The 72089-nt window shown below is 36.5% G+C and overlaps 2 protein-coding genes across 3 annotated transcripts; both read left to right on the forward strand.

The window, feature by feature from the left end:
• Positions 1-9754: 9754 nt before the first annotated feature.
• Positions 9755-51624, forward strand: LOC133792637 (uncharacterized). 2 transcript variants are annotated; one of them, XM_062230545.1, is made up of 39 exons: positions 9757-9966; positions 10219-10265; positions 10536-10635; positions 10769-10876; positions 11674-11790; positions 12155-12305; positions 13046-13293; positions 13431-13589; positions 25574-25650; positions 25717-25834; positions 26032-26115; positions 26513-26608; positions 26717-26818; positions 26909-26977; positions 27360-27455; positions 27526-27633; positions 38044-38157; positions 38426-38509; positions 39604-39732; positions 40597-40795; positions 40891-41034; positions 41165-41208; positions 41404-41487; positions 41596-41664; positions 41771-41847; positions 42210-42279; positions 42628-42777; positions 43455-43520; positions 43653-43797; positions 43944-44008; positions 44115-44180; positions 44555-44648; positions 49465-49501; positions 49605-49662; positions 49836-49946; positions 50259-50326; positions 50891-50957; positions 51045-51113; positions 51226-51624. In XM_062230545.1, the coding sequence occupies exons 1-39, from the start codon at positions 9922-9924 to the stop codon at positions 51307-51309; spliced, it is 3819 nt and encodes a 1272-aa protein (XP_062086529.1). In that variant the 5' UTR covers positions 9757-9921; the 3' UTR covers positions 51310-51624. The 2 variants fall into 2 exon arrangements, with proteins under 2 accessions (XP_062086533.1, XP_062086529.1); XM_062230549.1 differs by lacking the exons at positions 49465-49501; positions 49605-49662; positions 49836-49946; ... (2 more) ...; positions 51045-51113; positions 51226-51624 and adding an exon at positions 49297-49328 and having other exon boundaries at positions 9755-9966.
• Positions 51625-58890: 7266 nt separating this feature from the next.
• On the forward strand, positions 58891-60842 carry LOC133814904 (uncharacterized). The gene is made up of 3 exons (XM_062247809.1): positions 58891-59914; positions 60063-60085; positions 60798-60842. Exons 1-3 carry the CDS (start codon positions 58891-58893, stop codon positions 60840-60842), a joined length of 1092 nt encoding a protein of 363 aa, XP_062103793.1.
• Positions 60843-72089: the final 11247 nt, after the last annotated feature.

Genomic DNA, 72089 nt, shown 5'->3' on the forward strand with positions numbered 1-72089 from the left:
CACTTTCTTATTATTTATCAAAATAATAAAAATTAGGTATAAAAGTGCAATATTTTAAAAATATTAAGTATATTTACCGCAAAAAAAAGTTAGGTGTAATAGTGCAACATTTTGAAGACATTGAGTATATTAAAAAAAAAAAATTAGGTATAAAAGTAAACTTTTTCAAAACATTGGGTATTTTAGTCACCATTTACTCTTATTATTATAATGATATTTTATATTATTTAAAATTTATATTAATACTTGTATTAAATATTATTATAATATTTAAATTCATATTAATATAATTAATAAAAAATTTGGAATATATATTATTATCATAATAATATTTTATAACATTTAAATTTATATTAATATAATTATTAAATATCTAGTCTTATATTATATATTATTATAATAATGATATTTTATAATCTTTAAATTTGAATTTATATTAATATAATTATTATATATGTAGTCTTATATTAAATATTATTATGATAATTATATTTTATAATATTTGTTTATATTAATGTAATTGATAAATATATATTTATATGTTAATTTTAAATATTTATAATATTCTGTTAAAGTTAACAAAAAATAGTTAAAACAAAAAAAAAATTCTTATCTACGCACATTTTATATAGACTAGATACAAATAAAGTGCAATATGCACGTTTGCTTAGTTTTATTTATAGAATTTATTAATTATTTTTATTAAATTTATATTAATGTCATATAAATTTCAAATAAATATTCTTATTTTAATTAAATAATTTATTTATTTTTGTTTAAGTTTATGTTTATTCTAGTTTTTGAATTTGGGAGTGAAAACAAGATATTATATATTATATGTTTAATGTAATATTAAATATTATATGTGGATTTTAAATTTAAGTTCCATGCTATTTTTTTTAAAATAATTTGTTGCTAATTGACAGTACATTATATTATATGTTTAATATGATATTATTCTAATAAGTGAGTTTAAATTTAATTAAATTTTATTTAAGTTATAAAACATATGATTTTATTATTTTTAAATAATTATCATTGTAAAATATCTCAAAAATATCTTATTTTAATTTGTTTAATTATTTATTATTTTTAAATAATTATCATAGTAAAATATCTAAAAATATCATATTTTAATTTTTTTAATTATTATTTTATTTTATTTAAGTTTAAGCGTTTACAAATTACTGTTAAATATAAGAATATTTTGTTAAATTTAAGATTATTCCGTTAAAATTAACATTAAAAAAATAAAAATTCGTTAAAACCAAAAATTTCTGTTATCTAACACACTTATTATATAGAAGAAATATGGAAGAGATATATATATAAAAAAAAAGAAATTACAACTAATTATATAGGGCTAAATATTTTATTGGTTATTCTCGGTTTCCACTCAAGAATAAACAAACAATCTGAAATGTAGTTACCATCTCTAGTTATTATATAACTAGAAAACTTAATTATTTTTCGCGTAGTATTTTGTAATTATTAAAAAATATATATTTTGGGAGATTGTGAGGTAGTGATTCATTTTCATCTTATTCGTACAACATGCTCTTTATATAGACACATGAAGACATTTTGACCATAATTTATTTTTCATAATGGTGTTCATTATTCGTTGTATAGCGAACTTCTTGTATGTTTCTGAAAAATTCTAACAAATTAAAGTACTGAAAACAAAGTTCAAAAAACTTATTATACATGTGCTTTTATTTATTATTATTATTATTGTTATTATTATACGCTTTGCGTGATTTTTTTTATAAAAAGTATAAATTATGTATAGGAAAATTTATGTTTTGTGTAAGACTTATTTTGGCCGATTACTTGTTTGAAGCATTTATTTTTTAAAATTAACTTTAGATCTCGTGTGTTTGTCAAAATGTTAAAAAATGGAATTGATAGATAGATTATTTAAACACTGCATTTTTGCTGATTACCCGTTTTGACCCTTTATTTTTAAAAATAAACCTTTGGACCATGTATTAATTAAAAATGTTCAAACTTCTTATAAAAATTAAATTATATATTTATATAAATTTTGTTTTCTATACGGGCTCACACCATTTTGAACATTGTATTTTAGTCGATTATCCGTTGTAACCTTTATTTAAAAAAATTAACTTGTGAATTTCAAATTTTGTCAAAAGGTTAAAATAGGAATAGATAGATCGACTATTTGAATATTATATTTTGATCGATTGATCGTTTTGATTCTTTATTTTTAAAAATTAAACTTTGGATCATATATTTATTTAAAAGGTTAAAAATTCTTTATAAAAAAGTATATTATATAAATATATATAATTTATGTTTTCTATAAGGGTTCACATCATTTTGAACCTTGTACTTTAGTCGTTTACTTATTTGGACCATTTATTTTTTTAAATTAACTTGTAGACCTTGTGTTTTGTCAAAATGTTAAAAATATGAATATAAAGATAGATTATTTGAACCACTTAGTTGATTACCCGTTTGGATCTTTTATTGTTAAAAACTAACATTTGGTTCCGTGTTTTGTCAAAAAGTTAAAATATAAATAGATAGATTTTATTATTATTATTATTATATGTAGATATTGTTATCTATTATAATTTATATTAAAATAAAAATGAGAAAAAAAGAGAAAATAGATAATAAAAATATTCCTTGATTAATTAATAGCCATAAATTATAAAAGTAAAACAAAAAATGAGAAAAAAAAATTTGCTTATATTTATAATTTAATTTAATATTTGTGGTAATTAAATATCTAATCAAATTTAAATTCAAAATATTAATTGAAATTTTTTATTTTTATCTAGACCATTGAGCTCGTTGTTTTACTAACCAAATCTAGGTCCATATCATCATATCTATTATAAATTGTACACATATTAATAATTAATATAATTAGAAAAATAATTTAAAGTTTATTTTTATTTAACTTATCTAGGTCCATGTCATCATATCTATCATAAAATGTACAGATATTAATAATTAATATAATTAGAAAAATAATTTAAAGTTTATTTTTATTTTTATTTAACTTTGACTCACATAAATGTTATCTATATATGAATAGGAATTATATGGAAACTCTGCCATAAATAAATACTCTTGAATTTTAAAATAAAATAACTGGAGTATTTGATCAAGTACAATGTTATTCCCGTGAATCAAATCAAATCAAATAAATTTTTTAAAGATTAACAAAACATTAATAATTGAATAAATACCAAAACTTTAAAGATTAACAAACATTGACAATTGAATAAATACCCGAGAGGATTGTGTTATTATTAACATGTAAATCATTCAAATTTGGAGTTACGAATTGGAATTCATTGAAATTGAAATAATTTAGAGAGAATGAGTGAAAAAAAATTAGAGTAGAGGAAAATATGAGATTAATAGAAAATGTTTAGAATGTATATATAGAGAGATTCACAAAAAGATATTTATCTATATTTAAATAATGATATCTTATAAATATCTCATTTAAATTTAAAAAAATTACATATATTATTATAATCTATAAAATGAATAAAAAATTAGATTAAATGAGAAAATAAAAATAGTGATTTTGATAGATTTTAGAGTACCACATAATCTCCTTAAAGCTTTCATTTATACATATATATAGATATAGATATAGATATAAATAATATCTTATTTAAATTAAAAAATATGTAACTAATTACATTATTTTTAAATTACTATATTATTATAATCTATAAAATAAATAAAAAATTAGATTAAAGGAGAAAATAGATAGAGTGTCTCAGAGCAATTTTAGAGTGACACACCATCTTCTTGAAGCTCTCATTTATATTATATTAGAAAATATAACCGCGCTCCACGCAGTCTTTTGTAATTATTAAATCATATATATTTTAAAATATTTTTTCTTCACTGTTATTGTATAACGAACCTCCTGTAGAGTTTTGAAAAATTCTGACAAATTAAAGTACTGAAAACAAAGTTCAAAAAGCTTGTTGTACATTTACTTTTATTTATTATTATACACTTTGCGTAGTTCTTTTTATAAAAAGTCTAAATTATGTATAAGAAAATTTATATTTTGTGTAAAATTTATTTTGACCAATTACCGTTTGAAGTCTTTATTTTTTAAAATTAACTTTTAGATCTCGTGTTTTGTCAAAAGAATAAAAATTGGAATTAATAGATTGATTATTTGAATACTGTATTTTTGCTCATTACCCGTTTTGACCCTATATTTTTTAAAATGACATTTGGACCATGTATTTATTTAAAATGTTCAAACTTCTTATGAAAATTAAATTATATATTTATATAATTTTTTGTTTTCTGTAAGGATTCACACTATTTTGAACCTTGTATTCTAGTCGATCACCCATTAGAACTTTTATTTTTACAAATTAACTTGTAGACCTCAAGTTTTGTCAAAATATTAAAATAGAAATAGATAAATCGATTATTTGAACACTATATTTTGGCCGATTACTCATTTTGATTGTTTATTTTTAAAAATTAACATGTGGATCATATATTTATTCAAAAGGTTAAAAATTATTCATAAAAAGTAAATTATATAAATATATATAATTTATGTTTTCTATAAGGGTTCACACCATTTTGAATATTGTATTTTAGTTGTTTACCCATTTTGACAATTAATTTTTTTAAATTAACTTGTGGACCTTGTGTTTTGTCAAAAATTCAAAAATAGGAATGTAAAGTAGATTATTTGAATCACGTATAATTTGGTTGATTACCCGTTTGAATATTTTATTGTTAAAAGTTAACATTTGGATCCCGTGTGTTGTCAAAAAGTTAAAATATAAATAGATAGATTTTATTATTATTATTATTATTATATGTAGATATTTTTATCTATTATAATTTTTATTAAAATAAAAATGAGAAAAAAGAGAACAGACAAAATAGATAAAAAAAATTCCTTAATAAATTAATAGCCATAAATTAAAAAAGTAATATAAAAAATGAGAAAAAAATATTGTTTACTTATATTTATAATTTAATTAAATAGTTGTTGTAATGAAATATCTAATCAAATTTAAATTCAAAATATACATCGTTGAAATAAATCAAATTCAAATTAAATTATACATATTGTTAATATATATTTTTGTAAAACTATTACATTTAAATTAAAAAAAAACATAAAAATTTAAATAAACATTTATTATTTTTGTTGTTGTACATTATTTTATTTTTAGTAATATTATTTTTAATTCATAATGTGTTCCTTATTTCTAAAAAGAATTTTTCGTGTTTCACATCAACCTCCGCATCTTTTATTGCTGCGGGAATATCCACTAAAATTACAATCTGTAAAATATTTATTTATTATAGTGAAAACAAATCACAAATCCAAAGAATACCATTAGTAATATCTTATTTTCACAAGCTTAGTAAAATATCAAATAAGAGAAAAATACAATTATAAATATTGATGATTGATGATAACATATTATTTTGTAACGGCATACTTTTATGGGTTAAAACTGAAAAAATGAATAAAATATTAAAGAAAATAAAAAATTACATACTTTAGATTGTAAAATGTTAATTATAAAATGATATAATAATATAATAAAATCTAATTGTGATAACTGTTTAGTTAAACCATATATGATCATTCTCATTGATATCTCTTTCATGCTATTATTATTGGATAACTACTGTTACGTATGACTATATTAGAATCAATGTATTTATAAGTATGTGTATTAATTTGGTTATTTCTGTTACATTTGTTGAAGGGTTGATGTACGTATATATGTATGTATATATTTTTTTTTGGACACAATATAAAATTATCACAAAATAGTAAAAATAGATTGTAAAAAATATAGGATGCCACCTCATCACTCTTAAACTCTCATTTATATATAAACTAGAAAATATAACCGCGCTCCGCGCAGTCTTTTGTAATTATTAAAACATATATATTTTAAAATATTTTTTGGGAGATTGTGGGGTGGTGATTCATTTTCACCATACTCATATAACATGTTCTTTATATGGACACGTGAAGACATCTTGACTATAATTTTCACCTTATATTTTAGTTGTTTACCTATTTTGACCATTAATTTTTTTTTAAATTAACTTGTGGACCTTGTGTTTTGTCAAAAATTCAAAAATAGGAATGTAAAGATAGATTATTTGAAACACGTATAATTTGGTTGATTACCCGTTTGAATATTTTATTGTTAAAAGTTAACATTTGGATCCTGTATTTTGTCAAAAAGTTAAAATATAAATAGATAGATTTTATTATTATTATTATTATTATATGTAGATATTTTTATCTATTATAATTTTTATTAAAATAAAACTGAGAAAAATAGATATATAGAGAACCGAAAACTATTATGTAATTTTTAATTAAATTTTTTTAGTATTTTTCAATGATTAAGTAGTTAAGATATTTAAGCAAATTAAATTAATATGTATATATATATTAATATTTTTAATTGTTAAGATATTTTAGAAAATAGAAAATGAATAAAAAAATTAGATTAAATGAGAAAATAGAAAGAGTGATTTGAAGAGATTTTAGAGTGACACATAATCTCTTGAGGCTCTCATTTATATATACATATATATAAATATAAATATATATAAATATTTTGTAAGTGCCACATAATCTCTTGAAGCTCTCATTTATATATATATATTTTGTAAAACTATTCACTTTATGAATAAAAAAACATAATTATAAAATTCTCACAAAATGGTAAAAATAAATTGTAAAAAATATAGGATGTCACCTCATCACTCTTAAACTCTCATTTATATATAGATATAAATATAAATATTCACTTTTGGAATAAAAAAACATAATTATAATATAATAAGAAAAATAGATATATAGATAATAAAAAATTATTACGTAATTTTTAATTAATTTTTTTTAGTATTTTTCAATAAATAAGTAGTTAAGATATATATATATATTGATATTTTCAATTGTTAAGATATTTTAGAAAATAGAAAATGAATAAAAAATTAGATTAAATGAGAAAATAGAAAGAGTGATTTGAAGAGATTTTAGAGTGCCACATAATCTCCTTGAAGCTCTCCTTTATATATATATATATAGATATAGACATAAATATTTCGTAAAACTATTCACTTTGGAATAAAAAAACATAATTATAATATAATAAAAAAATAGATATATAGATAATTGAAAATTATTACGTAATTTTTAATTAATTTTTTTAGTATTTTTCAATAAATAAGTAGTTAAGATATTTAAACTAAATAAATTTTTAATCAAATTAATATGTATATATATTAATATTTTTAATTGTTAAGATATTTTATAAAATATTTTGTAAAACTATTCACTTTTAGAATAAAAAAACATAATTATAATATAATAAAAAAAATAGATATATAGATAATTTTTTTAGTATTTTTCAATAAATAAGTAGTTAAGATATTTAAACTAAATAAATTTTTAATCAAATTAATATGTATATATATTGATATTTTCAATTGTTAATATATTTTAGAAAATAGAAAATGAATAAAAAAATTAGATTAAATGAGAAAATAGAAAGAGTGATTTGAAGAGATTTTAATAAATAAGTAGTTAAGATATTTAAACTAAATAAATTTTTAATCAAATTAATATGTATATATTAATATTTTTAATTGTTAAGATATTTTAGAAAATATTTTGTAAAACTATTCACTTTTAGAATAAAAAAACATAATTATTATATAATAAGAAAAATAGATATATAGATAATTTTTTTAGTATTTTTCAATAAATAAGTAGTTAAGATATTTAAACTAAATAATTTTTAATCAAATTAATATGTATATATATTGATATTTTCAATTGTTAAGATATTTTAGAAAGTAGAAAATGAATAAAAAAATTAGATTAAATGAGAAAATAGAAAGAGTGATTTGAAGATATTTTAGAGTGCCACATAATCTCCTTGAAGCTCTCATTTTTTTAGTATTTTTCAATAAATAAGTAGTTAAGATATTTAAACTAAATAATTTTTAATCAAATTAATATGTATATATATTGATATTTTCAATTGTTAAGATATTTTAGAAAGTAGAAAATGAATAAAAAATTAGATTAAATGAGAAAATAGAAAGAGTGATTTGGAGAGATTTTAGAGTGCCACATAATCTCCTTGAAGCTCTCATTTTTTTATTATTTTTCAATTAATAAGTAGTTAAGATATTTAAACTAAATAATTTTTAATCAAATTAATATGTATATATATTGATATTTTCAATTGTTAAGATATTTTAGAATGTAGAAAATGAATAAAAAAATTAGATTAAATGAAAAAATAAAAAAAAGTGATTTGAAGAGATTTTAGAGTGTCACATAATCTCCATAATCTCCTTGAAGCTCTCCTTAATATATATATATATATAGATATAGATTTTTATCCCTCTAAATCAAAGTGTACACAGTGATAGGTTAAGTAGATTGTGGTGATTGATTTGATTGATTTGTTTATTATTATTTAGAATTCATAATTGTCCAATAAGATCACTCTATGATTTTTTTTTAAATGATGATTTTTAGCAATTTAATAGTGGAGTTTTGTTGATTCAAACTACTAACTAACAAATAATCAAAGTTGTAAAAAAAAATCCATAAATAATAAATATCCTAATTAACCAAACTAATAGAAATACAAATAAGTACTAGATAAAATCATTTTAAAAAGCTAGAATTCCATTCAAATCAATAAATAATGAAATTAAATTTCGCAATGATGAACGTAACAAATTATTATTGCAACAACACAACTCTACATTAACAATACCAGATTCAAATTAAAGAGCAAAACTAAGAGCAATATGTTATTTTAAATAAATTCGGATTCAACAATGATATCATGGCCCCGACAAAAAATAAAAAACAATGATACATGGCAGAGCAATAAAAATGATACAATCTAAGCATCAATAAAATAAAATCATTCAATTAAATAATGAGTATGCACTTAAAATATATACTCAAATATTACACACAATATTGTGATAATTTAGCCTATCCAATCACATTTATTAAAACTGAGACCCACCATTTTAAAAGCAGTGACACATCTTAAGTGCATATTTTGAATATATATCATTGCTCTTAAATAATTATTTAGAATAACTAGTCACTAGTGACATAGCAATGTCATAAAGCACCAATAAAATAACCTGAACACAAAAAATACCATTATTAAATAAAATTAACAACTGTATATAAATATACACTGGTTTACGTATTAATCTCATTTATTATAATTTAAGACTTAATATTAAATAACACCAACTATTGTATTGTATGTTGCATTAAGTAGTAGTGTTGGACACTATAAGCAATATTCACTGAGATTACACATAATATATGTATTTAATTTTGATCATTAATATTTTAAAGTGAAATTACATATAGTTAACCAATTAACATTTGAAAAGTTATCTGATGGAGAATAATAACAAACAGAATATTTTCAGTTATTAGTAACAAACATAGGGATTTAAATTTTAGATGAGAACCTCATTTATTAGCAGCTAAACATTCTCTTCATCGAGCTATTTTTTCTCAAAGGCAAGTATGGTACCATTAATCTTATGCCCCCCACCTGACTTGGTCCTTTGGTTTAAGAAATAGGGCAGATTTTTTGATGTCGTTTTCTCTTTAATTTGTCGTTTTGTCTTTAATTACCGGAGCCAGCCAGTCCTCTTTCTCTCGCTTTCTTTTCTTTCTTGTTTGACTCTCCCTCTCTCTGCAAAACAAACTGAACCAAACCGAACCCGACCCACACCACTCACTACCACTAACCGTTTATAGACTTTTCTTTTTTGTTTTGAGATCGCTTCATTTATTCAAGTTTCCACAATTCCAAAGTTAACACCAACTATTTTCTTCAGAGTGAAGAAATGGCTTCCTTTTGGGGCTTCTTCTGCGCTATTTATCTTTTACAGGTTCGAATTTCTGTTTTTTCTTTCGAAATTGGCTGCCTTGTTGTATTTTCAGTAGTGATCAAGTCATTTTTGAATTGGTTTTAGTTAATTAGACATATATTTACATAGTATGTTTAATGAAATGGATGGTTCTTCAATATCGTCAAAGTTTCACCGCCATGAATGAAAATTGATGGTTTCATGGTAATTTTGAGTATGAAAAAAAAATTGAAAATATACTGAATGTGATAACTTTACTTGTTGTTGCTGCAGGTTATGTTCATCGCTTCTTTGAAGACTGTGAATTCGCAGGCACTTGGGTAAGAAACGTATTAAGCGTTGATCATTGGAACTTGGGTCGTTGTTTTTGGTTTTTTTTTTTTTTGAAGATAGATTTATTTTTCTTCATCCATTGACTAGTTTAGTATCATGTCTAATAATGGAACACATATTTGATTGCTTGTTAAGCTTTTTTTTTTTACTATTATTAATGGCAAAAATTTTTTGTTGTTAGTATTGAATGTCATGACCTGCTGAATGCTTTCTTTCTTTGTTGTACATTGTTGATATGGTTCTTATCTGCTGGTCAGGGAAAACCATACAAAAGATTACTGTGCGATGTATGATATTTGTGGCGAACGCAGTGATGGGAAAGTTTTGAATTGTCCTTATGGTTCGTCAGCTGTTAAGGTATATATAGCCTCTGCTCTCTGGCTACACTAACTGTGACATGTACATATAGGATAGGATTACATTCTATGTCATTATTATTTTCTTCTAACTGCCGCATATTTATTGATGTATTATTTCACTTACTTTGTAGCCCGACGAGCTATTTTCTGCCAAAATCCAAAGTTTGTGTCCGTCAATAAGTGGGAATGTTTGTTGCACAGAGACCCAGTTCGACACATTGCGAACTCAAGTACAACAAGTAAGTCTACTTTCAACATATTTGATGAAGATATTGTTGTTGGCATTTAATTCAACAGATATGTACTTATAATGGTCAAGGTTTATCCCGCTTTGGAACCATAAGTGACCCACTTTTCTAATATTGTGGAAATGCAATTGCACTCCTAGAATTATTTTTTAGAAAGCAATTTGGTTTTTGCTTTCTTTGGTATATTAGTATACATATATTTTTGCTAATTTGCATACTTGAGTCATTTTTTTACCTATGCAAGCTTAGTTATAGTAGTCTAAGCTGTAAGATGTTACTCAATTTTTGTTTTGAGATTTGTGTATTTTTCTTTGTTTTGGTGGAAATTCAGTTGATATGTAAATCAGTATGTTCTTTCAATTCTATTTAGTAATCATTTCACAAAAAAATTTCATTAAAAATGTAGGCCTACAGACACTGTAAAAGCTAATGTTGGAGGTGCCTATTCTTCTTTTAAGGGTTTACATTGAATCATAAAGAACAAACTAGATTCATTTTAACTTGTTATGCCTTAATTTTGGCCAATTATTTCTTGAAGAGTTTTGGTTTTGTTTTTACTGCCTCCCAGTTCTTGTAAAAGTGCTCAATTAACCTCTTTAGTTTGTTGTTTTTTCTTGAAGAATGATTTTCACATGTGCACTTAATAGCAGTAAAATTACCTGGTTCTTGAAAGGAGTTAGATGAGCTCGTTGTATAAAGATAGTATAATATTTTGTGTGTTAAATACATGCTGTGCTACTAAGTTTGTCTTTTTATTTTTGTGAACTTATTTATACAATTTATTGCAGGCCATTCCTTTTCTCGTTGGATGTCCAGCATGCTTGAGGAACTTTTTAAATTTATTCTGCGAACTTTCTTGCTCACCAAATCAGAGTATATTTATCAATGTGACTTCTACCTCTGAGGTGATATCCTAGTTTCAATATCTAAATCATGTTATGGCCGTTATTCTTTGTTGCATTTCTGACTTATTCTAGCTCGTTGGCTGTCCAGCATGCTTGAGGAACTTTCTAAATTTATAATATACATGTTTTGGTGCTTATATTACACATTTCCTTGTAGTGGCTGTGATTGAATTTCTTTGTATGCTCTTTGTTTTATCTTTTTTGAACAACTATTCACCACAGCTGAACATTGATAGCAAATATAATGAACTCAGCAGATGCTTGGTATACAATTTTTTTGTTTTTAATTTGACGTAGCTAGCAATAATTTTATGGAAACTATTATTCTATCCTTGATAATCATTAGTGATCAATGTCTTTTCAGGTTAATGGAAATTTGACTGTGGATGGTATTGACTATTACATTACTGATAATTTTGGTGAAGGGCTTTTTAACTCTTGCAAGGATGTAAAGTTTGGGACCATGAACACACGGGCTATAGAATTTATTGGTGCTGGTGCTAAAAGTTTTAAAGGTGAACCAATATTTAATGGGAAAATTTGCAAACAGACACTCACTATTTGTTATTGTGCCACTTTAACTGCAACTAATGGCTGTCCCACTCTAAGTTTCATGCTGTTTTTGTCATCTCTTATGTGTCCACTAAAATTGCAAGATGTCTTGTAACAACATTTTTAATCTTATAATCACAGACATGTGAAGTTCTCATTTTAAGAGTTGAAATTCTGTTCAGCCCTAAATGTGTACTAAGGTTTCACAGCAAGTATTGTCAGGCAGAAAATGAAGAACACCAAGATCAAGGGTTGTGTTACTGAATTTGATATGATAATTTAGTGACCTTTACTCTTGCAAATTTCTTTGTTAGGGGCTAAATTGGTTTGAAATATATATTTTTGTGAAGTGGAGGTCGTTTCCCTGATTAAAGCCTAGGAGTACTGATTCTAGATTTGTTCTTATAAAATCTATAATTTACAATGAGTAGACCAGATTATATGATCAAATATACAGTTGCATGTGCTGGTCATTTTTCTTTCTGTTGTTGTTCTTATGAATTTTGTTGCTGTTCTTGTTTTAATTATTATTACTTTTTGTTTTTGAATGCGCATAGTGCCTATAATATGGTGACCATTGACCTTTTTTACGAATTTTTTCTCTCAGAAAAGTGCCTGTTTCATTATGTTGCATCTCTTGATTTCATTGCAATTTGCAACCAAATAAGTAACTGTTTTTTTTTTTCCAAATGTATTTGTACAGAATGGTTTGCATTTATAGGTCAGAAAGCACCTCTGGGATTTCCTGGTTCACCTTATCTCATCAACTTTAAGTCGAGTATTACTAAGCCACATGGAATGGAGCCAATGAATGTGTCTGTTTATTCATGTGCTGACACTTCACTGGGGTGTTCTTGTGGCGATTGCCCTTTATCTCCTGCATGTTCTAATCTTGAACCTCCCTCCCCATCTAAAGAAGATACCTGCTCAATTAAAATCGGACCTCTCAAGGTTGGAATCAACACATATAGTAAAATTCTCTTTGTTGAAATTTTTTCTGCTTATCTTTATTCTTGGTTCTTAAAGGATGTTGGGAGCCAAGTGTTTTTCAGCCATGTGATTATTCAAGTAACTAATTGACCTTTCAGGTCCGATGCATTGAACTTTCAGTCACTATCTTGTATATATTTCTCATATCTTCATTCCTAGCGTGGAGTTTTTCTCATCGTACAAAAGAGAGGAGAACACCTTCGTCTAGCGTGGAGCCGCTATTGAATGTACTCCATGATGAAATCGACTCTGTCAAGGTGCAATGATTTCTCTAGTGGTAGATATGAATTTTACTTTTCTGATTGTGTTCACCCTTGATAATCTAATGTCATTTGATGTTTAAGTAACCCTGTTTGAAAGTTTTGTTGTTTTCTATTTCAGAATCATGTATTTTCTTCAACTGTTGGCTGTTGTAACCTCATGATGCCTTAGGAATACATGATAATCTTTTTTACCCCCCTAGATTTGTATCTATTTTTTTCTTGCTAAGCAGGAATACATAATATACTTATATCAGTGGTCTTAATTTGCTTGAGAATGGTAATGGAGTTCATTAATTGACATTACTAGCATGCAAGCATTACAATTTTTTTTTAAATGAATTAAACAACTCTTTGTTGTTTGGTATATAGCCATAAAGAGCTTGCTTTCATACCAATTCATCTTTTGTAATGTTTAGGTCGAGAGTGCACCATAACCCCACTGGTTATGGAAAGAAATATGTCCATTTCCCCACTGGACTTGGACCAAAGTTGATCCTGATTTCTGTCAACTCTGAAATTGGTTATCAGTATTGGAGTTTTAGAACTACACACAGGGTATTCATGTTGACCCTTTCTAGGGATGGAGGGTCAGTTAGAATATGCGAAAGAACAAGGTTGTCTGGCTATGAGATAGCCATATCTCTAGATGCAGCAGTTTGGTTATTATAAGAGGTGGATTTTTTGGTTCGATCTCCGGAAAGACTTTTCGATTCGTAGGACTTTTAGGAACAATTCCTTTAGGCTGATGGTGGATTGTTTTCAGAATAGCAGGGGCACTTTTTTGAAAATTACTGTCCTGAGAGATAGTATTCCCAAGTCTATTATTGTTCCCGAGGAGGGACAAGCCAAGGGTTGGAAGGATCTGGCAGGATGTCTGAATCGACTAGTCGGTAAGAAGGTTTTAACACGAACAAGGGTGGATGGCAGGAAGGTGGACAATGAGGTTTTATGGGCCTCCATTGTTCAACGGAATTCGGGGATCGGAAACTCGGCGAATGAGGCAGTTTCAGAAGGAGATGAAGTGGATACTACAACGAAGAATAAAGCAAATGATTGGAGGTTCGCAGTTTTGATGATCAGAAAAGATTGCCGACTCCCTTGGCAAGATGTTCAAGTCGAGATACAATGAGAGTTGGGGAAAAAGATGAGGTTTTCTAGTTTCTCTGATGTAGAGTTATAATATATTGTGCCAATGAGAAAGAGCAAGAGATCTTCATTTCATCTGGTACGGTGGTTATCCCAGCAATCACTTCAGTGTCCTTCATTAAATAGAATTGGGGGAACCAAAACTGGGATAGGAAATTGTCGTGTAGCAGTGATTGGATTGGTATTGAAGGAATCCCTCTGAATATGTGGAACTCCCATGTGTTCAAAGTCATTGGTTCTCTTTGTGGAGGGTAATAGGACCAGCCCAGTAATGCAATAAACCAGAATAGACAATAAGCAATAAAACAGTAACCAATGAGTGAATAATTCTCAAGCTTTGTTGAAAAGAAATATGAGTCTCATACAAACAGAGAGAAAAAGATCTCCATGATGCCTAGAATTCTCTTAATTCTTGCATAACTAATTACTAGCTTCCTTTTCCCACTAATAGGCTACTCAGTACCCAATTTGCCCCTCTAACAAACTACCCTCCACGTCAACCATCAAATGACCCAGCCTACCCTTGGCCTTTGTGTCTCGACCCCCTCCTAGTGTATGTGAACCGAATCATAGGCTTATCAAGCCTATCATTACTTCCCCCGAATTTGTGAACCTTGTCCTCAAGGTTGAAAGCTGGAAACTGAGTTTGGATAGCTTCAAATTTCTCCCAGGTAGCTTCGAAAACAGGCAAATCCTTCCAGCTAATAAGCACCTCAACAGCTTGATCTGAAGAAGCTGGATTCTGCCTGACATTCAGCACTTCAGCAGGTTCCACAATAAGCTCCAGATCTGATGTTAAAGTAGGTGGAAGTGTGGTGGACGAATGAGCGGTTCCGATAGCAGCTCGGAGTTGCGACACATGAAAAACCGGATGGATAGCTGACGAAGGAGGCAAGTCTAGATGGTATGCCACTTTGCCAATGCGTTTCAGAACTGCGAAAGGTCCATAATACCTTGCTGCCAGCTTCTCATTTTTTCTAGTGGCCAGTGATTTCTGTCGATAGGGTCGCAATTTAACAAATACCTTGTCTCCCACCCCAAACTCCACCTTCCTACGCGACCCATCAGCTCCTTCCTTCATCTTTTGTTGTGCTCGCAGCAGGTGCATCTTCAAGTCGTCCAAGAATGAGTCTCGCTCCTCAAGCAGCTGGTCGACAGCCAGTACATGTGTGGTACCTGCTGCATAACGAATCAACGATGGGGGGTCACGCCCGTATAAAACCTTGAACGGAGTGCAGCCCAAGGATGAGTGATAAGTGGTGTTGTACCAATACTCAACCCATGCTAACCACTTAGCCCAAGCTTTTGGACGGTTCGAAGCGAAGCAACGGAGATATGTCTCAAGGCATCGATTTACTACCTCCGATTGCCCATCTGTTTGGGGGTGATAAGAAGTACTGTGGCGAAGTTCCGTCCCTTGCAGTTTGAACAATTCAGACCAAAAATGGCTGAGAAAAATCCTGTCACGGTCAGACACAATAGACAGCGGAACCCCATGCAACTTTACCACATGTGTAACAAATGCTTCAGCCACCGTTTTGGCAGTAAAGGGGTGTCTAAGGCCTATGAAGTGGCTGTATTTACTAAGCCTGTCCACCACCACTAGTATAGTATCTATATCCTCCGATTTAGGCAGCCCTTCTATGAAATCCATAGTTAACTCCTCCCAAACTTGTGCTGGCAGCGATAGTGGCTGCAGCAAACCCCTTGGAGACATTGCCAAATATTTGTTCCGCTGGCAAATATCACAAGAACGAACAAACTCCAAGACCTTAGCCTTCATGCCGACCCAATACACATCTCCTTTCAGCCGTTGATAAGTCCACAGCTCCCCCGAATGGCCGCCGATGGGAGAGCAGTGATACTCTCGTAAGAAATGGGGCAGCAAAGCCGAAGTGGCGGATAAAACTAAACGACCCCTGTACAATAGCCGCTGTTGGTTTAACGAAAACCCAGCAATGATTTTACCTTGTTCCACATCCGCTTTAACCCGAGACAGGAATGTGTCCGCTGCCACCTCACGGTTAACAAGCTCCCAATCCATCCATGTAGTAGACGTCAACAAGGAACACTCCACTTGGCCGACCCTAGATAAAGCATCAGCCGCCCGATTTGTTTCCCTAGAGCGGTACTGAATATCAAAATAAAATCCCAACAATTTTACCAACCATTTCTGATGGTCAGGAGTAACCAGCCGCTATTCTAACAAAAACTTGAGACTCTTCTGGTCTGTTCGGACAATAAATCGTCTTCTAAGGAGGTAAGGTCGCCACTTGAGTACCACAAGGACAATGGCCATGAGTTCCTTTTCATAGATGGATTTCAGCCGAGCTTTGGGCTTCAACACTTGACTGAAATACGCCAGTGGGCGTCCCTCCTGTATCAAAACAGCCCCTACCCCAAACCCCGAAGCATCAGTCTCTACTACAAACGGCTTAGTGAAATCTGGGAGTGCTAAAACAGGGACTGTGGTCAGCGTTCTCTTCAGTTCTTCAAAGGTAGCAGTAGCTTCTTCGGTCCACCCATACTGATCCTTTTTTAGTTGATCAGTAAGAGGTCTAGCAATGGCCCCATAATTCTTGACGAACTTCCTGTAATATCCAGTGAGACTAAGGAACCCCCTCAGCTCCTTAATCGTTCTTGGCAGCGGCCAATCCAGCATAGATTGAATCTTGGAAGGGTCTACAGCCACTCCCTCACCTGAAATAATATGTCCCAAATATTCGACTTGTCGCTGTCCAAAACAACACTTCTTTAAGTTGGCAAAAAACTGATGGTCTGACAATGATTGTAACACTATCTCCAGGTCCTTGACATGAGTTTCCTCATCCGGGCTGTAGACGAGGATGTCATCGAAGAAGACCAATACTCTTTTACGAAGATGTGGCTGGAAAATATCGTTCATCTGAGATTGAAAGGTGGCGGGGGCGTTGGTCAGCCCAAAGGGCATCACTACGAACTCGTAGTGGCCTTCATGAGTTCGAAAGGCAGTTTTATGGATGTCCTCCGGCCTCACCCAAATCTGATGGTACCCCGAACGTAAATCTAACTTCGAAAATACATGAGCCCCGTGCAACTCGTTTATCAACTCGTCAATAACTGGTATGGGAAATTTGTCGGGTACCGTGGCTCGATTAAGAGCCCTATAATCCACACAAAATCGCCATCCACCATCTTTCTTCTTAACCAAGAGGATTGGGCTCGAATATGGACTGTTACTCGGCTGGATCACCCCGGACTGCAGCATCTCTTGAACAATTTTCTCTACCTCATCTTTGATACCATGGGGGTATCGATATGGTCGGATACTCACGGGGGTGGTGCCGGGCTGAAGAACAATGGCATGATCATGTTGTCTCTGCGGCGGCAGTGAAGTCGGTGTAGCAAACACAGTGCCGTATCGCTGTAAAACTTCGTGAATCCCTTCTGAATAGGCAGCCCGATTCTGAGAAACCGATGCACAACCCATCTCTACCCAAACTCCTTGTCTCTCATTTTGTAACAGCCGTATCATCTGCTTCAACGATATACACGTCTTGTGAAGCAGAGGATCTCCATGTAAAACAACGAGCTGACCTTGGATTCGTAGTTTCATCGTGTGATCCTTCCAATGATGCGTGGTTTCCCCTAAAGTTTGCAGCGATTGGATGCCCAAGATAACATCAGTACTGCCGAGTTGCAACGGCAGAAAGTCTTCAATAATTTCCAATCCTTGCAAGTGTAACGGCACCGAGCGACAAATACCCTCCCCCTTCACCGCTTGACCACTGCCCATCTGTACTCCGTAAGCTGCAGTCGTGGACAGAGGCAGCGCTAGTTTCTGGGCTAATTCCGTCGTAATAAAGTTATGTGTCGCCCCGCTATCCACCAAAACTACCACTTCGTGACCCAAGATAGAGCCTAGAATTTTCATGGTCTTTGGGGAAGTCAAACTGACCACGGCATTCAGAGAGACTTCCACCATATGAGCCTCCGCCGCGCCCTTAGCATCGGCAAGGCCGAGAACCTCCCCAATCGGGTCAGTGGCAGGCTCATCCACGGCCTCTTCTTGGATAATAACGACCTGAACTTCCGCGTGAGAGCACTCGTGCCCTCTAGTCCAGCGCCCGTCACATTTGAAGCAAACCCCACGGCGTTTCTTCTCTTGAATCTCGGACTCAGAAAGGCGGCGGTACGCCGTGGACGTTGCCGGAGCCGAGGCTGTCTTAGGGCTAGCACTAGTCGGGGTCGATGATGAAGAAGAAGAAGGGGAAAGGACAAATGTGCCCTTACCGTGTTCAGGATGAGACAGGCTGCTCAAAGGGGGTCTTGGATTGGCCCTAATGGGCCCATTCAGCCCAGCCCGATATCCTTTAGTGAAGGCCTGATTGGCTTCAATCTGCTCAGCCAACTCCATCATGTGTAACAGCCCATTTGGCTCCAAAATCCTCAAGGGGGCCTGGATCTCCACTTTGAGGCCCTTCAAGAAAGCAGCCCGTAAGGCAGCCTCCCCCATCATCTCCACCGAAGCAGCGAGAGCTTCAAACCTCCTGCGATAGTCCTGGACAGAAGTGACTTGTTGGAGGACAAAGAAACGATCATAAACCGAGCCTTCGTGAGTGGGACGAAATCGCCGGAGAAGCAACAGCTTCAATTCTTCCCACGTGGTGATGATGCGCCGCTGATTTTCCCAGCGAAACCAATTGAGAGCCGCCCCTTCCAAAGACAAGACAGCGGCCTCTAATTGCTCGCCCGGAGACAACCGCTGTAAGTTAAAGTAGCGCTCAGCACGGTAAGTCCAATCATCCGGGTCATCTCCTGTGTAAACGGGCAATTCGATCTTCCGAGCTCGAAATTCAGATCGCCGGTCCCTACCCTCAGCGACACGGCCCGTGGAGGCACCCCCGCCAGTCGCCGCGGATCCCTTGCCAGGAAGACGACGACCCAAGCCCGGAATGCCAGTAGACCCCTCGCGAAGAGAGGCAAGTTCATCAGCCACCTGTCCTTGAGCAGTAACCAATCGATCCAGCACCTCCTTCATAGAACCCAGCTCGAGTGCATGATCCTTAAGCAACGCGCCGTGATCGTTGAGCTGAGTTTGGACACTGGATAAGGCAGATTCAACGCCAACAACACGATTGTCCATCCTCGTCGACATCGGCATACACAGAGCGCCAGGTGCTGGTTCTGATACCAATTAATAGGACCAGCCCAGTAATGCAATAAACCAGAATAGACAATAATAAGCAATAAAACAGTAACCAATGAGTGAATAATTCTCAAGCTTTGTTGAAAAGAAATATGAGTCTCATACAAACAGAGAGAAAAAGATCTCCATGATGCCTAGAATTCTCTTAATTCTTGCGTAACTAATTACTAGCTTCCTTTTCCCACTAATAGGCTACTCAGTACCCAATTTGCCCCTCTAACAAACTACCCTCCACGTCAACCATCAAATGACCCAGCCTACCCTTGGCCTTTGTGTCCCGACCCCCTCCTAGTGTATGTGAACCGAAGCATAGGCTTATCAAGCCTATCAGAGGGTTGTTGGAAATTGACAAGGATATGACAGAAAAGAAGAATTTGAGTTTGGCCAAAATCAAAGTGGTAGGGAAAGCAGATGGTTTCATTCCAAATATTATATCACTGCCATATGAGGGGGATTTTATATCCTTGAGGCTGGTTCGATGTCAGGATAGGGTTGGCAGAGCCTTTAATCGCCATAAAAAATCTGGGTGCGTAAAGAATCAGTCGTGAGTGTGGGGCCAACGGCGGGTCCAGCAGTTGAAGCAGTGGTAGAAGGGAAAGAATAGGTTACGACGGCGACGACGGTATGTGGTGGTAGAAAGGAGATTCAAATTGAGCGTGATTCGGGGCCGGATTTGCAGAGGTTTTCGGATCTAAAGGGATAGAATCTCGTGACTTATACTGCTCTTTAAAGAATATTTTTAATCGCTGCTGGTTGACTTGTCGACTGAAAAAAGAAGGAACGACACGTGTTCTGTAGCTGGTCTTTTAAAAAAGAAGAAGAGCATGTGCCCTAATTTTAAATATAAAATGTCTTTATCTTGTTGCAATTTGGGTTGGGCCTTAATTTTGGAAAATGGGCTTTGTTCTTTTAAATTAGATTCTCTCTTTGTAAGTGCTCTCTTCAATCCAAAGTTTGGAAAGGACTTGGGCCTTCGTGGGATTTGGAAAGGCCAAGTTCAGAATTTTTTTCGGGCTGTTAGGCCTAAGGACTGTGAGGGATTTACCCAAGGGAAAATTGATTTATGGGAGAATTCGATTACTCAGCCTTCTAGAAAATGGTGTGTCTGTCTTCAGAATAGGAAGGGTTGGAACTAGAAGAGGAAGATACAAGTCTGAAAGTGTACTCTCGAAAGGCAAAATATTTAGATGCAGAAAGTACTTTTATCTTAGAAGGACATGGAGAGGAGTTGAAGTTCACTGAACAAGAATTGGAAGAGGAAGAATTTATTTTTCCTTTGGTTGATGGGCAATTTGATTCTTGTAGTTCTGAAGATGAGGATTTAGATTCTGGTTACGAAGACGACAGGGAGGAAGCGAACGATATTGTGATGTATGCTAGAAGTTGTGGGAGGAAGGAACTGAGGAGGAAGGGTTAGAGACTCGTGATGTTAGTTTGGGGCTTGTTGAGTTTCAGGCAGTGGATCTCGACGAGTCCCCGAAGGGGAAGAAGAACTTGATAAAGAAGTGGGGGAACGGGATAATTGCTCGCCTTTTTTTTTTGGAAGAAGACATGCCAAATGAATCGACCAGACTTCACAAGGTCATGGACTCTTTGGGCGTTACGCTGCTAGCTAAAGAGGACAAAGAAGCATACAATGCCATAATTCTATCTAAGAAGAGTCATCGAGAACTAAGGTAGTTGAAGTTTAACGTCAATTATGAGAAAGGAAAGAAGAAAGGTGAGGGGTGTCGAATTTTCTCATGAAGATTATGTCTTGGAATGTGAGGGTGTGTGGTAACAAAGAGAAACGAAAGACGATTAAAGAAACCATCAATAAAGTTAACCTAGACTTAGTCGTTCTTCAAGAGGTGAAAAAGGCAACAATAGATAGGAGGTTCATTGGTAGTATTTGGCGTTCCAGATTTAGAGCTTGGATTTATCAGCAGGCTTTAGGGAGATCGGGAGGTACTTTGATAGTCTGGGATACTCGTAAGATCAATGTTATTGATTCCTTGGTGGGGGACTTTTCGGTTTCTATCACATTGAGGCCGAAGGGAAGGATCCTTGGTGGTTTTCTGGGGTCTACGACCCTGTGGCGTATGGCAAAAGGGACAGGTTCTGGGATGAATTAGTTGGATTGAGCATTATTTGTTGGAGTTATTGATTTTGGGGGGGGGGGGGGGGGGGGGGTGATTTTTATGTGGTTAGGAGGGGAGATGAGAAGCTCAACAGTGTGTCTAACACGAGGAGTATGAACATGTTTGATGAGCTGATTAGAGAGATAAAATTGATGGATCCCAAGCTCCAAAATGGCCGATTCACGTGGTCAAATTTCAGGCAGCGACCTATTTGTCATAGGCTCGATAGATGTCTGTTCACTTCCTTATGGTCAGATATTTTTCCTTTTGTTCGTCAAGAGGTGGTGGTTCGTATTGTGTCAGATCATAGCCCTATTGTGTTAGATTCTTATCTTCCTTGGGGGCCAAGTCCTTTCAGATTTGACAATTCTTGGCTTGAGCACAAATACTTCTATGGTCTTTTTCAAAATTAGTGGAGATCGGCTAAGATGGTGGGTTGGCCGGAGTACGGATTCATGACCAAATTAACTTCGGTTAGAGATAAAGTCAAGGGGTGGAGTCGAGAGGTTTATGGGTCGCAAACTGTGCTTAAACAATCCTTGGAGAGACGAATGTGTGAATTGGATTAGATTAGAAGAGAGGGGGTTGTGGAATGAGGATTTACACCTGGAACGATGTAAGATCAAGAAAGAGTGTCAACAAATTGTTTTTGAAGAGGAGAGAGGCGTCTGGCTTTAAGTTGAAATGTCAATGGGCTAAAGAAGGGGATTCTAACTCAAAACTTTTTCACTATATTCTTAGTGCTCGTAAAGCAAGGAATTTTATCTCTAGGATTGAGCAAGAGGACGGTACTATCCTTGAAAAAGATGCAGATATCGAAAAGGCTATTGTGAGTTTTTATTCTTCGTTGTACTCTTCGGTCTATAAGGAGTGGAGAGGAGTGGACAATATCTCTTGGGAGCCTATTCCTTCTTTCTTGGCTTCTCTCATTGAGAGGCCTTTCTAAGAGGAGGAGATAAGGCGTTCGGTGTTTGATTGTGATGGGTCTAAGGCCTCGGGTCCAGATGGGTTTTCTATGGCAGTTTATCAAGACAATTGGGATATAGTGAAGAGTGACCTTATGGAAGTCTTTGATTGTTTATTTAATGATGGAATTATTCATGGGAGGGCCAATGAGACTTATATTTGCCTTATTCCTAAGAAGATTGATAGCTGTTGCATTTGGGATTACAGGTCTATTAATTTGGTCACTAGTCTGTACAAAATCATTTCGAACATGTTGACATTTAGACTTCTAGGGGTTCTTTCAGACACGATAGCTGAAACTCAAGGAGCTTTTGTTGAGGGGAGGAAAATTCTGGACACGGTTTTGGTAGCTAATGAGGACGTGGAGGAGCATCGAAGACAGGGTGGGTGTTCAAAATTGACTTTGCAAAAGCTTATGATTGTATGGATTGAGGCTTTTTGGACTTTCTCCTGGATAAGAAAGGGTTTGGGGAGGTTTGGAGGAAGTGGATGCTTGGGTGTTTGTCCTCTACATTCTTCTCTGTGTTCTTAAATAGGAGACCGATGGGGAAATTTAAGGGTTCTAGGGGTCTCTGCCAAGGGGATTCCCGCTCACCTTTCTTGTTTACCTTGGTGGTTGATGTCTTTGGCAGGATGGTGGATTAGGCTAAGAGTGTTTCTGCCTTCAGAGGGTTTACTGTGGGCAAGGATAAAGTAGAGGTCAGTCACCTTCAGTTCGTTGATGATACGATATTCTTTGTGAATGATGAAGAGTCATTGTCAGTTCTTCTTGATATTTTGAAGGTTTTTAGCGGTGTTTCTGGTTGTCTATTAACTTGCAGAAATGTCAGTTATTAGGGATTAATTTGGATGAGGAGATAGTGGACCTTCGGGCTAGGGGAATTGGGTGTGAGGTGGGTCAATGGCCTATGAAGTATTTTGGGTTACCTTTGGGTGCGTCCCCTTGTTCCAAAGGTTTTCGGGGGTATTATATGTCGCTCTTACGTATTCTTAAGGGTGTAGTGGGGATTATGGAGAAACTGATGCGAGATTTTCTGTGGGAAGGTCCGGATAAGTCTGGTCCAAACCACCTGGTCTCTTGGCGGGAGGTTTGCAAATCGAGAGGTCTTGGTGTTGGTAACTTGGATTTGAGGAACAAGGCGTTTCTAATGAAGTGGTTGTGGAGGTTTCCTCTAGAAAGCAAGGTCCTGTGGCATAGGGTGGTGAAGAGTAGGTACGGGGTGGATGGAGGCTTTTGGGATACTGGAAGAGGGATGAGGTTGTTTGTTCGCGGTCCTTGGAGAGATATTTCGGCGTTGTATGAGGACTATAGTCAGATGGTCAGATTCAAAGTGGGGAGAGGGGATAAGATTCGTTATTGGGAGGATGTTTGGATCAAAGGTGCTCCTTTAGTGTCCCGATTTCTTGATTTATTTCTGCTGTCCAAGGCTGATAACTGTTTGATCAAGGATTTGGCGATCTTTGGGGGTGCGGAGAGATTTGGAGGCCTCGGGTGGGACCTGCATTTGAGAAGAAATTTGTTTTTGCTCTATTACTCCAGTTGTTAGAGCATGTTGTCTTGCTGAAGATTCTAGATTACAGGAGGGTGTGGCTTCCAGACTCTAGTGAGTTGTTCTCTTGTAAGTCAGCCTTTTGGAGGTTGAGTTATGATCATCTAGGCCTGGAAGAGAAGTAGGCAAAGAATTTGTGGTAGGCAAAGAATTTGTGGTAGAGTACTTCTCCCTCAAATGTTAAAGTGTTTGGTTGGTTGACCTTCACTAATAGATTAAACGTGCATGATAGCTTGCAGAGGAGTAGACCTTTTCATTGTTTATCGCCTAACTAGTGCGTTGGATGTAAGAGTGCAGGGGAGTCAGCTAGCCATTTATTCCTGGAGTGTCATTTTGTTAGGAAGGTTTGGGGTTTCCTGGTGCATGCCCCATTCTTGTTCTCAACTGTTTCTGTGCCGCTTAGAGGGAGGTAAAATGTGTCTCGGTTATGGCAGAGCACATTGTTGGCAACTCTTTGGGCTATTTGGCTTGAGAGGATTAGCAGAAATTTTTAAGATGTTTCTAGCTCAGTGGCGACTATTTGGGATAAGATTGCAACCTGGTTGTATAGATCTAAATTTTTTGAGGGGTTTCTTTTTTGGATCTTTGTAGGGATCGGGGGAATTTATGGATTTAGTGTTGCGGGCTCTGGTTTTTTTTGTGGGTGTTTCAGGGTCTTTAACTCTTTGCTTGTTTCTTTTTGTCTGTCATTTTTGGTTTCTGGATGGCTCTGTGTTACCACGGTTTTCCTCCACCATAAGTGAGGGCTCTCAATATATTTGAGTGGGGGTCAGTCTAAAACAAAAGTCTCTGTCTCTTTTTAAAAAAATAATAAATAAATAAAGAGCTTGTTTTCAACATTTGGATTGTAAATTTTTTTCCGTGGGTTTCTGAAAAGTTGCATTAACATATTCTAAGCTGGTACAAGTTGACTTTAGATGCTCTTACTTCTTCTGTTGATTGTTTATCTGTATATGTGCTTATATTCATTTCTTAGTGATTTTTGGCACCTTATTACAATCATCGCAGGGCCATGGAATGGTGTCACAAGTTACAGATGGGATCCAACAACCTGCTGCTCAAAAATACATGTCAAGTTTTTTCAGGTTTGCACTTCTACCATTGCTTAGAATTGTTCACAGTATCTGTTAATTAATATTTGTATGCCACAGGGGCTATGGAGCCTGGGTTGCTAGAAATCCCTCTCTTGTCCTCTGTTCCTCGCTAGCAATTGTTCTTGTGCTTTGTCTTGGCCTAGTTCGTTTTAATGTGGAGACACGGCCAGAGAAGGTACCGCATTCTTTCTCCAACTTGTTTTTCATAGTATAAAAAATATTGTTTTGACGGTAGTTATATTGGTACAAGTTGCAGTTGCACTCGTTAAAAAGTGCAATATGCAGAAACTTCTCGAGATTGATTTTGCATTTTTATTGCCACAAAACTATGTCCTGTCTATTTGTGGAAGTCTGATGTAAAAATCATTGCAGCTTTGGGTAGGCCCTGGAAGTAGGGCGGCAGAAGAGAAACAGTTCTTTGACAGCCATCTTGCTCCCTTCTACAGGATTGAACAGGTTTCAATATTGCTTTTATAAAGTCTTACTTTTCTATGGCTTGCATGGTTTTATTTATTTATTGACCTTCTTTATTTTGCAAGGGAAAACATTGTCATCATTCCATGCAATATTGTATTGTTCTGTTGGTGGTTAAAATAACTATTTGTGCAATTTGACTTGGAACGTGCTTAACATGTTTTACTGTGTCACAATTAGGCAGAGCAACAATATGGGTATAAATTGACTATATCAACCCCAATGTGTGTTCGGTCATTAAAAAAAAATCCTGATGCCCCATAAAGGATTTTGATGATTTGTAATGATCTGTAATAATTTTTTGTTACATCAACTTTCCTGATATAATCCCACTGTTTTTTTTTCCTGAAAAATTTCCTCTAATTTGTTGTGATTGAAGCTCATAATTGCAACCATTCCTGATCCGCATCTGGGAAAGCAACCAAGTATTGTTACAGAGGATAATATTCAGTTGCTCTTTGAAATACAGAATAAGGTAGTATAAATGCTTGGTGCTACTTTTCAATGAGTTTTTTGCTTATCTGAGAGGCAATACATTCCTTCCATGTATTCCACTAGTCACTTATACAGCACTTTTTGATAGGTTGATGGAATTCGTGCAAATTACTCCGGTTCAACAGTTTCTCTGACTGACATTTGCATGAAGCCTCTAGGCCAGGATTGTGCCACTCAAAGTATTCTGCAGGTTAAATATTGTGTAGTTCGAATAAGTGTAATTTTGTCACTTAGAATAAGTGCAGTTCAAGCTAAAATATTCCCCTTTCTCTGTCTATAGTATTACAAAATGGACCCTGATAACTATGACATGTATGGAGGAGTCGAACATGCTGAATATTGTTTTCAGGTATGTATGCCATCGTTTTAGTTTATCCCAATGTTTTGTTTGGTTGCTTTTTGTGCTTATTTCGTGTATACATTTTCATGAAGCAAGATTCAATATCATATTGTCTCTAGCATTTGGTTCTATGGATTAGAATTTCAAAATTGAGTTACTTGAAATAGTGATCTGAAGTGTTTGATTTTTATTTTATTATTTTTCTGAAAGTTTTGTTTCTGTATTTTCTTCTCTTCTGTGCTCAATTTTTCTGTATTTATTGGTTGAAAGTACATCTTAGTTAAGTGTTTTTTCCCCTTGTATCTGATTTGTAGCTACATAATTTCTATTTCTTAAGATTTATACTATATTGTTTAATTGAATATTATCCATTTCTACTTCCTTTCCTCAGCATTACTCTTCCGCCGACACATGTTTGAGTGCATTCAAGGCTCCACTTGATCCAAGCACTGCATTAGGAGGATTTCCTGGCAACAATTATTCAGAGGTAAGGATATTTATATGCTGTTCAGGTATCTTGCTACTTAGTGATTTATAACTAATCTTTGAATGTTCAGGCTTCTGCATTTGTTGTTACCTACCCAGTTAATAATGCGGTTGACAAAGTAGGAGGTGAGAATGGGAGGTCACTTGCCTGGGAAAAGGCTTTTATAAAGTTAGCAAAGGTATGAGAACTGGTGATTTGTTTTTTACATTCTTTATATATGTTTGAATTTCTTGCTTCAATTCTCTTTTGTATGGTTTGTCTCTCACCTTCTAGAGTGCATGTGGCACTCAAATTAGCTAGTGCAGCTTATTTTTTTTAGTTTGCACTGAACCTCCTGGACATTATGTATTAGATGAAAATTCATTTTATTGTTATTTATTTTGTAATGCTCCAGGAAGAATTTTGATAGGAATTTCCTGTCAATTGAATCAAATCCAGCAGCAAACTAACAGAACAAGAGCAAACAGTGGCAAAAAATGGGAGATTGTATTAGGGGGACCTGGGTTGTTCGAGAGCCCAGTCTCTCCAGTACAGATTACACTATTTTCCTCCTTAATTCTATTAACCAACTGTTTATTTATACTAGCCTATATTGGCTTACTGTGTACCCCATCCCACTGAAAATTAGCTAACATAACTAACTGTAAGTACCCCCCACAGACCGAATACACTACTTTCCTCCCCACACTAAGCCCTTGTAGGCTTCCTAGAGTAAACAAACATCAATGGAGGCCTATCAATACCGCCCCCTAAAAGCTTCACCTTGTCCTCAAGGTGAAAGTTGGGAAACTGCTCTTGAATCACGTTAAAATCTTCCCACGTAGCATCACAATCTGGCAGGTTCTTCCACTTAATGAGAGCTTGAGGGTGTTCTTTCTGTGTTCCTGGGCGAATCTCTAGCACTTCTTGAGGCTCCAAGAGCCATTCCAACTCAGCTGTTAAGGCTGGGGACAATGCCGAAGCTTGCTGTCCTTGTCCCAAAGCTGGGCGAAGGAGGGAAACGTGAAATACTGGGTGTATGGTAGCTTCTGGGGGCAATTGGAGACGATAAGCAGCAGCTCCCACACGAGCTGTGACTGGAAAAGGGCCAAAAAATCTAGGTGAAAGCTTCTCATTCAACCGCTTGGCCAATGTTCGCTGCCGATATGGTCTGAGCTTGACATAGACTAAATCGTCGACCTGGTAGTGTACGTCACGCCGCTTTTTGTCAGCCTGACATTTCATCTTCTGTTGGGCCCGATGAAGATTCTGCTTCAACAATACCAAAATATCATCTCGCTGCTGAAGAAACTGCTCAAACCGTAGTAGTGGAGGAGGGTCCCTGTGATAAACAGCCCGAAACGGTGTCATACTAGCCGCCGTATGAAATGAAGTGTTATACCAATATTCCGCCCAAGCCAACCATTTCATCCATTGCTTCGGTTTGGAGCTCACAAAACAGCGAAGATACGTCTCCAAACAACGATTAACCACTTCCGTTTGCCCATCGGACTCAGGGTGATAAGCTGTACTTTGCTTCAAAGCTGTCTCTTGCAGACGAAACAACTCCTTCCAAAACAAACTCAGAAATAATTTGTCGCGATCTGAAACTATGGAACGTGGAATACCGTGCAACTTTACCACGTCCCGCACAAAAACAGTTGCCACAGTGACTGTTGAAAACGGATGCTTTAAAGGAATAAAGTGCCCATACTTAATCTGTCCACCACGACTAAAATAGTATCAAACCCATTAGAAACCGGCAGTCCCTCGATGAAATCCATAGAAATGTCGTCCCAAATCTGGTCTGGAATTGGTAAAGGCTGTAATAAACCAGCGGGAGATTGTGCTAAATACTTGTTTTGCTGGCAAACTGTGCATTCAGCCACAAAACGCTGAACATCCCTGCGCATTCCACGCCAATACAAGTCGGCTGACACCCGCTGAAATGTCTTGAAAACTCCGGAATGACCTCCCATCTTACTCCCATGATACTCCTGCAACAATATGGGAATAAAGGGTGATGAAGAAGGAATAACCAGCCTACCACGGAACTTCAAACACCCTTGAACCAATGAATACCCGCCCCCATGTTGACCCAAAGACAGCTCCTTCATAATCTTGGTCAAAAAAGGATCAGTCGCTACGTGTACTTGGAGATCCGGAATAGAAATGACGTTAGGGACTGAAATAGCTGCCAGGAATGCATCGCAATGGACCCATGAAAGAGCATCAGCCGCCTTGTTCTCCAATCCAGGTTTGTAAATAATATCAAAGTCATAACCCAACAACTTTGTAAGCCATTTTTGATGTTCCAAAGCAACCAGCCGCTATTCCAAGAGATGTTTTAAACTTTTCTGATCCGTGCGCACCACAAATTTACGTCCCAACAAGTAGGGGCGCCATTTTTGAACAGCCAAAACAATCGCCATAAACGGACTTCATGCGCGCTCGCGGAGCCAAAACTTGGCTGAAAAATGCAACTGGCTGGCTGTTTTGCATGAGGACAGCCCCTAAACCCACTCCGGAAGCATCCGCTTCTACCACAAAAGGTGCTAAAAAATTAGGAAGTGCTAGCACGGGAACTGAACACATCGCTTGCTTAAGTTGCTCAAAAGCTGTCTGTGCTTCGCTAGACCAATTGAAGGCATCTTTGCGCAATTGATCGGTAAGAGGTTTGGCTATGCTCCCATACCCACGAACAAACTTGCGATAATAGCCCGTTAAACCCAAAAAACCACGTAGTCCCTTGAGAGTTCTCGGTATTGGCCAATCTCGCATGGCCTCCAACTTGCTAGGATCGGCTGATACACCTTGGGCTGAAATGTTGTGCCCAAGGTATTCCACCTTCATTTGACTGAAAGAACACTTCTTATGATTCGCATAAAACTGATTTTGATGGAGGCGCTCCAAAACCAGCGTTAAATGAGTGACATGGTCCGCCAAGGAGCTACTATAAATGAGGATATCATCAAAAAAAACCAGCACGAATTTCCTCAAAAAATCCCGAAAAACTTCGTTCATTAGCGCTTGAAATGTGGCTGGAGCGTTAGTGAGGCCAAAAGGCATCACAAGAAATTCATAGTGTCCCTCGTGTGTTCTAAAAGCTGTCTTTGCAACGTCCTCTTCCGTAACGCGAATTTGATGATAACCCGACTTCAAGTCCAACTTCGAAAAAATGCGAGCTCCATGGAGCTCATCTAACAACTCATCAATGACTGGAATTGGGAATTTATCAGCCACCGTTTCGCAGTTCACTGCTCGGTAGTCAACACAAAAGCGCCAGCTGCCATCTTTCTTCTTAACAAGGAGCACTGGACTCGAAAATGGGCTGGTGCTTGGCCTAATAATCCCTGCTCTCAGCATTTCTGTGGATTTATTTCAGTAATTAGGAAGTTGACCACAGCTGTATATAGGAATCAATTTGGTATTAATACTAAATATTTTGTATATTTATTCTTTCTAAAATTAGGGGATTTTAATGGTGTACTTTCTAGAATTAGCTATTTATATTTATTAGGTCAGATTCTAGGTTGTATATATATTCCCTCTCTTTGAGATAATAAAACACAGAAAAATATTCAAATTTTCACATGGTATCAGAGCAAGGTTCCGCTGCCTAGCTCTCCAAATTTTTTTTTTTTTCCTCTTCTCTGTGTGTCCATCTCTGTCCTTTTCTGACTACCATGGCTGCCGAAAAAGACAGCTCCATCTCAGAGGTAACCTCCAAGACCTCCTCACCAGATTAGCCCCTCTCTACTCCAACTCCCTCTCACAGCAATGAAGCTATCTCACAGCAATCCTCCACTCCGTTGGCTGCCACTCATGGTACTGAAATGTTGGCAGAACGAGGTAATAAATCAGTAGCTTATTCTGTCAATAAAAGAACTACTAAATCTTGGATTCTTGATTCCGGGGCTTCAGATCACATGACAGGAGATGCATCAAATTTTTCTGAGTTTCACATGAGTACAGGAAATCATACTGTCAAAATTGCTGATGGTACACTCTCTAAAGTTGAGGGTTTGGGTTCAGTCATCATTAATAAGGACCTAACCCTCACTTCTGTACTCTATGTACCGAAATTGGATTGTAATTTACTTTCTATTAGTAAATTTACTCGTGACCACCATTGTGTGACTAAATTTTTCTCAAATCTTTGTGTGTTTCAGGACTTGGATTCGGGGAAGAGGATTGGCAGTGCTGAGATGTGTTCTGGTCTTTATGTTCTAAGGAGTGAAACTCAATCTACTAGCACAACCCAAAAGTTTAGTTTGCTTTCTTTGAATAATCAATCCATTTCTTGTTCTAATAACGATAGTGATATTATGCTATGGCACTATCGTCTTGGTCATCCAAATTTTTTGTATTTGTCAAAAATGTTTCCCTCTTTATTTATTAATAAAAATCCAAACTCTTTTTGCTGTGAAATTAGTAAGTTTGCAAAACACACTCGCAATAGTTATTCTAGATCAACATATAAACCATCCAAACCTTTTTCATTAATTCATAGTGATGTTTGGGGGCCTTCGCGGGTCAACACTATATTGGGAAAAAGATGGTTTGTATCTTTTATAGATGATCACACGAGATTAACTTGGGTGTTTCTCATGAAAAATAAAACAGAAGTGAGTGAAATATTTCAGCGCTTTCATTCTATGATTCAAACGCAATTTCACACAAAGATTCAAATTCTCAAAACTGACAATGCCAAAGACTTCTTTAATTCTGTTTTTGGTCCTTATTTGATACAACAAGGCATCATTCACCTAAGTTCTTGTGTTGATACTCCTCAGCAAAATGGAATTGCTGAACGCAAAAATCGACATCTCCTTGAAGTTGCTCGGTCTCTCATGTTTGGGACTCATGTTTGGGACTCATGTTCCCAAATTATTCTGGGGTGATGCCATTCTTACTGCTGCATACCTCACCAATCGGATGCCATCCAAGGTGCTAAAATTTCAAACTCCTTGTCAAACTCTTTTGCAACTATTCCCTCATACTCGGTTCATTAGCTTTGTTGACCCTAAAATCTTTGGATGCACTGTTTTTGTCCATCTCTATTCACAACATCGTAGTAAGTTAGATCCTAAGTCTATCAAATGTATCTTTATTGGTTATTCCTCCCATCAAAAGGGTTATAAGTGTTATTCTCCTACTACTCGAAAAACTTATAACTCTATGGATGTAACCTTTTTTGAAAAACATGCTTACTACAAATCTGAGATTCAGGGGGAGAATGTAAATGAATCTCATCTTTGGGAGAGTATTCCAGGTACCCATACTGACATTATTCTGGGTACTCATACTCATACTCCGCCTCTCGATCAATTTTCCAATCCAGTCAAGGACACTTCTTCGACTTCTTCAGTCATGGAAAATCAAGGTCCATCTAGTTCTTCCCAAGTCATAGAAAATCAAGATCCACCTATGACTATTGAGCCTCAACAACAAGAACCTAAAGAGACCCGTGTCTACCAAAGAAGGAAAAATTCTGACAAAGAATTAAAAGATCGAACACATCTTGAGTGCCACCATGAATCAGAACTGGATCCACATCCTCCAGAAATACATTCAGGTTTGAGTAATCCTAGTCATGATAATGTTATTCATATAAATGATGATCTGCCTATTGCTTTAAGAAAAGGTGTTCGAGCTTGTACTCAACATCCTATTGGCAACTTTGTGTCCTACAAAATCTTATCTCCATCCTATCAGGCATTTGTTTCTACTCTTGACAGTGTACAGATTCCCCATACAATTCAAGAGGCGCTGATTGATCCTAGTTGGAAAAAGGCTGTACAAGATGAAATCAACGCCCTGGTGAAGAATGGAACTTGGGAAATCACAAAATTGCCAACTGGGAAGAGACCCGTGGGATGCAAGTGGGTATTCACTATCAAGCATAAAGCAGATAGTAGCATTGAGAGGTTTAAAGCTCGCTTGGTTGCCAAGGGTTTCACTCAGTCTTATGGGATAGATTATCAAGAGACCTTTGCACCCGTTGCTAAACTCAACACCATTCGTGTTCTTCTCTCTCTTGCTGTAAACCAGGACTGGCCATTGCACCAACTAGATGTTAAGAATGCTTTCTTGAATGGAGATCTTGAAGAAGTCTATATGGATATTCCACCTGGTTTTGAGAATTCATCCAACCAGGATAAAGTATGTAGACTCAAAAAATCTCTATATGGCCTTAAGCAATCTCCACGAACATGGTTTGGAAAATTCACTAAGTCAATCATTCAGAATGGCTATACTCAATGTCAGGCAGATCACACATTGTTTGTCAAAATCAACTTAGATGAAAGGATAGCTATAAATACTCAATGTCAGGCAGATCACACATTGTTTGTCAAAATCAACTCAGATGAAAGGATAGCTATCCTAATTGTTTATGTTGATGATATAATATTAACAGGCGATTACAAGGAGGAACTAGTAAGGTTGAAAAGTTTCTTATCAAAGGAGTTTGAGATTAAAGATCTAGGGTATCTCAGATATTTTCTTGGCATGGAAATTGCACGATCAAGACATGGCATTTTTGTTTCTCAACGTAAGTATGTTCTAGACTTACTCAAAGAAACAGGAATGCTTGGGTGTAAACCAGCCTCAACTCCAATGGAGTCGAACAAGAAAATTGGCTCGGGGACAAATCAGACCCCTGTGGACAGGGGGAGATATCAAAGGCTAGTTGGACGCCTTATTTATTTATCTCACACTAGACCTGACATTGGTTTTCCTGTTAGTGTGGTGAGTCAATACATGAATAATCCAACAGAGGAACACATGGAAGCGGTTACAAGAATCCTAAGATACCTCAAGATGACTCCAGGAAAAGGTCTGCTATTCAAGAAGAATGAAAATAAGGAAATCAGAGTGTACACTGATGCAGACTGGGCAGGAGATATAACAGACAGAAGGAGTACTTCAGGTTACTGTTCTTATGTTTGGGGTAATCTAGTAACATGGAGAAGTAAGAAACAGACAGTTGTTTCCAGAAGCTCAGCTGAAGCTGAGTTTAGAGCTCTAGCTCTCAGTATTTGTGAGGGAATTTGGCTGAAAAAGTTACTTGGTGAACTGGGAGTATTTACAGAAGAGTATCCAAATGCTTTGTGACAATCAAGCTGCCATCAGTATAGCAAAAAATCCTGTTCATCATGACAGGACTAAACATATTGAGATAGATAGACACTTCATCACTGAGAAGATTGAGAATGCTATTGTTCAAGCTATTTATACTCCATCAAGATTTCAAATAGCCGACATCCTCACTAAAGCTCTCCCAAGAACCAGTTTTGAAGATTTAATTTGCAAGCTTGGGATGTTTGATATACACAACCCAGCTTGAGGGGGAGTGTGGATTTATTTCAGTAATTAGGAAGTTGACCACAGCTGTATATAGGAATCAATTTGGTATTAATACCAAATATTTTGTATATTTATTCTTTCTAAAATTAGGGGATTTTAATGGTGTACTTTCTAGAATTAGCTATTTATATTTATTAGGTCAGATTTTAGGTTGTATATATATTCCCTCTCTTTGAGATAATAAAACACAGAAAAATATTCAAATTTTCACAATTTCAGACACTAGCCTTTCTTTCTCAGCCTTCTATACTTGAGCATAACGGTATGGGCGCACCGAAATGGGTCCCGAACCCGTTCGAAGTGTGATGTGATGTTCACGGCTGCGCGCTGGCGGTAATCCTTCTGGCATCATAAAAACTGGCTGAAATCTGCTCAAAACCTCAGTAATCTCAGCTGGAATACCTCGCTGTTCCACTGCAATGTCCGCTGCCATGTTGCCGAAATGAACCCAAAATCCTTGTGCCTCCTTCTCTACTGACAACAGCATAGCCTTGAGGGATATGGGTGATTTGCACAAACTCGGATCGCCCTGTAAAGTGATCCAAACGCCCGCCATCTCAAACTTCATCACCATGGTGCGCCAATTAACCTGCATATTATCGAGAGTTTCCAGCCACTTTATGCCCAAAATTACATCCGCACCGCCCAATTCTAATGGCAAAAAATCCGTCACAACACGTAATGCCCCTAAGTCCAGCTCCACTTGTGAGCAAATCCCCTCCGTTCTAACCTTGCCGCCAGTACCCAATAGGACTCCGTAACACGTAGTGGCTGTAATCGGAATGCTCGATGCTAGAACAATATCCATAGAGATGAAATTGTGCGTTGCGTCGCTGTCGATTAGCACAGTTACTTGTTGGTTTCCAATGCGTCCTGCGAGCTTCATTGTATGGGCAGAAGTGATACCCACTAAGGAATTCAATGATAACGTTGCGAGGTTCTCTTCTGTGACCACGGTTTCTCCCGAATCCGGCGAAGGGGGTGGAGAATCTTCAACTGCCTGGGTTTCATCTTCATCCAACACCAACATGACCTGAATCGATTTCTGCTCACACTCATGTCCCTTGAAAAATTTCTTGTCGCAACGGAAACAAATACCCCTCGCCTTCTTGTCGTGATATTCTGCTTTAGTAAGCCGCTGGAAGGACGCTGGTTTTGGTGGTTGAGCTCCATTTGGCCGAAATGCACTGGTCTGGGTCGAGAAACACGAAGGTGGAATGTGCAGAGGTGTTGGAGTCGGTCGATTCGTGATGGAGGCGCCTGGGGTGCGATGGGCCATACTAGGGTTTGGACTTCCTTTGGGCAACATGGGCTTGAACGTTGGGCCCGATTGAAGTAGTTGGTGCCCCTCTTCAACACGTTGGGCCGTGTCCATGAGTTGGCCCAGTCCGATCGGCTGCAAGATGTGCAAGGCGGCTTTGATGTCGTCTTTCAGTCCCCGAACAAAGCTAGCCTCTAAGATATGTTCAGGGATATCGGAGATTCTCACGGCCAATCCTTCCCATCGGACTCGATAATCCTTCACGGTGGTCGTCTGAACAATCGAAAGCAATTCTTCAGAAAGGGAACCCACTGGAGATGCGCGAAAACGGAGGAGAATCAGTTTTTTTAAAGTGGCCCAAGAGTTGATTGGCCTCCTCTGGTTCTCCCATTGGAACCAGGTGAGAGCGTCGCCGTCCAATCCGACGATGGCGGTCTCCAACATTGCAGGTTCTGGTAATCGGGCAAGGAGGAAATATCTCTCTGCTCTTTGAATCCAGCCGTCGGGATTATCTCCAAAAAAAAAGTGGAAGTTCTAGTCGAGGGGGTCGAAAATCCTGGCCATAGTTTTGAGCAGAGCAATCTGGATCGAAGGGAGCTCCTGGCGGCGCCGTGCAGGTTGGAGGTGGCTGTTGAGTCGGTGATGCGGTGGAGAAACCTGGTGCCGGTACTGGTGAGTTGTCCCCATCGAGTGGCCGACGATTCCGATCAGCGCTGGCTGCGACACCGTCCATGGTCGCTCTCCCTGAAGCTTGTAGTAGCTGAGCTAAATGAGTAACAATGAAGTCCATCTTCTTCTCTATCTCCGGCAGTCGTTGCACTTCTGATTTCAGGAAATCGATCTCCTGCGGCAGCTGGTGAAATTCCGATCGCACTTCCGTCAAATTCCGATTAAACTCTGTCTGTAGTGCCTCCAATTTCGCATCAAATATTTCCATCGGTACTTGCGGTTTCGGGCCCATCAGGACGATTGCTCCGATACCACGTTGATAGGAATTTCCTGTCAATTGAATCAAATCCAGCAGCAAACTAACAGAACAAGAGCAAACAGTGGCAAAAAATGGGAGATTGTATTAGGGGGACCTGGGTTGTTCGAGAGCCCAGCCTCTCCAGTACAGATTACACTATTTTCCTCCTTAATTCTATTAACCAACTGTTTATTTATACTAGCCTATATTGGCTTACTGTGTACCCATCCCACTAAAAATTAGCTAACATAACTAACTGTAAGTACCCCCTACAGACCGAATACACTACTGTCCTCCCCACACTAAGCCCTTGTAGGCTTCCTAGAGTAAACAAACATCAATGGAGGCCTATCAAATTTCTATTGCCTTGCAACCCCATGGTTTAAAAAACTTTATATTGATATTAGCTAGGGATACAATAACCCGGCTTCAAAATTATCCTGGGTTCAAGTAACTGATTTCCTAAATAATTTAGCGTAAAAAAATTCTAATAGTAAATGAACGTAAGTAATATCTTATCTGGGTTGAGAGTTGATATGCATTTTTAAAGCAATTTGTTAGTTACTTCAGACAAACTGAACAGAAAAGGAACAGGGTTTCTTTTGGGGATTTAATTATATTTTCTTTATTTATTCTCTGTTCTATACTTGGTGAAGTGGCTTAATTTTAAAATCTCCTGGCTTCTTTTCATTTAAGCTGTCTAGATATTTCTAAAAAGCAAGTGTTATGAAAAAGAAGGCTTTGGTTACTGTGTTCTCCTTGCTTCTATTTTCGTAACCGTCCACATTTTGTATGGCCCACATTTCTATTTCCTGGTTGTTTTGCTGCTTTTGTTTTGTATTTATAAGCTGAATGGAGAGTGAAGTTGTTCTGTCAATATTTTTTGAGAATATCATCATTCATTTTATTTTTAAAAACAGACTAAATATTTAAAAGCAAGCCATTCATAAGTTCATAACCCCATGTGATTTCCTTTGAAATGATTCTTGCAATTTTATTTTTGAGGATAGGAGGAACTGCTGCCTATGGTTCATTCTAGCAATCTTACTCTTGCATTTTCTTCTGAGAGTTCAATTGAGGAGGAGTTAAAACGAGAGAGTACTGCAGATGTTATAACAATAGTGGTAAGTCTTCAGCAATGTTACATTTATTTATTTTGAGGGGTGGGGGTAGTGGTGGGGTTGGTTTGGTGAGGGTGGGAGGTAAGGGGGAATAAATATAAGTTTGTTTTTGTATATAATACTTCTCTTGTTTACAGTATGTTTGATACTTTATTGCTCCATTTGCTAATAAAATTGATCGACCATGTTTATTTAATCATTAATGATTGAATGAGTTTGCTTTAAATATAACAAAATAAAACATAGTCTTACATGTCTCACATTATTTCAGATAAGCTATCTTGTTATGTTTGCTTACATATCAGTGACCTTGGGAGATGCTCCTCGATTATCTTCTTTCTACCTCTCATCCAAGGTATGATTTTGCCTTTAACTTCACTTTTATTTAAGTTTCCTTTATTTCTTGTGCATGTATTTTCCAATGTTAGTTTTGTGAACAATTGTCATCTACTTCTTGCCCTGTAATTTTACCTTGAATTGACGTGTGTTTTCAAGAACAACAAAATTACTCTACTAGATTTGAAAATGGTAACAACCTTTTAACAAATTTCTAACTATCATTTTGGAAAATATTTTCTCAAAGAGTCAGAAAAGATAAATTTGTTAGCATCTGTTATTATGTTTTTAACTTAAAATTTTGGAAAAATATTATCTCAGAACATGCTGTAAGTGGTAAATTTGTTACCATACAAGCCTGATGGTATAAATTGGATGTTCTTGTAATTCTAAGAAAAAAATGCAGAAACAGAGGTAATCCTAAGTTTATATGTCTTTATCACAGTATTAGTTCTTCTGCTATTACTGATAACACTAACAATTTGGTTCCAGAGTTTAGAGTCTTGGTATGTCATGCATGCATACTGTAAGGGTACCATATGAGCACTAGCATGTGGCTATGGATTTAAGCATCAATATGTTATCATTCGTTACCCTGTTACACAAGTAAAAACCCAGGTGAAACAAGGGAACACACTGTCTGGTGCTCTTTATCGAGTCACTAAACATATGTAACTTGCAGAGGCTTGTGCTGAAACTTAAATAACTTGTGAGGACTGGGTTGAAACAGACAGATATTCACGATCCTTATGATGGGTGGATTCTCTGATTTAGGACTCATTGTCCTGAATTTTTACTCATATTTTGGGGTTTTCTGAGACTTTTTTCTTCTTTGAATTCCTTTCCTTTCCTTTTTTTTTTCTTTGATACATGGTAGTCTTAGTTGTAGGTAAATCTGGGTTTCGTTTACATAGACTAATAAATGTTTGCAGAATTTTACTTTAACTATGCATTCTTCCTCCACACAGAGTTACTACGTATCTACAATTTTCACTCATCTCGATGTCTAAAGCTTTCTAGTAGAATAAAATCTTTCGTGTTATGGTTGAGTTTTCAAATAATTGCTTTATGCTTGATTGGATATGTCACTGATCTTGATCTACTGATTTCCAGGTGCTTCTTGGTCTTTCAGGAGTTGTTCTAGTCATGCTTTCTGTCCTTGGTTCTGTGGGACTTTTTAGTGCTCTTGGAGTTAAATCTACATTAATTATAATGGAAGTTATTCCTTTCCTTGTTCTGGCTGTAAGTTATTTACAATTTTTTAATAAGTATCTTTGAGTGAATAATCTAATATAATGGGGGTTCAGTCTGTATTTATAATGTAACCTATTGCTTTCTTTTTCCTGGCTCTAAGTTATTTGGAATTTGAATTAGTGTCTTTGAGTAAATGATATAGTATAATGGAGGTTTCAGTCTATATTATTAGTCTTACGCACATCTATAGTAGGACAAGCTGGAAAACCAGTCCCTGTTGTCTCTTGAAGTGTTCACCTCCCTAGTTTTTCTTTCATTACCCCTTGTACTATTGTTAATAGTTATTATGATGAGTGATGAGAGACTATTGACTAATGATCCCAGTTGGTTCTAGTAAAGTACTGAGATTCTAAGAAGTTAATTATGTGAACATGCCGGGGAGTCTAGTTTCAAAAATAGAAATATACATAAAATGTAAATCAATCGAAGTCTTATGACTCCAGATATAAAATGGGAATCATCAGTCATATGACTCTAGTTGGCCACTACATCCACATATTTTTTTTACCCCTTCTTCTGCATTGACCTTAATTTATCTTTGCGTGTCTCAATTTTTATTTTTTCATCTTCATACTTTATTTTAGATCTTCCCAGCTCTGTGGCTTTTGATGCTTTATATTTTGTATATTTTAACAAAGCTCAATAAAGTGGCTACAAAATCAGATAACAAAGCCTCCTCTTCATTTTTTAATATTATTTTCTCCCCTTTAAAGGGTACCCTATGAAATAGCAAAGCTTTATGATGCTAGTGTTTTGATCAACCTTTTATTCCACCCTCTTTTCTTTACCTGTTCGGCCAAGTATTCATGTTATATAATCTAATTTCTTCTTCCTTTTGGCTACTGTAATCAGGTAGGTGTAGATAACATGTGTATATTGGTGCATGCTGTTAAACGTCAATCCTTGGAGTTACCTATAGAACAACGAATAAGTAATGCACTTGTTGAAGTTGGTCCGTCCATAACGCTAGCTAGTTTATCTGAGATTCTAGCATTTGCAGTTGGAAGTTTCATTTCTATGCCAGCTTGCCGAGTCTTCTCCATGTTTGCAGGTGCCTTGCTGATTTTTCATTTCAATATTCTCACAAGTCTGTTAGAAATTATTTCCTTTAAACTTTTGTCTCATGTATTCTGTTTCATTTGCTAGCTTTGGCTGTTCTATTGGACTTTTTTCTGCAAGTTACTGCTTTTGTGGCCTTGATTGTTTTTGACTTTTCAAGAGCTGAGGATAACAGGATTGATTGTTTTCCATGCATAAAGATCCCTTCCTTGTCTGGGGATTCTAGTGAAGGTATTCTTTTGAAGCTTTTATTCTGTATTATGTCTGTCATCTATTGTGTTTAAGCAACTTACTTTCTTTTTTTTTTTTGAGTTGCAAACTGGTACAAATTCTGGTAAAGTAACGTAAGTGTCTTTTTCAGGGAGCAGTCACAGAAGAACTGATTTGCTGACCCGATATATGGAGGTATTTTATTTTAAAATGAATTTATGCTTTTGCTATTGGAGAGAGACTAAATTTATTGATTTATAAAGTGTTATCAATTTTATTGGGAGATCACTAATATGTTTGGATATTTTAGTTTCCAATTTCTTGTTGAGAACACAATAGGCTATTATGTATCTTGTTTGTTGCTTTCAATTAACTTATGTTTTGTTGTAGGAAGTTCATGCCCCTATTCTTGGAATTTGGGCTGTTAAGATGGTTGTCATTGCAATCTTTTTAGCATTTACTTTAGCAAGCATTGTAAGTTCATTATGATCTACAAACTTCCCTTTAGTTACTTTTCCATTTTAACTTTTAGCTCTCTGAGTACACAATGTAGTGAACTCTTCACATATTTTATCCTTGTAGGCACTATCTACAAGAATTGAGCCTGGTTTAGAGCAGCAGATTGTACTTCCTCGTGATTCATACCTTCAGGTTTTCTCTTCTGCTCTTCACTTTTTGTCTTTCTCTATCTTATAATGAACTTTTCTTTCCATTAATTCTTATGTCTTGTTTTCATGGTTGATTTATCTTTCTGCAGGGGTATTTTGATAATATTTCTAAGCATCTCAGAGTTGGACCACCTTTGTATTTTGTTGTTAAGGATTTCAACTACAGGTATGACTATATTGCTATTTTGTTTAGTGTTAAATTGGGAAATAGTCTATGTGGTGCACAGATCTAAAGCAAATGAGATTTTTTTTATAGTTTCAACATTTTGGTTTCATTCTTTACAGTTGTGACTCACAATGCTATGTATTTTGTTAAAATGGGTCGCATATGAATTCCTTCCTCCTTTTTATTTTCCTTTTTCCTATGGCTTCCGTTTGCCTGCATGTCTTCATTTAACACGGTGAAGAGAAAAAGTACAGAATTCCTTTCTAATTAGTAAAGCTGTAACTTTATTATAATATCCTTGTCATTAATGAGCTCGTTTGGAATATTATATTTTTACATTAGTGTCATTTTTGTCTTGTCAGCTCACAATCAAGGCAAACAAACAAATTATGCTCTATCAGTGGCTGTGATTCAAACTCTCTTTTGAATGAGGTAATAGAATGTCTCCAGCACAATATGATGCAGAATTGGATGTGCAGAATTATTTTCCATATCAATTTCCTTCATATTTTGTTACACTTGATTGAGAATAATGTCGTTAAACCCCAGTTTTACAACTCTCGAGCCTGGTCCTGTAAGTGATTGCAATTTTTTGTATTGTCTCCCTTTCTGCCTTATATGAACGTTACTTATTGGCATATGTCCTGTCCATAGTTCTCCCTCTTTTGATGATGCTTCAAAACCTTTTCAATTGTGGAAAAGAAAGACAAAATAAATCTTTATGTATAAGGAATGAAGAATGAAGGATCTACCATACACCTCTTATCCTTCCTACTGCAGATATCAAGAGCATCTTCAACACCAGAATCAAGCTACATTGCTAAGCCAGCTGCATCTTGGCTTGATGACTTTCTTGTGTGGACCTCACCAGAGGCTTTTGGTTGCTGTCGGAAGTTTACTAATGACTCTTATTGCCCACCTGATGATCAGGTTGGTCATATCCTTTTCCTTCCCCAGGACATGGGGCTTGCTATTAGTAGTTTGACTTCCTAAGTTATAAATTTTTATTCGTGCATGTGGGCAAACCCGATGATTATACAATTTTTCTCTTGGCTAAGCCAGTTTTTATTTTGCCAAGCTTTTGTTTGATGCACTTTGAAATGTAGATCAGATAGAACCCAAAACATCGCTTATTGTCAATTAAGTTCATAGGCACTTTTTTTTTTGTAATTATTATTTTTTGGGGTGAAGACTTCATTTTCATAAAAAGGGACATAGTGCACTAAAAATTAAACTGATCAGAGTTCGGTAATTATTATTCTATGCATGTGCATTCATTTACTGATAAATATCAATGCACACATAAATAATTTTTCACCCTTTAATTATATGATTTTAAGCTCTTTCTTTTTTATCTAATTTTTTTTTTTTAAATTCAGGGGTGAGGGTATGTTGAGTAGATTTTTAAATATTGTAAATGTCATTCTTGCATACTTCATAATATCTGCCACTATTGTACTGATTCGTCCAATATCAGGTAGTCATCTGGGTTATTTTTCTATCTCCATTAACTAATCATTTGAACAGTTTTCTGTCTTTACTCTAGTAGTTTTCCCCCTTCCCATATGAACCATTAGATTACTGAGTGGATCTTTTTATCTTTCCAGCCACCATGCTGTTCACCTGATGAATCTCCTTGTGGCTTAGGTGGAGTGTGCAAAGACTGTACAACAGTAAGGCACCCTTATTCTGGTTGCTTTAAACTTAATTGATTGTCTATAGTTGTAAGGTGTTATATGAGGTATTATCGCATTAGTAAATGTTTAATGAAAAGGTGAGGCACTGATGTTTTAAATTGTTAACAGTGCTTTCGCCACTCGGATTTGGTCAATGATCGTCCATCTACAGTCCAATTTATGGAGAAGCTTCCATGGTTCCTGAATGCACTACCATCTGCTGATTGTGCAAAAGGTGGTCACGGGGCATATACCAACAGTTTGGATCTGAATGGTCTGTAAGATTAGCAGTCTTTGATTTCACCATAACCTATCTTCAAATTAAGATGTTTTTATATGTATACTGTATTAGAAACTGCATGGTTTTCTATTCCTAATAGCTGAGTGAGTTTCTAAAGATTTGTTCTGACCTGCTTTCAGGTTATGAGAGTGGTATTATACAAGCCTCTGAGTTCCGTACCTATCACACACCAGTGAACAAACAAGTATAACTGTTTGTTTGTTTTTTAATTTATGCAATATTGTTATTTTGATTATTTTTGCACCTAAACTTTCGTTGCATTTATTGTATGTAACTTCCATTTTCATCAGGCTGATTATGTCAACTCAATAAAAGCTGCAAGGGAATTCAGCTCACGAGTTTCTGCATCTTTGAAGGTTTTATTTCAATCAAGCGCATAACTCCAATTATTTGTGCTCCTTTTAGGACTGCTTTTTATTTTTATTTTTTTTAACCTGCACTCCCCCGCCCTTTCTTATTGTGGATGTTTGCTTTCCAAAATGCTATTGCCTTCATATGTGGCCATGACAAAACACTTCTTTCATCGTGGTGGAATTGAAGCATAATAACATATAATCAAGCTTGTTTTAAAAATTATAAGGCAGGATGAAGTGGTGGGACCTTTTTATTATTTATTTTTTGGTTCCTTTGCACGATTTCTTTAGCTGGGTTTTTTTTTATTTCCTTCTCTATTAGCAGCGTCGCTTTCTTATTTAGACAAATGTATGATTACAATATTTCTTTGATGCAGATGCAAATCTTTCCGTACTCTGTGTTCTATATTTTCTTTGAACAATATCTGGACATATGGAGAATAGCCTTAACAGACATTGCTCTGGCACTCGGTTGGTATTCCATATATTAATTTATGTATTGTTGTATAAATGAAGAAATTGGTATGAGAGAAACTATTTTTATTTCTGTATTCTCTATCTTTTACAACATAGAACTAGGCTATATATACATCTAAGTCCCTTCATATTCAAAATTAAATACAATAAATAGGAATCCCTATAGACTAGGAAACTGAAACAACAATTGGAAACATAAATTCCTTGTTGTCAACATCTGTCAACCATTAACTAGCTTGATAGCTTGATTTCCTACACTCCCCCTCAAGCTAGATGATATATGCTAAACATTCCTAGTTTGGAGTTTGGAGTTGAGTTCACTGAAATCAGGGCGATGGAGAGCTTTGGTTAAGATGTCAGCTACCTGTTGTCTTGAGGGAACATGCTTCAAGGTGATGATCTTGCCTTCAATCTTCTCATTGATGAAATGACGATCAATTTCGACATGTTTGGTTCTATCATGATGGACTGGATTCTTTGCAATTGCTATAGTTGATTGATTATCACAAAAAACATTTATAGGGTCTTCAAGGCGGATTCTGAGTTCATCGAGTAAGTGTTTCAGCCACATTCCTTCACAAATTCCATGTGCTAAGACACGAAATTCTGCTTTAGCACAGCTGCGAGCTACTACCTACTGCTTCTTGTTGCGCCAAGATACGAGATTTCCCCAAATATAGGAGCAGTATCCGGAAGTGGATCTTCGGTTAGTGACAAAACCTGCCCAATTTGCATCTGTGTAGATTTTAAGATCCCTGTGAAAAGCTTTTTTGAACATTAGCCCTTTTCCTGGTGTTCCTTTGAGGTACCTAAGAATTCGATAGACAACATCCACGTGTTCCTCTGCGGGATTATTGAAAAATTGACTAACAACACTTGCAACAAAGCTTATATCAGGTCGAGTGTGAGTTAGGTAGATTAATTTTCCCACGAGACGTTGGTACCTTCCTCGATCAACTTTTATTCCGTCTGTCTGTGTTCCAAGTTTGGTATTAGGATCCATCGGAGTGTCAACTGGCTTGCGTCCAATCATCCCTCTTTCCTGTAAGAGGTCGAGGACATATTTTCGCTGAGTGACTGAGATGCCTAGGCTGGATCTTGCTACCTCCATCCCTAGGAAGTATCTTAATTTTCCTAGATCCTTTATCTCAAATTCACTGGAGAGAAGCTACTTGAGATGAGTAATTTCCTCCATGAAATTTCTAGTAACCACAATATCATCGGCATAAACTATTAACACCGTTAGTTTTCCCCCTGCTGAATGTTTTACAAACAGAGTGTGATCTAACTGGCACCGAGTGTAGTCATCTCCCTTTAGAACTTTCGCAAACCTGTCAAACCAGGCTTGAGGGGATTGCTTGAGGCCTGAAGGGATTTCTTGAGTTTACACACCTTTCCCTTAGTGAATTTGTCCTCAATTCCTGGAGGGATATCCATGTATACTTCTTCCACTAGATCTCCGTTAAGAAATGTATTCTTTACATTAAGTTGGAATAAAGACCATTCTTTGTTTACTGCAATCGATAAGAGAACTCGGATGGTGTTCAACTTAGCAACAGGAGCAAACGTCTCTTGGTAATCAATGCCATAGGATTGAGTGAATCCCTTGGCCACTAAGCGGGCCTTGAATCTTTCAATGCTTCCATCCGCCTTATGCTTGACTGAGAAGATCCATTTGCAGCCAACTATGCGTTTGCCAAGAGGTAGTTCTGTGAGAATCCATATTTCATTCTTTTCAAGTGCTCTAAGTTCTTCCATCGTGGCAGCCTTCCAATCAGGAATCTGTAGGGCTTCCTGGACCGATGTGGGAATCTTAACTTGGTCCAAAGAGGTGATAAAAGCTCTATATGTAGGAGATAGGCTTGAGTAACTCAAATAATTGTGAATGAGATGTTGAGTGCAAGAGCGTACCCCCTTTTTGTGAGCAATGAGGATGTTCAAATCTTTGACACATTTTCTTCCATAATAGGTTCAAGTCTAGCATCTTCCTGTGTTTTTTCAAGGATGAATGGGATCGGGTCATATTCTTAACCTTGCTGAGTTTGTGTAGTGGCTTGTTCAATGCTTGCTAGTTGTTTCTTTCTCCTTTAGTAAACTTGGATCTCTTTGCTTGGGATGGGGACATGACTTGAAGAGATTGGATGAGGAGTTCTTGGCTCATTTGATTTGGCTGAATGATGAGGTCAGACCTCTTTGCTTGGAATGTGGATAGGACTTGAAGAGATTGAATGAGAATTTCTTGGCTCATGTGATTCAACTGAATAGTTTGGAGTATGGGCAATAGAAGGAGTTGGTGATGTCCTTGGAAGATTTGTGTTGTTAGGAGAGGTATTCGGAGGAGAATCAACTGACTTGTCAATGAGAGAAACAAAGTCCCAATTTCGCAATTCCTGACTATGGTTCTCCCCCGGAATTGTAGAATTGGTGTAATAAGGCTAGTCTTCAAAGAAAGTGACATTCATGGAGTGGAACAACTTTTTGGAAATTGGACAATAGCATTTATAGTCTTTTTTATTGGATGAGTAGCCAAGAAGGATACATTTGGTGGCGCGGGCATCGAGTTTGCTTCGGTGTGAGGAGTGAACATGGACAAATGCAACACAGCCAAAGACACGAAGGGGAATTTGAGACACAAGATGTGAGTGAGGATATGGTTCAAGAAGGATTTGCAGCGGAGTTTTGAGCTTTAGGATTCGAAATGGCATTCTATGTATGAGATAGGTGGTTGTGAGGACAGCTTCACCCCAGAATCTTTTTGGAACATGAGATGAAAAAAGTAAGGATTGAGCTACCTCAAGTAAATGACGATTTTTGCGTTTGGCCACACCATTTTTTTGTGGTGTGTCGACGTAGGAACTTTGATGAACAATCCCATGCGATTGCAAATACGATCCAATGACAGAATTGAAGAAGTCACGAGCATTGTCGGATTTTAATACCTGAATGTTTGTTTGAAATTAGGTTTGAATCATTTTGTGGAAGTTTTGGAAAATCTGATTTGTTTCAGACTTTTCTTTCATGAGGAATGTCCAACTTAAGCGGCTATGATCGTCAACTAGTAACAAGAACCAACGTGTCCCACTGATATTTTGAATTTTGGATGGTCCCCAAATATCCCCGTGAATGAGTGAGAAGGGATGAGAGGGTTGATGAGGTCTTGGGGCAAAAGAGTGACGAGAGTGCTTAGAAAATTGACAAATGTCACACCGGAGAGACTGAGGGTTTATATTGACAATTAGGGATGGGAATAAGTGTTTGAGGTACACGAAATTTGGATGACTTAGACGGTAATGCCATAATGTGATTGTACTGATTTTATTGGACTGGTTGACTGATGTAAGAGATTGATACTGAGAGAGATAACAAAGATTTCCATGGTTAGACTCGGGGGTTTTGATTTTTAGCAGATACAAACCCTTACTGAACTCAGCCTGGTCAATCATCATCCCCGATTCCACATTCTGAAAAACACAAAAAATAGCAGTAAACTTAGCTTCACAATTAAGATCTCTATTCAGTTTGCTCACTGAGATTAAATTACAATCAAGTTTGGGAACGTAAAGAACAAAATTTAAAACAAGATTTGGTGTGATTGTTATGGTCCCAATTTCGTCTATTCTCTAACACGAGTCATCTCCTATGCGGACAATGCTATCATTGGAGCATTTGCTTAAAAATGAAAATAGTGATCTATCACCTGTCATGTGGTTTGAAGCACCGGAATTCACAATCCAATGGGTATGAAGGGTTTGAATAACCTGGAGTACATGAGTGTTGCTTTGTTGTGCAACTAAAGAGAAATATTGTGAAGAGCTTTGTTTTGCCATAGAGAAATACCAGCAGAGACGAGGCAATGGAGCACGGATGAGTGGCGCGCTGGAGATGAGGAAGACGCTTGAAAAAGAGGTCGTCGGAGGCAATCACACGGCTACACGCGTGGCGTAGTTGGCATAGGATGACGGAGACGCATGGGGCTGACGTGCGGCTTTGCTGGGCACCAGAGTTCGGGGTTCCGCCGATCGGAAGCTGGGCAATCTCCCTGGGCTGGAGGTGAGAATAGAATAACACTCAAAAATGGTTTTCTAGGATTGAACCTCAAGAATACCAAACTCTAATTTTTTAAGAGAGGGCTGGAGAAAAATTGAAAAATAAATCCCAATTTTGAGCTTCTATTGCTCTGATACCATGAAGAAAATGGTATGAGAAACTATTTTTATTTCTGTATTCTTTATCTTTTGCAATATAGAACTAGGCTATATATACAACATACATCTAAGTCCCTTTATATTCAAAATTAAATACAATAAATAGACTAGGAAACTGAAACAACAATTGGAAACATAAATTCCTTGCTGTCAACATCTGTCAACCATTAACTAGCTTGATTTCCTACAATAAATGCTCATTTGCATAGGTGAGTGCCTATTCTGTTTGTTCGTGTGTGTTCTTATAAATAATATTATTATTACTCTTTCTTTTGAAGATTTTGCTTCCCTGATTGTTTTTTGGTTATGCTTCAGACCTTGTTCTTTTTCTTCATGTTTTTAAACGTGGACAGGATATTTTTAAAAAAAAAAAAAATCCAATTTTGAATACTTTGGGTTGGAAGAGATTGTATTTAGCTATTTTTTCCTTGAGACTAGTGCTATTTTTATTTAAGACTGCTTTTAATCTCGAATAATTTTAACATGTTCCTCTTTGTTTACGAAATTTTGGTTTTTATTCTCACTTGAACTTAAGTAGAGGCTTATGCAAGTTCAGCTTTATTTTGAATATTCACTAAAAATATTTCTTGTGCTATTAATTGCAGGTGCTATTTTTATTGTCTGTCTGCTTATAACTTCAAGGTTTGAATTCACATTGAATCTCAAACATGGAAACATCTTTGGAATATAAGCTATCTTTTTTGGAATTTAGTACACTAACATGTTTTCCTTGTTTTTTTGGCAGTTTATGGAGTTCACTAATCATTTTACTCATTTTGGCTATGATTGTCGTGGACCTGATGGTATAGTTTTCCTTGACAATTAAGCATCATGTATATATATTTATATGCTGATTATGTGTATTTGTTAATTTCTAATTGTTATTTTTTTGCTGTACTACCAGCCATCGAATGTTTCTCTGTCATTTTTTTTACTTTGTTTGTTAGAAGGGCACTGATTTGCCTTAATTCTTCAGGGTGTAATGGCAATTTTGGACATCCAACTAAATGCAGTCTCAGTTGTAAACCTCATAATGTCTATCGGGATTGCTGTTGAGTTCTGCGTCCACATTACACATGCATACTTGGTTCGTATTGAAACATATCCAGACAGCTAAACTATTGTTAAATTTGATCTGGGAGTAGGCATTAATTATAAATTTGTCAGTTGAAGTGGTTTTGAAGCATTCTTTTGCTAGAAAAGAAAATAGTTTTACATTATGTATTATAAGTTATTCAACCAGTGATTTCATTTTTGCTCTTTTGTCCTGAGGGTATTAAAAGTTGTCTTGACCCTTTGGGATGTTATCAGGCTTGCATCTGCTGGAGAATTATGTTATGTCCGTCAAATGGTTTTTAAAGTTTTTACTAGACTACTAACTCGTGCTGCAATTTTACAGGTAAGCCATGGGGATAGGAACCAACGCATGAAAAAGGCTCTGAGTACAATGGGTGCTTCTGTTTTCAGGTTGATTACACATTCTCTTTCCTCCTATTGAGTCTTGTTGACATTTCTGGCACTTAAGTTATCTGACTCGCTGTTCTGTGTCAAAATTTTCAGGCTGATAGATAATTTAAAGATTTATGCTTGTTTATGGCCCTTGATGAACAGAATCTACTGAAAAATACTCCTTAGAACTAATGTACAGATTTATTTTTATATTAAGCCCGGCTTGTTTCAGAAGAAAATCTATCCCATTGGAAGAGGGTAGAAAAGTTTCTGTAGATAATTTGTTTTATTAGATCAACTGTTCTGAAAAAGAGGCCATTGGCTTTTCAGTTATATATATATGTGTGTGTGTGTGTATACAAATATTTTAATTTTATGGCCTGCTGTGTTTTGTGATTTTTTATTTTCTTTTTTCCTTTTTTTAAAATTAATAATGGTCTTTGCTCTTAGCTAGGGAGTAGGGATTGAGAACTTTATATTCTTATTTTTTCAGTGTACTTGAAAAAGTTGTTGGTTTTGTTTCTTTTAGGGTGAGCAATGATTCATTAGTAATTTTCTCTTCTGTTTCACTTCTTTTTGCAGTGGAATTACTCTTACAAAGCTCGTTGGAGTCATCGTCCTTTACTTCTCAAGATCAGAAATTTTTGTGGTATTTGAATTTCTTTTTGTTTCCCATTTCAAATGCTTTTGATGCCTCCCCAGATCTAGAGTGAAAGCATTTGTCTTGGTTTTGCAGGTTTATTATTTTCAGATGTACCTGGCATTGGTCCTCATTGGCTTCTTGCATGGCCTTGTATTTTTACCTGTAAGTTCATTGGTTTATTTATTATATCATTTTCTCATGTCGTAATATTGAAGGCCATAGTGGTACTGAAGAAGGCATTTTAAATAGATGGGTGTTGCTTTGTTATTTGCAGGTGGTTTTGAGTCTGTTTGGCCCGACCACAAGAAAAGCAACCATTGAGCAACGAGATGAAGAATCTTCTCCCAATTTGAGCTGATTTTGGGCGAGTCACAAGTGCGATACTAATTTTTATTTAGTGATTCGTGCTCTTCGGACCAAGACAAGTTCCAATTTTGCATACTCTGATATGTAAACAATAATTATGACTGGACATATTCAAAGGAACAATTAGTGCGGACAGGATCTTTTAAAGTAATACAACAAAGATCATAATGTAGGGATAATTAGTAAAAATACTGTTTATTAATCTCTTTAATTCCTGATATTACTTTGAATATTGTATTACAATATAACACAAAGTCACTTGGTTTAGTAAAATCCAATGCATGAAGTCATGTGATTGTATGATCAATTATGCTGACCAAGAAATGAGAAATTATTGGTGTATTTTTATATTTATAGGGTGAACCAACTCCCCAACATAAATTGGAAAAGGTTTTACTATCAAAAATATAAGAGTAATGATTGAGACACTCAAATTAAAGGCAATATTTACACATAATGATGTGTAATTAATTTCAATCATACAATTAAAAGTGATGTGGTCTTTATTTAAAATTATTTATGGTTAAAATTTAACACACATTATTGTGTGTAAAAAGTGTGCAATTTGAAAGTGGATCTAGTATTACTCCAAAATATAATACACATAAATCTTAATATTATTGCCTTTTTTTTTTACCTTTTCTTCCACTTAGAATTAATAAATTATTTATATTTTTTAATATAAATTTTCATTAATATTCTGATACAATATTAAACTGTAAAATACTATTTATTATACCTACATCTGATATTCGCTCAAATTTAAAATCTTTGAATGATCATATAAGTACGTAAAATATATTCATGAAATATACATATATGGGTGCACTCTTAATGGTTACTACCCATAGATGGTTACTTTAATATTAACCATTAGATTAAGATCAATGGTTCATATTTATAGTTGTTAATTAATATTTCTAAAAATAAATTTCGATTTTTTTCAAATTTTTGGAAGGGTTACCTGTTGAAAAATGTGTATTTATTATGAAAATATAATATTGTAAACTTTTTTATTTTTCAAATGTATGTCAATTTTTAAATATAACTAGTGTTTCTCATTGGTTGAAAACACCATTAATTATGGCAAAAAAAAAAACTAAATTCGAAATTAATATAGAAAAAAAATATTTACTTGTTGGTAACTTGCTATACCAAGTCACTATGTTGCCACATCATCATAATTGTTAGTACCCATCTATGGGTAGTAACCATTGAGAAGTCTTCCATACATATATATATATATATATAAAGAAATAATATGATTACAAAAATAATTAAAATTTCAAAAGATTTATATAATTTTTTAAGACAAATTTTTATAAAGATACTTTTTTAAAAACCAATTTATATAAAAAATTTGTTTATTAAAAAAAACTTCTTAAAAAAATCGCCATAGAATATAAACAAATTAAAATTTTCATATGAATAATTAAATGACAAAAAAATCATGGTATAATTTCCATTTTTTGAATTGTTTAAAATAATGTTGTACAAGTTAATAATAAAAAAGATTGGGAGGATGAGATAATGTATAATCATTTTCTTTCAACAACTTTACTAATGGGTGTAAGATAGGGTTTTATTCGAAATATATATATAAAAAAAGTCTTAAAAAGAACATTTTATCAGATTTAGTGTTTTATAAATAAATTGTATTTTGCTATTGTACTCTTACTATATTTATAAAATACCATTCATCATTTTTTTTCTAATTAATTTCTCACTCTCATTCTTCTCTATCTCATATACACACTTGTACAAATAATTTAATATATGATATAATGTAAAGGTTATTATATAAAATAGAAAAAATAGATTTTAGTTACATTAAAAAAAACACTTTTAAAAAATCAATTGGTAGTGTTGTACTTAATACTTATTTTCAAAATTTCATTTGAATAATATTATGAAGTGAGGAAATAATATGAAAATAAAAGGGTTATTAGCGGCAAAAATCTCTGATATTTTATATAGTAGCATTTAAGTCCGTAATTTTTTTTTTAAGGCAAAAGTCTTTCATATTTTGATATAGTAGTATTTAAGTCCCGGATCTTTTTTTTTAAGGCAAAAGTTCCTTACGTCAACATATTGGTACACTTGTTCCCTAATGACTCATTAATTATTTTAATTAATTTAAAATTATAAAAGTCAAATAAAATTGTATTTAATTAATAAAAAATGTAAATTAATTTAAATAATGAATTAAAAAATATATATTAATTAAAATTACTAAAATAAATTTTTATACATTAACACATATTTACATATTTTCTATAAAAAAATTATTTATTATTTAAGTAAAAATTATGTTATTCTTTTAGTTCTTATGTTACAATAACACAATTTTGATTTAATTAATAAGTAAAAAATATATTTTAGTAAATATGTGTTAATGAATAAAAATTTATTTTAGTAATTTTAAGTAACAAATATTTTTTCCTTAAAAAAGTAATATATATTTAATACATTATTTAAATTATTTTACATTTTTATTAATTAAATACAATTTTATATAACTTTTACAATTTTAAAATCAATTAAAATAATTAATGAGTCTTTATGTAACATGTGCACCAATATGTTAAGGTAAGGGGCTTTTGCCTTAAAAAAAGGTTAGAGACTTAAATGCTACTATATCAAAATATCAGAGACTTTTGCCTTAAAAAAATTAGGGACTTAAATGCTATTACATCAAAATATCAGAGACTTTTGTCGCTAATAACCCAAAATAAAACAACCAAAGTTTTTGTATTTGTTGGCCAAAGACCGTTGTCTGCTCAAATCTTCAAAAAGGAAATAAATAAATTAATAAAAAGAAATTTGAGTATTGATGTACTATAAGAGGTCCTAAATACAAAATATCTCATGCTATGTACACATCACCATTTTATGCTAGTATTCCTCTTGATTCCAAAAATGCCATTGACATAACTTCTTTTTCCCTCTTTTTCCTCTCTCTCACGATTTTCTCTAAGGTCCAAGCTTTCTCACTAAAAAAAAACAAGAAAGCCACCATTTATTATCTCAATCTATGATAAGTTTGTAGCACATCTAATCTTTGTTTTGAAGTTGTTCTTTGGGCAAGTGTTGAACCCTATCAAGGCAAGCAACTTCCACTTTGGGGATCAGATCTAAGGGGAAAAAATTATGGATAAGTATATTTTCGTTATATGTAGTGAGGAAACTTGTTTACTTACATTGCTTGAATTATTTCGAACATATCTGTGTATGCATTCGTGTTTTATTTTAATGTTTCATGGTTAGATTGGATCTACGTTTATCTGTGTTTTTTATCTGTCCCGATGGGTTTCAATGCAACTCGACATGCCTCGATGGGTTTAGGTAATCAAAACCTCGATGCATTTCGATGTGCCTCGATGTACCTCAACTTGCATCGATGGCTTTAGGAAATAGGAACCTCGACAAGGCTCGATATACCTCGACGAACCTCAATAGGTCTTTCTGCCTTTACTTAGATAGGCTACCTCAGGATTCGATATGCCTCTCGATAGTTCTTTCTACCTTCACATAGATAGTCCACCTCAATAGGTTTCGATGTACCTCAATAGGATTCAACATACCTCGTTTAAGCTCGATTGAACTCAATTTTTTGATTTTTTTTATAATATTAATTTTTGACTGTTTTTTTTTTCAATACAGATTTGACTGTTTCCATATTTGTTGCATACAATGGTGTTTGGGAACTGGAAGATATGGATTAGATTTTTAGGGATGCTGAAAATCAAGTGCTACCTTTGGAGAAGGGTATGACGTACGAGCAACTGCTTGACATTTTTACGAAGAGCTTGAAATGGATAAATGTGTGTACGACTTGAAACTTGAGGTCCCGTACACATGCCTCTCACAACCCTTCAAACCTACCGTTATGAAAAATGATAGGCATGTTCGTGCATTCATCTAGATAACATCGAAATATGTAGAGAAAATGATTCATTTGTGTGTAACTTTGGTTAAGAAGAAATGTTTAGTAAATACATCAGCCTCTCCCAGCATTAATAAAGAAGTTCGATTCGAGGAGAACATTCTCCCCCATGTCCTGGTATCAATGGAACTCGAAGTGAGGTTGATACATTTGTTCCAGAGACAAATCCTCAGGTTATTGTCCATGATGATATCCTTGTTAGAGATCTGGCCTATGTTCATGACACAGCAAAGTATGATCCCTATGACTACAATCCTTATGTCAATGACGATCCTGTTGTTGATGCAGGAGATGTTGATGGGCTAGATAATAGGGCAGATTTGCCAACCCAAAGTTCAGATGTTATGCATGTACAAGTAATGGAGGAAAAGCATGGCGGAAGAAAAGGTCAACAAACACCTGGCACCATCAGTAGTCGTCCAGGTAGAACTAAAGATAGTAGTAGATGGATTTCTCCATTGGACTTAGGCGAAGACCATAAAACTTGGAGTGCTCCCATGTTTACCAAAGAAGATAGAGACCTTTGATCAAACTCATCCTTTTTCAACTGACACATCTTCAGGAGACTTACACCTTGGAAAGTTCTTTCAGAACAAGCTTGAATTGAAAACCAAGGCGGCCATCTTTGCAATGAAGAATAATTTTGAGTTTATGGTGAAGAAATCTGGTACTAATGTGTGGTACATTACTTGCAAGGATCCTAATTGTTGTTAGAGATTAAGGGAAAAAAATTGCGGTCTGAAATGTTTAAGATTACTGTTTACAACAATATACACACTTGCTCACAAGAAATCTGAGAGAAAGACCACTGTCAAGTAGCATTGTGGGTTTTTGGCCACCTAATCATGAGGAAATTTTCTACTGATGGTACTAGGTACATGGCAAACAACATAAGAGAGGACATGAAACACCATTTTGGGGTCGAAATGACTATGAATAGGCATGGAAATGTAGAGAAAAGACACTTATGTATGTCAAAGGTACACCTGAGGATGTTGGGGGAGAACGAGATTACACAACCACAAAAACTAGAATCTACACAAAATAATGGTTGACAGAGACCAAAGAAAGATTGAAAAAGATGATGCAAACCCTAGTTGTATAACAATCTTTTTCAACTTTGATGAACCTTCAAAACCCTTGGAGAACCACCACTTTGAGCTTTTCCTTCTTCAATGCAAAAAAACACAAAACTAAAGGTTATACACAATTCTTATCCCTGTCCTAATTCTCTATTTCCTAGCCACCATTGATGCTTGAGGACTTTTCTAAGAGGAATTCCAAAAATCTATTATGACCCTTTTATAGTGTAGGTGTAACACCTTGAATAGTCAGAACTGTTACACCGGGTGTTAAAAATAGTGCTTAACTCGTTAAGTGAGTCATTTGGACTTAAAAGTGTAATTAGGGTTAAACAACAGTTCAAGTATCAAAAGTTTTGGTCAAAAGTTGGAATTTTTATTTAAAGGGTTAATTAGTGACAAGGGATTCGAATAGTTTCAAATAAATACAAGTTCATCCAAAAATAAATATTGATTTAGCCAACCTAAGCGACAAATTTTCAATTAAAGACTCTTGTCCCCCAAAATATCTCGACCGTAGCGGCCGAGTAGGCTGAGTATGTACATGCTGCCCCTACGGCTCTCCAACTCATGTCTGGTCCAGTTTCCCCTTGCCCTTACCTGCACCACGAAGCACCCGTGTGCCGAGGCCCAGTAAGAAAACCCAAACAAATCATATCGATATCCAGATAAACATTAACATACATTGCATACTCTATAATCACAATTGGTTCACATAGATTTTCCAAACAACATATGACTCATGCCAAGTAGATGGACACTCCATCTTCATAATGGCCCCGCCACTGTGGCGGATATTGTATCCGCGTTATGGCCCTGCCACTGTGGCGGATACCGTATCCACGTTATGGCCTCGCCATTGTGGCATACATTACTCATGTAATGTCGTTAATGGTCTTCCGACCAAGCAATCCGTACCAACAAACATATTAGTATAAATTGAAACACATCAGACATTCAACTATAAATGGTTTCATGACACGGTCATTCTCATGCTCTATCATTGGGGCACATGCCCTACACTTGGTGCAAGAAACAGTTTTCTTACCTCAAGTCCTGAGCAATGAAATGAGGTGACCCCAAGCACGATCCCTTTCTCCTGAGACTTGCGGTAACCTTAGTGATGAATTTGAAACCCGAGGTTGAAAATGGAGTACTCAGCTACAATTCTTCATTTCTTAAGCCTTCAATTCTCCTCTCAAATCCTCAAACTCAGATGCAAAAACTCCAAACTTGGTTGTATCTCCAAAACCTCTTCAAGAAGGTAAGCAAAAAGAGAGGTGAGTGTGTGTACGTGAATGACCCAGAAACTCTCAGCTTTGGTCAGCCTAACTTAGTCCAATTGCTCGAAAGACCATTTTGCCCCTTGCTCAACTTAACATCAAAACTAAACCCAAGGGAATTTTAGTCATTTCACCTAAATCACCACTAAACCTCAAATTATACCACTAATTCCCTATTAAATCATAAATCCCAACTAAACTCCCAATTATTTCCATTTTCCAATAAATCTCGATAGTTTCCAAATTACCAAAATACTCCTAAGCTCACCCCGAGCCGGGTATTTTATTCCTGTTGTGACTTTTCTACTAAATTTCTCACTAGGACCACCTCGTGCCGAATAGCTCAGATATATCCACATAATAATGTGGTCTCAATTACATAGCATATAAAATTACAATTATGCCATCAATTGGCTAAAGTTACGAAAACACCCTTTCTAATGAAGATGGACCCACATGCATATACACTTAAACATGCATACACAGTCATATCATAATACAACTCATATAATTACCCATAATCACATATGTATATTCATTAAAACTCACATATTAAACCATTTATGTCCCCTCGACACGCGAATCAGGTACTAAGACTTATTAGCAAATTTGGAACATTACAGTAGGCATCGTCATTAGGTCTACCAATAGGATTAGAGCTAAAGAACTCATCATTTGGAGCTTAAAACACGTGTCCATACGGACACGTTAGGCAATGTGTTGCCTGCATGTAGGCGATGCGTTGCCTACTAGCAGGCAGCGTGTTGCCTATTGGGGCTTTTGAGCTCTTTTGCATACAGGTGATGCTACGCCTCCAAGGAGGCAAAGCATCGCCACCTCCTTTGACTTGTGACCCCTCCAATGGGCCTAAAATTTCTCCAAAAGATACTAAACTTTTTGGGGATCCTTAGATACTTCTATGTATCATTTTGGACCCAAAACACAGTTTTAAAGTGCCTACAATTGAAACTCAAATTTCACATCTACACTATGTGACACTAAGTGTTTTATACCTAGATTGTATAATAACACTTATCCTATGTATTTAACCAATCATAACAGAGGATTCATACTCCAAGTTACCTAGATACTTGTGTCAATTGGTACAAAAGAATCTAGGTACAATTATTGATTTTGCCCCAGAAGATGGTTGTTTCTTGTATTGCTTCTTTTCCCTTGGTGTTTCTAGAAGGGGATTCTAGTGTTATCGTCCTGTCATTTGTGTGGATGACACATTCTTGAAGACCAAGTATGGTGGCCACATGCTATGTACTGTTGCATTGGATGCAAACAACCATTTGTTTCCAATTGCGTTCAGACTCGTGGATAATGAGAACCATACCTCTTGGACTTTTTTCATAAGAAAATTGAAGGAAGCCATTAGGAACGTGGACAACCTAGCTTTTATATTAGACAAGCATGCTAGCATTACTCATGCTTTGGAGGTTGTGTTCCCAGATGCCTACCACGGTGCTTGTTGCCACCACGTCTGTATGAATGTGGTTGCCAAATTCAAAACCGACCACTATCACGATATGATTTGGTGTGCAACGTACGCGTTTCGAAAGACAGAATTTCACAAGTTCTTTGAAAAGATTAAGGATATGGATCCTCCCATAGCTAAATATCTTCAGGAAATTGGTTTGGATAGGTGGAATTTTGCTTACTTTCCTAGAAATCGATACAATATCATGACTAGCAACTATGCAGAAAGCTATACTGATCAAACCAAGGAGGCAAAGACCTTTCTAGTTACTACTTTTCTTGAATTCATATGCTTCACTCTTTATACATGGTTTACTAATAGACGTGAAAAAGCAGCAAAAGAAACAAGTGTGTTAGCACCCCTCATAGAGGCAGATTTGAAGGAAATTGGTGTGAAAGCAAATTTTGTAGATGTCCAAGTCCTTGGTCATCACGATCTTCTTGTTGTTGATGGTAATGGTGATGGTGAGGTGAACTTGGTCACAAACTCATGCTCATGTGGCATGTTCCAAACCATTGGGATACCGTGTGTCCATGCATTTGCTGCAGCTAGAAAAAGGAGCATAAACATCTACTCATTGTGTTCCCCTTACTACACAATTGAGTCATGGATGGAGACTTATAAGGAAACGATTTACCCTTGTGGTAATGAAGATGAATGGATACTTCATGAACAAATCAAAGAAATCGTTGTCGGTGTCCGAGTAGAGAAAAATCATGTAGGAAGGCCCAAGAAGAAGAAATTAGGGAGGCTGAAGACAAAACGCTTTCCTTCGAACGGGGAACATGTGGTGCAACCACGTAAGTGTAGCAGATGTGGTGGTAGTGGGCACAATAGGAAGTCAGGTAATTCTAGGCTTTAAATGTATGTCATTAGGATATTAACAGTTGACACTGTTGTATGGATTTCATTGATTTCACTGTGTTTGTTTCATAATTAAAATTTCAGGTACTTCTGCTATTAATTTGTTGGTTTTATTCATAAAACAAAGGAATTTTTACTTTTTTTTTTTTGCTGTCAGCCTCAACAAACCTCAATAGGTCTCGATGGTCAACAACCATCAAGTCCTATTGAGGATTGTCGAGGTTTTAAATGACACTGAAATTGCATAAGGCTATCAAGCCTATAGAGCCATATAGAGTTTTATCGAGGCATGTCGAGGTTTAATGTCCTACTCAAATTGCATACGTCTATCGAGCCCTATTGAGGTTTAATGTTACAACTAAATTTGCATATGTCTATCGAGCCATATCGAGTTTTATCGGGGCACATTGAAGTTTAATGTCCCACTCAAATTGCATGTCTATCGAGCATGTCGAGGTTTGTTGAGGCACGTCGAGGTTTAATGTTACAACTAAATTTGCATACGACTATCGATTTATATCGAGGTTTATCGAGACATATCATGTTGAGGTTGATAATGACACCCATCGAGGCAGACTAGTATTGGGGTATCAAGGTTCGTCGAGCCTTATCGAACCCCATTGAGGCAGACTAGCATTGGCTTATCGAGGTTTGTCAAGCCTCATCGAGTTTTATCGAGGCAGACTTAGAGCTGGTAGTTTCTAGGAGATGAATTAGAGCACTACCAGTGATGGTGGATAGTAGAGAACTATCAATATATTTGATTGAGTTGAGTATGGATGATTTTGATATGATTTTGGGGATGGATTGGCTATTCAGATACGAGGCCACTACAGATTGCAGGAAGAAGATGGTGACATTTGATCCTGAGGGTGAAGAGCCCTTTGTCTTTGTGGGTGTTGTGCATGGACCTCACATTCCTATGATATCGATGTTGAGGGTTAGGGACCTACTACAAGGAGGTTGTATAGGTTTCCTAGCTAGTGTGGTTGATACCACTAGAGTTATCTCAGTGGGGCTAGGAGAGACTAGATTGCTATGCGAGTTTCTACATGTGTTTCCTGAGGATCTACCGAGACTGCCACCGCACAGGGAGATTCAATTTGTTATTGAGTTAGCGTTAGGTATAGAGCTAGTATCGAGGGTACCATATAGGATGGCTCCGGCAGAGCTAAAGGAGTTGAAGATACAATTGCAAGAGCTTCTAGACTTGAGGTTCATCAGACCTAACTTCTCGCCATGGGGTGCTCTGGTTTTATTTGTGAAGAAGAAGGATGGGACTCTGAGAATGTGTATAGACTACGGGGAGTTGAACAAGTTGACCATCAAGAACAAGTACCCCCTATTGAGAATAGATGACATGATCGATCAGATGCAGGGTAAGACGATATTCTCGAAGATTGATCTTCGATCTGGTTATCACCAGCTGAGGATCAAGGACGAGGATATTCTGAAGACGACCTTCTGTACGAGGTATGAGCATTATGAGTTCTTGGTCATGTCGTTTGGTTTGACCAATGCCCTGTCAACATTTGTGGATTTGATGAATAGGGTTTTCAAGGATTTCTTGAATCAACTTGTGATTGTCTTCATCAATGACATCTTAGTTTACTCTAGTTCAGAGGCAGATCCTGAGCAGCATCTCCGACGAGTATTACAGAGATTGAAATAACATCAGTTGTATGCTAAGTTTAAGAAGAGTGAGTTCTAACTACCAGAAGTTACATTCCTTGGACACATTGTTAGTGGAGGTGGGATTAAGGTGGATTCGACCAAAGTAGAGGCAGTTAGGGATTGGATGAGGCCAAGGAATGCCTTAGAGGTTAGGAGTTTTCTTGGACTAACGGGATATTACAGACGGTTCCTGGAAGGGTTTTCTGTAACGCCCTGGATAGCCAAGACCGTTACACTGTGTGTTTATAAAGGTGCAAGACTTGCTAATCAAGTCATTTAGTTTGAAACGTGTCACTAAAACTATAGTTGAACTAGGGTTAAAATATTTTGGCCTCAAAAGCTTCATTTCTTATAAACGAACATTTCATTTACATGGGATCCCAAAATTATTAAAGTTAAAAGACAGTCTACAAAATTTTAGGACTAAAATACAGTTATAAACCACTCTAAGGAAAAACAGACAATTAAGCTTTTCTCGTCCTGTATCACTCCTCGGCCGTGGCGGCCGATCAGCTGACTATGTACATTCAGCCCCGTAGCTCTCCATCTCAGGATCGGTCCAACCTGACCTTGCCTTTACCTGCACCACGCAGCACCCGTGAGCCAAGGCCCAGCAAGAAAACACAATAGCAGAGCATAATCACTTAACAAACAATCAGATAACTCATACAGTATAAACATATACTCAACAGTTCAGGCATTCATGTTGTTCAAGTATTCGACATACCAATTACATCATCTCATATCATTAATCAATTCACATATGATAACTAGGGTTAACGCCCTTAGGCTGCACCCTCTATTTATCCCACTGACTCCGGCCACCGAGCTCAATGAATATTAAGTTATCCTCGGCTACCAATGGCCGAGCCGCGCCCTGTGCGCAAGTATTATTTACGGCACCCTTAGGTCGTATATCACATGTCCCATGGAATAATACCATCTATGACATCATACAGGTATAGGGAGCTCTTAGTCCCATCACAAACACACAATCGGGTGCAGTTTTCTTACCTTTAGATTTCGATAGCTTTGCTCAAGTCGATCCTCAAGCACGATCCCGCCTGAGCCCTAGCGTACACCTAGTCACAGCCACAGATCAGAATCATCACCAAACCTCAAACCCAAAACCAAGCCTCGGGACCAATCCCGAGCCCTTGGGAAGCCCTAATTCCACCAAACGGGGTGGTGGAATCAAACCCCGAGCCCCCGGGCAAAAACCCTAAGAAATAACCCAAAAACCCTTTTCTGGGAATAGGGTAGCACTACAGCGCCCTAAAGTGGGCGCTACAGCGCTATAAACAGAGCCTAAAATGCCCCAGAACACAAAGCCTAGTGTTGTAGCGCTCAAAGGCTAGCGCTACAGCGCTAGTCACAGCACAGCAAACCCTGCATTTTCTTCCTTCGATTTTCCCCGAGCCAAACCTTACCAAAACTCTTCCAAATTTCAACTAAACATCAAAATGAGCCTACCAACATCTCCAACTTACCCCAAATGACCAAACCACAATAAATTCAATCACATGCACCCCAAAACACAAAATTCACCATGGCTGAACCTAGAGCTCAAAACTTATTAGAAATCAACTGAAATCACAGAACTTAAACCAGAGTTTCTTACCTTTGATGGATGAGCTCAACCTAGGTTATCCTCCACACTAGCTTAGCCTTCACCTCCTCAAAGCTTCAGCCTCAACTCCCTAGAATTCCCCATCAAAACTCAGCTCAAAATCCATATCAATACTAAGAACTAGAAACTGAGTTACAACCTCAAGACCTTACCTCAAATAATGAGTATCCCCTGCCAATTCCTCAAGCCAAACCAGGGATCCTAGCCTCAAGCTCCTGCCCAAACTCTCTCTGAGTTTTAGCTCCCAGAAACCTCAAGAATTGGTGATGAGAAGCCTAAACCGTTGAGAGAAAACCCCTGCTTTTCCCTTCCTTCTTTTCTCTTTCTTTTCTTTTCTTCAGACCTCTACTGCCTTCTACACATTCCACTAAGGTATAAAGTCTAATATTATTTATCCCTTATAAGCCAAATGATCAATTTTCCCTCCCCTTTATAACTAAGCTTTTAAACCTCCTAGGGGCATTTTAGTCATTACACCCAATTCCCGCTAATTCCTCGAATGTCTCTAATATTTACCGCTTACTTCCCGAAACCTAGCTAATCACCAATTATATTCCTCAATATCAAAATAGACTCCAATATATTCTCTAAATTCCCAGAAATACCCCCAGGCTCACCCCGAGCCGGGTATAAATCCCCGCGCGTGACTTTTTCGCTGAACCACTCACTAGGATCGCCTCGAGTCACAGATTACAAATATATCCACGTAATAATGTGGTCTCATAAATTTATCACATATATATACAGTTATGCCCTCAATGGGCCAAAATTACGAATATGCCCTTCTAACCTAGTCAGGGCCTACTTGCATACTAATACACATAGTCATGCATCCCAGATATTCAAATAATCAAACAACATGCTTTTAATCATTAAATCACATATAATCCAGTTATGCCCTCCCGTCACACTAATCAAGGCCCTTAAGCCTTATTAGTAAATTTGGGTCGTTACATTTTCAATGATTGCTACACCGTTGATTGAGTTGACATGAAAGAATTTGAAATTCACCTAGTCAGACAAATGTGAGGGTAGCTTCCAGAAACTGAAGCGACGACTGATTACTGCTCCTGTGTTGATTCTTCCTTCGCAGGGAGGGAAGTTTGTGGTGTATTTTGACACATCAAGACTGGGATTGGGGTGCGTGTTGATGCAAAATGAGAAGGTTATTGTCTATTCATCGCAACAGTTGAAGGAATACAAGCAGCGGTACCCTACCCATGATTTGGAACTGGCAGCGGTGGTATTCGCACTGAAAGTTTGGCGACATTACTTGTATGGAGAGAAGTGTGAGATATACATTGATCATAAGAGTTTGAAGTATTTCTTCACCCAGAAGGACTTAAACATGAGACAGAGATGTTGGCTGGAATTGGTGAAGGACTATGACTGTGACATCCTTTACCATCCAGGAAAAACCAATGTAGTGGCAGATGCATTGAGCTGGAGGGGCCCAGGACAATTATTTAGTTCAAAGCAGATATCGAAGGAATTGACAGAGGAGATGGCCAGAGCAAGGATAGAGCTGGTTGTGGGCCGGTTGACCAATATTACTTTACAGTCTACCCTCCTAGAGAGGATAAGAGAGGGTCAGATGGATGATGCACAGTTGCAGGAGGTTAGAAGGAATGTCCTAGCTGGAGTAGCTAAGGATTATTCCATTTTAGAGATAGGTTTACTACGGTATAATGATTGGATCTATGTTCCATTGAGTATGAGAATTAGACGAGAGATACTTGATGAATCCCATACCACACCATACTCACTCCATTCAGGTACCACGAAGATATACCAGGATCTACGAACTTTATATTGGTGGCCTGGGATGAAGAAGGACGTGGTTGAATATGTGACCAAGTGTTTGACCTGTTAGCAGGTAAAGGCTGAGCATCAGCAACCAGCGGGGTTGCTACAGCCTTTGGGTATTCCTGAGTGGAACTGAGAAGACATTACTATGTATTTTGTGGGAGGTCTACCCAGGATGGTGGGGCTACATGACTTGGTGTGAGTGATAGTAGACAAATACACCAAGTCAGCTCACTTTCTGCCAGTGAGGACGACCTATACTGTGGATCAGTACACAGAGTTGTATGTGAGGGAGATTGTACGTCTCCATGGGGTTCCTAAATCTATAGTATCGGACCGGGATCCCATATTTACCTCCAAGTTTTGGAGTGGGTTGCAGAAGGCTATGAGAACTCAGCTGAAGTTTAGTACAACCTTTCATCCTCAGACAGACGGATAGTCTGAGAGGACAATTCAGATACAGGAGGACATGCTTAGAGCACGTGTGTTAGACTTCAAGGGGTCTTGGAGTAAGTATCTCCCATTGATTGAGTTTTCATACAACAACAGTTATCAATCAACGATTGGAGTAGCTATTAGGAAAATGTAATTTGCCTCAATGGAAATTGGCAAGAAAAATACAACTCTAGAAAAAATATTACAAATAAATAATTATTGATTAAAAAGTGATACAACTCTATGACAAAAAATACATGTAAATATAGAGAAAGAGGTAGAAGATGATAGAAGTAGAAAATACAACTCTAAGACAAAAAGATACAAATAAACTAGAAGTAGTAGAATGAAAGATATAGATGAGATTACAACTCTAAAACAAAAGATACAAATAAAAGAGTAAATAGAGAATAATAGAAGAAATGAAAAGCAATAGAATAAAAGAATAAGAACAAGAACAATGGACAAAAAACTCTCACTCACACAACCAAAGTGAAGAGTGTTGGGGATCACCAACTTGAACAAGGTTTGAAACCTTTGTCCAAAAGCTTATTTCCCCCTAACTCAAGCACTAAGGGATCTCTCACAGATTTTGGAAATGATTTCTGGAATAATCAAGCCTCTAGGTGTTTTCTAGCCAAGTGCTCTAATGGATAGAAAAGTTATGTCTTTCAAGTGAGCAATAGGCTCCTATTTATTGAGTTTTGAGACACCATTTGAATTTCAAATTCCACCAACCCCCATGGATGTTACCAATGATTAATGGATGTTTATGGAATTAAAATAGAGATTTGAGAGTTACTTGGCTGTTGGAAACATTCAAAATTGGATAAAACCGAAGTTTGAAAAATGCTATCAGCCGCTTTGGCCGTGGCCTGAAAAACACTGGCTGCGGCCCACAATGTTTTTTTGCGTCTTGGGTCGCGGCCTAAAAAACACTAGTTGCGGCCTAAGACGTTTTTTCAGTAACCAATTTTCCAAATTTACCAAAACATTCCAAATTCATTCCCACTTGATTTTGCAACTTTCATACACATTATGGGAGTTAAAATCACATCTCTAACAGCCATTTCACATATGACTTTAAGAAATTCATATCAATATTGTGTAGCAACAAATCTACACAATAATGGGTAATATTTGGAAGTTACAAATTTGTGATTGAATTTGTAACACCAAATATGTTACATATTTGGATATTTCACATATATCTAAATAATGTAACTCTCTATTATATGTTACAATATGTGACACTCTTTGTCACATTTATTTAATCTAAAACATTATATTATAAAATAATATAATATTACATTATATTATAAATAATATACAGTAGCTCCATACGAGATGTTGTATGGAAGGAGGTGTAGATCGCTCATTCATTGGGATGAGTTGGGGGACAGGAAGTATTTGGGACCGGAGATGGTTCAGAAGACTAATAAAGTTATTAATAAGATCCAAGCTCAAATGCTCACTTCGCAGATGTGACGCCCCACATCACTATGGCTGCTTTCTGGAATGACAACTGGCCGTACAAACCAACACGAGTCTTTCCAGCGTGCTTTGTCCTCACTTGCATGCTTCCTGGGAAAACTTCCCAGGAGGTCACCCATCCCTAGATTACCACAGGTCAAGCACGCTTAACTTTGGAGTTCTCAAGTGATGGGCTACCGAAAAGAAGATGCATCTTGTTGATATAGGTAGTACCTATCAATCCATTTAAGCCCTCTTCAACTATGTAGTCCCATACCTACACAGTCTTAGAATCATCACACTTGACCTTCCCCAGGCGATGTGGGATTGCACAGCTTTACCCGGTCTTTCCCCCCCACGGATCACGGGATACTAACTGTCACAGCAGAGCAGCTAGAAAAGCTACACTGATCCTAAGTGTAGGGACGTGGAGTTCCGGTAGGGGACCACGTGTTTCTGTGAGTTTCACCATTGTGAGGGGTGAAGAGGTTTGGGAAAAAGGGCAAGCTGAGCCCTAGATTCATAGGACCTTTTGAGATCCTGGAGAGGATCGGGCAGGTAGCCTATAGATTGGCTTTACCACCGTCATTATCAGGAGTTCACGACGTATTCCACATCTCTATGCTTCGGAAGTACGTCTCAGATACGACTCATGTATTAGATATGAGTTTCTAGAGCTACAGACTGATTTATCGTATGAAGAGCGACCAGTTCAGATCTTAGACAAAAAAGACAAGGTTCTACAGAACAAGACGATTCCTTTAGTCAAAGTATTATGGAGGAATAGCAAGGTCGAGGAAGCGACCTAGGAACTTGAGTCAGCTATGTGGGATCAGTATCCTGAGTTATTCAGGTAAATTTCGAGGACAAAATTCTCTGTAGGAGGGGATAGTTGTATTGACCCTAAAATGCTAATAGGGTTTAGTGCCTTGATTAGCGTGCCGAGAATGCATAATTGGATATTGTTGACCACGTTTTTGGCCAACGACGTGTAGACATCCAAACGAAAAAAACCTTCAAGAGAAATAAATGACACAGATGATTTTTATAGTGGTTCAGCCCCAATGTGTTGGTAATAGCCTAATCCACTTAGAGTTGTGATTATAGATCTGCACTCAAGATCAGATGAACCTGAGTCAACTGAGTTTCTTCAGTGCAGATTACAAGAATACAAGTAGAAAAATATAGAGTTTCTCTCTAGAGAATACAAACTTTATCTCTCTAACCTCTCAGAAAATGCCCCAAGAATGCCCCAAGTAACAGTCCCCAAAATCTCCAAACGAGAGAGTTTTCTCAGCCCCCAAAAGATCAGATCAGCAAATGATGCCATCAGCCTTTTATTTATAGGCTCATGGATCATACATAAATATCTCTCTTTTACCAGGTCATTTGTTCTTTCAACAGACTTTAATTAATAAAATATAAATAAATCTAATATTACAAAAATATGGCTATTATTCTGGGATATCTGAGAGATTCCCGCGCAAGCCAAGACCGATTCTTGTTGAAGCCATTTTTGGGATTTTTTACGTAGCCCTGCTCTGTCTAGTCGATCCATATCACAATCAAGCTGGTCAGCCAAACCTTTACTGGGCAGACATGCACCTGGCTGGGCAGACATGCACTTGGCTGGGCAGACATGCACTTGACTGGGCAGACATGCACTTGATTGGGCAGACATGCACTTGGCTGGGCAGACATGGTCATGACTGGTCGGACATGGTCATTACTGGTCGGACAAGGTCATGACTGGTCGGACATGGTCATGACTGGTCGGACCTGGTCATGACTGGTCGGACATGTTCATGGCTGGGCAGACAAACATGTGACTGGTCGGCCAAGGTCATGCTTGGGCAGACAAGCATGTGACTAGTCGGCCAAGGTTATGCTGGGCAGACATGACACTTAACTGGTTAGTCAAAATTCTTCACTGGTCTATCGGATCACTCCTAAGCCAGATCACCCAACCATTCCTTGCCATTTGTCATTTCTATTACCACATCATTGTTTTCAAAATTTGGGGATAACATTTGCCCCCCAAGTTTATTATGTGATATGGTGTTCTCACATAATAAACTTTTTTCTCCACAGCTAATGGCATAATAAAAAAAAATCCAACTGTTCATCTTCCCGCCCATGCAACAGACCACGACTCCATAGCAGACCACGATCACTGCAATTAACTTGAATTTCTCCGATGTTTAGTCTAGTCCCTCGAACATCACAAAAATCACTTGGGGAACCATTGCTTCTGCTCATACTCCACAACATCCGATCGGATGCATCGTCCACTTGGGGCCCTTGTAAACTGCTCGGATGCCTAGGTTAGCCACTCGGGTGCACATGTGTCTGCTCGGAGGACACGCCCCAGCTGCTCGGAGGACACACCCCAGCTACCGAGCCTCGCGCGCATCCGCTCGGAGGACACGCCCATGCCGCTCGGAGGACACGCCCGAGCTGCCGAGCCTCACGCGCATCCGATCGGAGGACACGCCCCAACCTCTCGGACGTCTCGGCTGAGTCCTCGGGTGCCTCGGCAACAACCACTCGGACAGGTACAGCACGCCCCTCGGCACTAGGCATGCTGCTCAGACACTAGGCATCCGATCGGTCTCACATGCTCCCAAACCTTAGGGTTTTCAAAAATCAATGCATTAGTTTTTCCTTCACACACGTTCATCCTAGGGACCTTAGGCACTTTTAGGCACAAAAAATTTCCTTCTCAATCAATCTTGGGAAAAATTGACTTCTCTTCTAAAGACATTTTTTCACTATGTAGTGTTTACTTTGCATTCATTTGTTCATGTTTGTTTGATTCACTCCAAGGATTCATCGTTATTAGTCACGCTCAACAACAGAGTTTCGTACTTGATCAGTGATATATGCTCAGCTGATCAGGGAAGTTGTACCTGCTCTCCCGACCAGGAAAACTTTGCACTTGATCAGCTAAACTTTGCACTTGGCCAGTAATTTACTCCTTTTTCTTGTACAACCGAGCTGTTGGCATTTATACTTTACTCTTCTTCGTTAACTTAAAACATTCTAAGTCTTTTTAGACTTAAAAAGTTATAAGTTTTTTTGTGAATAGTAAAGTCACTCTGATGTATGCCTTATATTTTCGCATGAGTACTTAGTTTTCTAACTTTGAAATTCTAGACATTTCATAAGTCCATACTAAGTATACTTTCTCACACTCTTATTGCTCTAATATTTTATGAGCATAATGTTTATTGTCACACGAATATCTGCTCCTAACTTGAAATTTTAAAAAATTCCAAGTTACTTAAGCTTTGTCAAACAAGTTAGCTTAATGGCCTTTTTGGACTTCGAAAATTTACAAGTCAGCCTAAAAATAGATATATTAACTCGTGCTCTTATTTCCTGTGTTAAATTATATACCAATATACCTCATGTGCCCCCCAGGTGATCGAGGGTTGAAAGATCCTTAGTCATTTGCTACTTGACCGAATCTGTTCGAGCAGTTAATTACTTGTGAAACACATAGAATATATGGAAAATATTCGAGCAGTTGAACACTGCTTGAACGTATCGACCAGTTGAACACTGTCTGATTTTACTGACCAGTTGAACACTACTCGAATAACTAACACACATGCATATTTGTAGCAAGAATCAACCACGCTGCGTGTAGTCTCTTTTATTACTCATAAATTAAAAAGGACAAAACATGTCTAATAACGAGTCTTAAACAACCAAAATTGTTCAAAAATAAAATGACCGGTTAGCAAATAACCAGCTCATAAACCAAACTTAAATAACAAGTCAAACAACTCGAAATCAAGCTACCACTCTGAAAGCGGTATTTAGAAATAATATATCCTCCGATGCTCGCCACTCCAGTGGTTTCTGATCCTAGCACTCCCGCTCAGCATACCTCTCCCTTGCTTCGCTGCTTTCCTTAGCCAAGTGTGGACATCCACATATAGTGTCTAAGGTAAAGTCCACAGGTCCGGGCTGCAAGGGTGGAGATCTTTGTCGTTTGAAACCAGGATTGCTGCTGCCTCCTTCTCCTTGGGGTGTCTCTGCCCGGTACTTCCTCAACTTGCCTGACCAGAGAAGAAATTCTATCTCTTCTTTGAGGTGATTGCATTCATTCGTGTCGTGACCATAATCTCCATGGAAACGACAACACTTATTCATGTCTCTCTTCCTCATCTCTTTCCTGATGGGGGGAGGCTTCTTGTATGGAACCTCTTCATGACTAGCAAGATATATCTCCGCTCGGCTGGCCGAGAGAGTGGTGTAATTAGTGAACTGAGGCTCATACTTGGTTGGCTTTTCGTTTGAACTCAACTTTGCTTTCTTTTCCTCATGGTGGTCAGACCCGTTATTTCCACGTTTCTTTCCACCATCCTTAGGAGAGTCAGTTGATCCGCCCGGATTGTTTATGCCATTCTTCTCTTTCTCGATTGCATCATCCAATTTCATATACTTGTCTGCTCGGTCAAGAAATTTTTGAAGTGTTGAAATTTGATTTCTATGTATACTATCCCACAAAGGGCTCCGATAAGTTATCCCAGCGGATATGACAACCATCTTCCCCTCGTCTCCTACAACAGTTGCTCTATTGGCTTCTCTCATGAATCTCTGTATATAATTCTTTAGAGACTCATCTTTTCCTTGTTTGATATCTGCCAAGTGGTTTGCATAAACTGGTGGAGTCCGAGCAGTGTTGAATTGTCTACAAAAATCCTTCCTAAATGCTTCCCAAGAGGTAATGGAGTTCGGCTTAAACTTCCAATTCCATTCCTGGTCAGCATCCGATAATGTAGTCGGGAAAACTCTACATCGATAATCGTCACTTACTCCTAGCAATTCCATCTGGTCCTAAAACTTCCCAATATGTCTGATAGGATCTGCCTTTTCTGTATATACTGGCAGAACCGTTGCTTTATATTTTTCCGGTGGCTGGGCTGCTTTAATCCGGGCACAAAATGGGCTGCCACTCCGGTGGTCTATCACATCTATCCCGGAAGGTCGTTTTGACAAACCTTGCACTGCAGCTGCTAGTACATCCAACTGGGCTTGGATGGCTGGTGCAACTAATGAAGTTTTAAGATCTTGACCGCCTG

This window comes from Humulus lupulus, chromosome 1, assembly GCF_963169125.1.
Source record: "Humulus lupulus chromosome 1, drHumLupu1.1, whole genome shotgun sequence".
Taxonomy (NCBI): domain Eukaryota; kingdom Viridiplantae; phylum Streptophyta; class Magnoliopsida; order Rosales; family Cannabaceae; genus Humulus; species Humulus lupulus.

Coding starts and splice junctions, on each gene's coding strand:
- LOC133792637 (XM_062230545.1), top strand. CDS start 9,922: ATGGCTTCCTTTTGGGGCTTCTTCTGCGCTATTTATCTTTTACAG. Junction 10,266..10,535: donor GTGAATTCGCAGGCACTTGG/GTAAGAAACGTA, acceptor TCTGCTGGTCAG/GGAAAACCATACAAAAGATT. Junction 26,116..26,512: donor CCTTCTACAGGATTGAACAG/GTTTCAATATTG, acceptor TTGTGATTGAAG/CTCATAATTGCAACCATTCC.
- LOC133814904 (XM_062247809.1), top strand. CDS start 58,891: ATGCTATGTACTGTTGCATTGGATGCAAACAACCATTTGTTTCCAATT. Junction 59,915..60,062: donor GGAACATGTGGTGCAACCAC/GTAAGTGTAGCA, acceptor TTAAAATTTCAG/GTACTTCTGCTATTAATTTG. Junction 60,086..60,797: donor CTTCTGCTATTAATTTGTTG/GTTTTATTCATA, acceptor TTGGCTATTCAG/ATACGAGGCCACTACAGATT.